Consider the following 72,089-nt stretch of genomic DNA (forward strand, 5'->3'; position numbering starts at 1 on the left):
TTTGTCCCAATTTTCATGCAACGTTCATCAATTTCATGCTATAAAATTCTGGTAGCATTTTAATAACATTTCACCTGTGCAATTGAGGTCATTGGTTTTTCTCATACGCATTTACTTGCGTTTTTGAATGTCTCACCAATCTGGCTGTCCAGTCATTGAAACTTTTTCCCATCCTTTATTACTATTTCTGGGGTACTTGATACTGCAAGTGCAGGTGACCATCTATTTGGCTCTTTGGAATTGTGTTAGCCGTGTGTTACCGCCAATTGTCTGTGCTGAATAATTATTTTTTTTCTCTTATCGTTCAAGGCATTAGGCTAGCCTGATCTCTTTATTGACTGAGGTACCACTTAGTTGCTGGGTATAGTGAAAAAGAGCCCAAAAAGGGCTCTAATAAGCTTTGTGTATGTCCAGAAAAAATAACTGAACATGAGCTCACTAAATTGAGGAAATACCACCAAAAAGCTCTTCTGTACCTCAATTTAACATAAATGGTGTACTGTTCTTACAAACCTGGCTCGTCAGAAACATGATTCAGGTGTTCACCATGCCCGAAAGCTTTCTAAATGATGTCTCATCAAATGATAGCTAAGTTGAGTGATCTTATTTTGTAAAATAACTGGGCAACATGAAAATATATACATCTGGAAGACAAAAAGTTCAGAGAAGTCTACTTTGGTACTTCATTCAATTTTAATCGCGGTGAAAGACGGCTGCTAAAGCTTGTATATATTTACGTGAAGCCATTTGTTTCAAGTCTGTTATTTTGCATTCTCACAGTCAGCCGTAACTGTTCCTGTGATGGGTTAGTGTGCGAAACATTTTGATGCAAAGTATTCAGATGTCTTGTGTGTATTCACCACACGCAAGCAGCTTCAAGTGTTGATGTGTTCAAAGTTGGTTGCTAAAAGGGTATGCTGAAGCCCTGCCTTTTGAGTCGCTTCGTCTTCTAGTCATAAACTTAAGTCGCAGGTGAAGACCACAATGATCGTTTTGATTGAATGCATATGTATAGGGTTTTTCAGATGTATTTACACTGTTAAGAGTGCTGTAGGTACTAGCCTATGTTTCCAGGTTCGATGTAGTGGTGCCTTCTGTACTGTAATAATGTTTCATGGGCACGCATCTTTAGTGTAAATAAAGGTATTTCAAATTGATCAGTCTCTCCTTTGCTTTTGTTTGTGAAAGTTATGAGCAGGCGCCGGGGCATGCAAATGTGAATAGCAAAGCAATTTCAATATATGCATAAAAATCCATTAGCCCAACGAAATGTCAATCATATTTCAATGGCGACTTCTGAAATCTCAATGCCATCTCAACTGGGCCACAATGTACTTTTCAGTAAAGCCAGCCTACCAATGAGAAGAGGGAGGCTTTGGGAAAAGACATAAGGAAAGCCCATGTAAATCTGCAAAACAATGTGATATACGTGTATGCATTCTCACTGCCACTAACCATGCGCTGCTTGCGCACTGGGTATCATGCTTGCGTCTAGCATTTGATGCAGTTTGTGATCTGAAACTTTTGTTCAATCGATCTTTCACTTGAAGTGATTGCAGCAATTTCTTTCCTTCACTTATTGCTAGAAATCATTACAAAAGCAATTTACTTGTATATTTATTGCACTCTTAATTTAGACCGCTTGGAGAAATACATAAGCGACCACTAAATGTGGGCGCCAACACAACCTCCGGAGAACCACCTTGCTTCTTTGCGGAAGCACCTTCAGTGTTGTTTTACAGAAGCCGGTAGCCGGGGCAAGCAAGTGCAAAATTAAATGCTCTATAAGTCTAATTATGCTTTCTTTTTCAATAAAGTGTGATGATATGGAACATAGTATGGTGCTTTACGTATTGATTCTTTATGGCATGAAAATAGCTGCATACTTGGCAACATGTAGATATATACTATAAACATCACAAGACTCATCACCTGAAGATTGCCTGTCATGAGCTTCGGAAGAGCACTGGCTGCTCCTTCAATTCATCACACAACTTGCCTTTGACATGCTGTGCCCACGATAATATCCAACATGCCGCCCAGGGCCCACCATGCCATGCAGCGCCCACCGTGCCACCCAGAACCCACCGTGCCACCCAGCACCGACCGTGCCGCCCAGCACCAATCGTGCCATCCAACACCCACCATTACGTCCGCCACCCACCATGCAACCCTTCATCCAGCATGCCACCCATTACCATATTCCACCATCATGATGGATGATGAATTCCACTATGCCCAGCAACGGGCAAATTTTAAATAGGCCGCAGTCTGTACGACAGCTCACCTAAGTTTACTGGCTACGCCCAATGCAGGGCAAAGGCCTCTCCCATACTTCTCCAACTACCACGGTCATGTGCTAATTGTGGCCCCCTGCTATGCTTCCCTTCGCTTGGAATGCAGTCCGTAACCGTTAATGACCATCGGTGCTCTTCGCTCCTCATTACATGTCGTGCCCATGCCCATTTCTTTTTCTTGATTTAAACTAAGATGTCATTAACGCGGGTTTGTTCCCTCACCCAATCTGCTCTTTTCTTATCTTATGATGATGATGATGATGATGATGATTTGTGGTGTCTTATGGCGCAAGGGCCAGGTTTGGCCAAAGAGCGCCAAGCCCATTGGAATTAGAGCAAAGTGAGGCGATACATTACGAGCAATGAATGTTACAGGGCTGTAAATAGGCCTAAAAGACGATCGCTGTAAAGTGTGTAAGAGCTACATGTAATAAACCTATGACAATGACTATGAAACGTGCCAAGGACCCGAAAGGTGCATTGTAAAGGAGTTACAATGTGGTTATATTGGTCATTTGGATAAAAATTCGAAAAAGCACTACTGTCCTAACAGAGTTCTTGAAGCGCAAGGACCTGAAGACGTGTGCTGTACAAGGACTAGTATCACAGTAGAATCCTCTAGAGAGAGGATGCGCTGCGATACTATTGGGCTATGAACATGTAAAACCACAACATTCGGGAAACCTCGGAGAGCTTTCGGGGTAAAAAGGAGTTCCTTAACAAGAAACATACCGGGATGGAGAAGGAAAGAATACCGGTATGCTAGAGGAAAATGTTTCCTTCTTTCTCTTTCGGTTTCCCGACACTCTACGAGGACGTGGAGGACGGTGAGCCGTTCACCACATCTACCGCAGTTAGGAGGTTTGTTGCCAGTAAGCAGAAAATTGTGAGTACCATATGTGTGTCCTATTCTGAGTCTACAGAATAGGACATCAATCCGTCTTGTTTTTGTAACGGGGGGCCAGAAACCTATCCTTGGCTTAATCAAAGGCAGCTCGTTATTTGTTTCATTGTCCCACATGCGTTGCCAGAAGCTTCGCAATTTCGTTCGCGAAACAGGCTTCAAGTCTGTGGCCGGAATAGCAGTGGTGGAATTACCAGCTGGAGGTGTAACCAATGTGGCCATTTGGTCGGCCAGCACATTACCTTCGATGTATCTATGACCAGGGACCCAGCATATTGTCACATGTCTAGGAGACGAATAAATATTGCACACGAGAGAGTAAAGGTCAATGAACATATTATTTTTGTGTTGTCTTAAGGACATTAGTGCTTTTTCAACACTTAACGAGCCCGTGAATATTGTCGTTTTCTCTAGTTTTATTTTCTTTGTGTGTTTTACCGCAGACAGTACTGCGTAGGCTTCTACAGCAAAGACGCTTGTATGTGGGTTCAGCACACCTGCATCAGAGAAAAAGGGTTCAACAGCCGCGTAAGACACACCAACATAAGATTTTGACGCATCGGTGCAGAATTCCGAACAGTACTTCAGTTGGAGTTCATGGGAATTCATTCGTATTTCGAGCTCTGGTGCGTATTTTGTAACGCTTACAAAAGATATATCACATTATATCACCTGTCCCTCCCTCTCAAGGCGGTAGCTGCTTCGCTGGTGGCATTAAGCGGTACTCGAAGAGTGGCACTCCATTTCCACTCTAACCTCCCTCACACGGAGTGAGAAAGGCTGTCTCACAGAGGGTCGATTACGGAAAAGTGAAGTACAGGTCGAATCGTTAATAGTTTTACAACACGGATGTTCAGGATTAGAGTGCACTTTAAGGAAATATGTAAAGCTGGCGTAAGATCTCCGCAAATTGAGTGACCACTCATTCGTTTCTACATATGAGCTTTCAATGGGGCTAGATCTGAATGTGCCTTTGGCCAGACGGATACCCCAGGTGCTGGACAGGATCCAGCATCTTTAGTGCGCTCGGGGCGGCAGAGTTGTATGCTATAGCGCATAGTCTAACAGTGATTGAATGAGCTCGGCTCTTATAAATATTCATTATACACTTCCTGTCGGTACCCCATGTTGTGTGTGATAGTATTTTGAGTAAGTTCTTTGTTTTTAGACATTTAGCTATGAGATGTGTTATGTGTGGGATAAAAGTAAGCTTAGAGTCGTGTATAAAACCTAGAAATTTGTGTTCTTTGTTTACAGGTATTTCTTGTCCACACAGTTCCATACATGTGTCTCGAACCAGGCCTCTCTTTCTTGTAAATAGAACACACGAACTTTTGTGGGGGTTGATTTTAAACCCATTTCAGTCTGCCCACTTAGATATCTTGTTCAATCCCTACTGTACATGTCTTTCGCACACTGTAAGGTTACAAGATTTCAAACCTATTTGTATGTCATCTACGTAGACGGAATAAAATATAGCTTGTAGTAATGAAGCGCGGAGTGTGTTCATCTTAACTATAAAGAATGGCAGCTGAGCACACCTCCCTGGGTTACACCGGCTTCCTTTATAAATAGACGTGATAGCACATTCCCCACTTTGACGCGGAAGGTATGATTGGACAGATACCTTTCTATCAGGTTTAGCATATTGCCACGGATGCCCATTCCCGACAAGTCTCGCAAGATCCCGTATCGCCACGTTTTGTCGTACGCGTTCTCCATATCGAGCAATATCGATAAGAAAAACTGTTTGTGTACAAACGCGTCACGAATATCCCCCTCAATGCTCGCGAGATGGTCGGTTGTGGACCGACCGTCTCTGAAGTCACACTGGTAGGGATCAATTATTTTGTTCATTTCAAGGATAGGTATGAGTCGCCGGTTAATCATTTTCTCAAACAGCTTACAAAGGCAACTCTTGAGAGCCATCGGGCGGTAGCTTCCCGCTGACTAAGGATTTTTACCTTGCTTCAAAACGGGGACCATGATCGCTTCTTTTCATGCAGGTGGAAGATATCCAGCAGCCGAAATAGTGTTAAAAAGTGCAAGTGGCGACAGTTGTGTGTCAGTGTGTACGTTCTGCATCATCTGGTACGTTATTCTATCAGGCCCCAGTGCAGAGGTATTGCATACGACCAAGGCATCTCTCAGATCGGCAGGGCAGAAAGGACGGTTGTATGGTGCGTTTGGCGGGGATATCCGCTCAAATGCCTTACGTTCTTCTATTTGGCTGTGCTTGAAGGATTTTGAGTAGTGGATTGAGCTTGACACATGCTCAAAGTGCTCCCCTAGGGTGTCTGGTGTTCTTCTAGGGTATTCCCTTGGTCGTTCATCAGAGGCAACTAATTTATTTGCTGCCCTTTTACCTTCCTTTTACCATTCGAAACTTTCGCCTCCTGTGTGTACGAAGTTATACCTGAAATTAAGGAACCTCGCCGAGCTTTCTCTCCTCGCGTGACGTCGTATCCGCCTTCCCTGCCATTTATGTGTTTAAATTCAATTAGATTTTCTGTATTCGGCGATCTGCGCAATATTTCGCATGCCTTATTCTGCCGCTTTCGCGCATTTCAACAGTAATCATTCCACCAGGGAACACGTCTTTTAGGTGAACCACCATTCGTTTGCGAGAGAAGCTTTTCAGCAACATCACAATTAAAAGCGGTAAAATATGCGACAGCATTATCTATACTAAAATTGTTTATCAATTCGGGTGATAAATGAGTAGTCGCTTTAAAATGCTCCCAGTCAGCCGATGCTTATTTCCAAATGGGAATACGAAGAGGGCTTTCATGCCGCGTTATTGAGTTTAAAGTTATAGGGAAGTGGTCACTTCCAAATGGATTATTCATCACATTCCATTCCACATGAGCGAGAAGGGAAGCGGAGCCTATTGCTAGGTCTATGGATGAATATTAATTATGGTGAATGATCTAATATGCTGATTCCTTTTTAATCAACAGGCAGGCACTAGAGGTCAGCCTAAAGTTTTCAATGAGTCGGCTTCTTGCGTCGCAGCACGCGTCTCCCCCAACGTGTTGTGGGCGTTAAAATAACCCACAAGTATGTAGACTTTCGGGAGCTGTTTTATGAGGTTATAGAAATCGGCTTTTCGGAGGTGATATCTTGGGGAATATATGGTACACACAATTACCAACTTATTGCAAGGAACCTCTTTATTTGACACTGCCTCGAGGCGTGTCTGTAAGGCTACGTGGCGACAAGCTACAGACTTGTCTACGAGGATTGCTACAACGCCGCCCGAGGTGTTAGCCTCATCAGGGTCCTTGTGGAGGATGGTGTAGATGCGCCTCCTGAACACACAGCAACTTTGGGTTAGGTTTGTGTAGGAGTTCTCTAATATTGTCAAGGATATGAAGAACTCTTCTAACATTCCATTGCAGTATTTGTGTATCCATTATGTTACTTGTGTTTAGTGCTGCGTGTTTAACAGACGAGGATTAGCTCATGGGCCCACACCTCTGGCGATGCGCTGGACACGCGCTCTTCCGAGCGCTTTGTTTGACGTGAAGGCCACGGCACGTTAGACGAGGCCTTTGAGGCCACTTCACCGGAGGTGGATGGCCCCTTCTTCTGAGTTGGCAGAGCAGAGCTAGCTGCAACTACCGTGGGGGCATATGGCGTAACTGCCGACTAACTGCTTGTGGATCGGACAGCCGCCGAAAGCCGTTGAGTCGCTGCCCCCTGACGCGTCACATCGGCAAAGGTGTACTTTGGCTGGCACGAAACCCTCCTGCGTGCCTCCATGAAACTTGTTCTCTTTTACTTTAACTGTCACAATTTCCTTATCTTTTTTCCAGGATGGGCGCGACCGCGAGTACGCGGCGTGCTCCCCATCACAGTTTGCACAGCGGAGAGTGTTCTCGCAAGATTCGGAGGTGTGTTCATGGGCACTGCATTTCGCACAAGTTTAGTTTGGCGGCCTCGACAGCTCTGCGAACTGTGGCCGAAACGTTGGCATTTGAAACATATGACGGGATTGGGCACGTATTGCCTAACATGGAGCTTGATGTACCCTGCCTCGATTGACTCGAGCAGGACACTTGAGCCGAAGGTTATTATCAAGTGCTTGGTTTGGATTCCTTTGCCAGCTCGCCTCATCCTTATTCTTTGGACATTGATAACATCCTGTTCACTGAAGCTCGCCAAGAGTTCAGCCTCAGTGAGCTCCAGCAAGTCGATGGATGGATGGATGTTATAAGCGTGCCCTTTGGAACGGGGTGGTGGGTTGCGCCACCAAGATCTTCCTATTATGCTGCCTAATGTCCTACGTAGGTTAAACAATAAAAAAAAACACTATGAACTACCACACCCAAATTTTCCGGTCCCCTATGGCGCGCTGTGCTTTTGAACGTCTCTTTTGTCATTTCCCTTCGTTTCTTCCACCAATCCTCTAATCGCCTCTTATTAATGTCTATTGCGGACATCTTAACTTTACCACTACTGCCGCTGAACCCAAGGGCTTCAAGGAGGCCAATGGTGCCTAAATCGATCGCTGGGTAGACGTCTTCACATACTACTAAAACATGCTCCATAGTTTCCCTGGCTTTACCGCAGCAAGAACATGCTTCTTCCTTGTTATACCTCGCTTTATAGGGGCGTGTTCAAAGAAATGCCGATCACGCTTCGAAAAGTAATAAGCTTTCCTTTGAGTTATCATAAGTTGTTTCTTTCCTGATATCGTTTTTTCCTATTAAGTAGCTGCTCATGGCAGGTTTCTTTTCCATTGCCGCCACCCATGAGATTATTTCAGCCTCTGACTTTCCGCTTGACCTTCTTTGTTGCTGTGTTGCCCACCGTACAGGCCGCATGCTTGCTGGTAAGCTTCCTTGTTATTTTCCCCCACTGTGAATGAATGTTTTTTCCTGTACAGATACCTGAACACACTCCCAGCCCATTTACTTTCTTCCATATTCCTCAGCCCTTCTTTGCAGCGAGCTTCCCTCACTTCAAAACTAGTCCAGCTCATAATACCCTGCACAGCTTCATTTGTAGTCTTCCCGTGAGTGCCCAATGCGAGGTGACCCACTGAGCTTTGGTTTCTGTCGAGTCCTGATTGTACCCCTGATTTAATGCAAACAACCGCATTTCGAAAAGTAAGTCCTGGAACCATTACACCTTTCCACATACCTCGGAGGACGTCGTACCTATTGTATCCCCATAGCGCTCTGTGCTTCATTATGGCCTAATTTCTCTTCACCTTCACTGTTATTGTTCTTTTCTGTGTTTTCAGATATCTATTGTCTTCGTTTATCCATATACCAAGGTATTTATATTCTCGTATCCGAGGTATTTCCTGGCCTTGTATCTCCAGTGTCTGTTCACTGTTTTCATTGAATACCATAACACCTGATTTTCTAACACTAAATTTCAAACCTAAATTGTTGCCTTCCTATCCAGAGATATTAGCCAGACGTTGCCAATCCCTTTGCTTGTTACCTAGCAACACAATCACGTCCGCATAAAATAAACCTGGGAGCTGCGGCTCTACTACTGTACCCGCCTGTTTGTATGAGAGATTAAACCCGATATTACTTCCTTATAGCGCCCTCTCCATACTGCCCATGTACATCATAAAGAGCAGTACATCATAAAAACAAATCGTCATCCGACACAACGCCGCGGGTGGCGTTCACAGTACAGTGCGGAATTACTGTTAGTTGGGTTTCCCCAAATGACACTAGTTTCGGCAGTTTCCCGTATTGATTCTTATCACTGAGCTCCAGGAGGATATAACCACTTGCCATCCTCGTCGCCTTATAACAGGGACCAAAAACATCAGTCAAAATTTTTGATACAAGGAACGGTGAAATGGTGCGCACTGGTTTGTCGAGTTTTTCTGAAATAACTGCATGGAAACGTGGGAGGTTGTGGACTTGGCGTCCGAAAAACTGAAGACTTGATCGGAGCGCCCTCTTTTCTCAGCGCGATCACGTAGTGGAGGAAAGGAGCTATCCATAGAAGAATTGTAGCTTTCGGCAATGACGCCAGCCACCCATCAAGGAGCCCTACAAGAGACGCTACAGGTGCTGTAAAAACAGGTCTTTTCCCTTGATATGAGTGATGATCTCCCGATTTTCATGTTTATACGAGTAGCTCCCAAAAAGCACAAAAATAACAACCCAAGTTATCACGACATTAACTCCGCTTCGCTCAAGAATTTTTACTCTGATACTAAACTGTAGCATGGGACAATGTCTACACCGAGACTGATCCCGATCAGGCCTACCGTATCTTTCTCAAGAAAATCATAGCCTGCTATGAAAAACATTTCCCTTTGATACATAACAAAAAACGAAGCAAAAGAATACGCAAGCCTTCGATTGCAAACAGCTTGCATAAAAGAATAGAAGCCAAAAACAAAATGTACCATAGATTCGGTCAATCACGTGATGCTGCCTTGCTCACAGAATTCAAGTCATATCGTAAAAAATTAAACCTCATTTAAAAAAAGGCAAAGATCTCCTTCTATCAGTCCTGGTTTGCTAATATATACAACAGTCCAAGAAAATCATGGCAGTAAATCAATAATTGCTTCAATAACTCTAAGGTTCAGCGCTCAATTAATATTGCAGCTTTTTCTGAAGGCAAGACGGATGGAGACGCCCTAAGAGAAATGAACGATTTGTTTTTTGCAACGTTGGTGACTACTTGTCTCCGAATAGCCATAGTGATTGTACTAAAACGCCACAGTTTGCACGTACAAAACTGGCTAATTCAATTATTCACTCTCCGGTTACTGCACAAGAAGTCACAAATTTCATTACCATAACTAGAAACAACGTCGCCGCCGGGTTGGATGGTATGAGCGCTGTCGCCATTAAGCATGTGGCGTCTATTATAGCCTTACCGCTGACATTCATAATTATTCAAATGTTAGACACTGGTATATTCCCTTCTGACCTCAAACTGGCACGTATAACCCCTGTTCACAAAGGTGGATCCATCAGTGATTTAGCAAACTACCGACCAATATCGGTCCTGCCCATCTTGTCCAAAGTTTTCGAGAATGTCATTCATACTCGGCTCAAAAAATTTCTCACTAAAAGCGCGCTGTGAATGATTCACAAGACGGCTTCCAGAAAGGGAAATCTACTGAAATGGCGTTATTACTAATCAAGAATGAGATTCTTAGCAACATAGAAAATAGGCTTTTTACTGTGAGATTGTTCATTGATTTAAGAAAAGCATTTGATTGTGTAAAGCATAATATTCTGCTGTCAAAACTGCATGACTACGGCATACGTGGCGTCGCCCATGATCTCATAAAGAACTATCTTTACAATAGAAAACACCGTGTGAAAGTCGATGGCTTGTCATCTCCGACTACTGTGGTAAAACATGGAGTGCCTCAGGGGTTGATTCTAGGGCCCTTATTATTGTTTATACTTTATATCAATGACTTATGTGATGTGCCTAATTCTCCCAAACTGGTCGTGCATGCTGATGATACTAATATTTTCTTTTCCGCACCAACTTTATCCCACCTAAACACAACGATAAACAATTACCTCATTAAGCTTGAACAGTGGATGAATTCTAACAGATTAGCCCTAAATATTAAAAAAAACTAAATATATTATGTTTAAACCTCTCAACAAACAAAGCGATATCGAACCCAGCCTAAACTTTCAAGGAATGGCCCTGCAATGCGTTGCATCTGAAAAATTTTGGGGGGTTTGGTTCAAAGAAACAATGTCTTGGAACATGCACGTTACTTAGCTCACGATTGAATTAGGCAAACCAGTTGGTTGCCTCTACAGACTGAAGGAATTAATTCCAATGAGACAAAAAATGCTATATATTATGCTAATTTTTACTCGCGTCTTTCTTATTGCACTTTCGTTTGGGGCACTACAACAACCACGAACTATAACAAACTGGAGCGGCTCCAAAAGAAGGTATTAAGAATCTTTGTGAACTCTAATGAACACCCCAGCCTATTCCCCACTGGTCCCCTATTCATTAAACATAATATGCTTAAAGCGTCTAAGTTATATGAGTATAAACTATCTCTTTATATGTAAAAAAAAAACTCCCACACAATACAGGACATTCCCCGTATGACTACGGCATACGTAACAGGCTAATACCAGTGCCGCGCACACGTACAAATTACGGTAGATCTAGGCAGGATTACTGCATACCAACACTATACAACCTCTTAAAAGCTCACACTAATTTCAGTGCCCCACTCGGCACGTTTAAATCGGAGGTGCGTGGTTACCTGATGAAGCAATGAATTTTTTCTCTTTTCCCCTGGCTGCTACATTTCCTGCACTGTTTATGCATTCTGTGATAGTGTCCACCTGTATGCTGCATCTGTATGAAACAAGTTTATTTCTTCTTTATAATGTCTGTATGTATTTACAATAGTTCGAATTTGTGAAATCCACTGCTTGCTGCTCTCTGTAGGCCCCCAGGTCCCGACAAGCTGTCTGCGAGAGCTTTTTGCCTGGGGGCCCCCAACTACTGTGTTGGAAATAAAGTGGATTCTGAATTCCGAACCCCTAGGATCCCCCTTTTCCCAGACACGGCTAAGCCGCGCACGGCTACACGCGGGAAGGTCCGGCCGTCGTGTGCTCGGTTACGTGGTGTCGCCACGCACCAAACGTCTGCTGACGCAGACACCCATCCGGGGACTCACTTCTTATCTCCCCTTAACATTGCACCCATCATTCTTATTTCCTTAGCTCATTGTGTCGCCATAAATTTAAGTAGAACACTTTTCGCAAGCCTCCTGGTTTCTTCCCCTTAGGTGAATACTGGTAAGGCACAGCTGTTACACACTTTTCTCTTGAGGGATAGTGGCAACCTACTGTTCATGATCTGCGAATGCCTGTCGAACGCACCCCAGCCCATACTTATTCTTCTGATTACTGCAGTCTGATGATACGGAGCTGCGGTCACTATCTGCCCTAAGTTGATGTATTCGCTTACCACTTCCAGTGCCTTGCTACTTATTGTAAACTGATGTTCTATTCCGAGACACTAAACATTAATTAGTTTTATGCAGCTTAATTTTTAGACCCACCCTTCCACCTTGCCTGTCCAGGTCGTTGAGCATGCATTGCAATTGTTCCTCTGAGTTACCTAGCAAGGCAATATCAGCGAATTACAGGTTAATAAGGTGTTTCCATCAACTCTTTCACCCAATTCTTCCAAATCCAGGTCTCTGACTACCTCCTGTAAACAAGCTGCGAATAGCATTGGAGAGATCGTATCTCCCTGCCTGACGTCATTCGTTATTGGGATTTTGTTGCTTTCTTTATGGAGGACTACGGTGGCTGTGGAGCCGCTATAAATATCTTTCAGTATTTTTACATACGGCTTGCTTACACCCTGAGTCTGTAATGCCAGCGTGACTGCTGTGGTTTCTACTAAATGAAACGCTTTCTCGCAATCAATGAAAGCTATATATAAAGGTTGGCTATATTTCGCACATTGATAGTGTGCTAGTGATAGGATTGATAGTGTGAATATGGTCTGTTGTTGAGTAGCCTTTACGAAATCCTGCATGGTCCTTTGGTTAACAGAAACGTAAGGTGTTCCTGGTTCTGTTGGCGATTACCTTAGTAAACACTTTGCAGGCAATGGACAGTAAGCTGATCGGTCTATGATTTTTCAATTCTTCGGAATCCCCTTTCTTATGGATTAAGATTATGCTGGCGTTCTTCCAAGATTCCGGTACACTTGAGGTCATGAGGCATTGCGTATAAGGGTGGCCAGTTTTTTTAGAACAATCTGCCCACCATACTTCAAGAAATCTGCTGTCACCTGATCCTCCCCAGCTGCCTTCCCCCTATGCATAGCTCCCAAATCTTTCTTTACTTATTCAGGCGTTACTTGCGGTATATCATATTCCTGTAGACTATTGCCTCTTCCATTATCGTCGTGGGTGCGACTGGTACACCATAAATTTCTAAAGCACTCCTCAGCCACTTGAACTATCTTATCCATATTAGTAATGATATTGCCGGCTTTGTCTCCTAACGCATACATGTGATTCTTGCCTATTCCTAGTTTCTTTTTCACTGCTTTTAGGCTTCCATTCCTCAGAGCATGCTCAATTCTATCCAAATTATACTTCCTTGTGTGAGTTATCTTACGCGTGTTGAGTAGCATGGAAAGTTTTGCCAGTTCTATTCAAGCTTACGGTTAGAAGCATTCATACATTGGCCTTTCTTAATCACATCTTTCGTCTGCTGTGATAGCTTACCGGTATCCTGTCTAACAAAGGTACCACAGACCTATATTGCACACTTCTTAATGATGCCCACAATATTGTCGTTCATTGCTTCAACACGAAGGTCCGCTTCCTGAGTTAAAGCCGAATACCTGTTCTCTAGCTAGATCCGGAATTCTTCTATTTTATTTCTTACCGCTAATTCATTGGTCAGCTTCTTATGTACCCGTTTCTTGCGTTTCCTACTTACGTCTAGGCTAGTTCGAGATCGTACCATCCTATGATGCAGCGCACCTTGCCGAGCACGGCCAAATATTGTATTATGCCAAGGTTAGGGCAGAACATGAAGTCTATTTCATTTCTAGTCTCGCCATTCGAGGTCCTCCACGTCCAATTTCAGTTATCCCGCTTGCGTAAGAAATTAATTATCCGCAAATTATTCCGTTCTGCAAACTTTACTAATAGCTCTCCCCTGCTATTTCTAAAAAAAGCTATATTCTTATTAATCAGCAATCTGACTCCTAGTTCTCGTGTCTCCGCTTACCCGTGGTAGCACAGGACGTGCCCGCGTTTTAGCGCTGTACATGCTTCATTTGTCCTCCTACGCTCACTGAGCCCTATTATATCCCATTTATTGACCACTAATACCTGCAATAGCACTGATATACTCGCCATACTAGATAACGTTCTAGCGTTAAACGTTGCCATATTCAGATTACAATGGCGGCCTGTCCGGATCCAGAGATTCTTAGCACTCTCTGCTGCGTCACGTTTCTGACCGCCGCCGTGGTCAGTTGCTTCGCAGCTGCTGAGGACTGAGGGCCGGGGTTTGATTGTTGTATTCGTGTAGGAGGTTGCGGCCAAGTACTGCACCAGTGTGACCTGTCCTGCTCTACTGAAAGAGTGCGGTACCAGTTCTGGTCACCGAGGTGAGGCCGCACTTCAGGCCGGCTTATACAATGTTATGAACAGGTGGATGTTTTTGAATCACGGTACTTTCGCACGCGTGGCGGATGCTCTACCTCCACGCCATCGCCGCCTATGCCTGTAGCTTGTTCAAAAGTGTTCAAATTCCAATAGTCGACGCAAGGTTACCAAGCTCCGTGTATCGGAACTTGCTCGAACGTTGTCGCAAATTCTATAATGAATTAGTCTTAGTCTAATCACAATGTGTGCTGCAATGTGTCAGGAGTGATGCGTAATTAGCCGCGACCTTTGGCCAAAAGATCACATTTTGATGCTTCACAACCCTGCTCGCCGTTATTGCTCTAACTTGTATGTTACTTGTCTTCTGACCCCAAGTTGACCGATTAAAGATTTTCCTAACCTAACTCACTTAGCAGTGCTTTATTTCCTACGGCCATCACAACCATTTAATATGTACCTTACAATAAAAGGGGAAATATAATGAAGGCGTTGGTACTGTGTAAGACTTTAGAGGCCACATCTTCAGCATCTCTATGTCATTGAATTTAGATTGATATGACTGTATTGTCACGAAAAGAAATATATTTGTTGGAAACGCCGAAAAAGTTTCTAAGAACGAATAAATTGCTTTGGGTTTTCTATGTTCTTCTAAGAATTTATAAACTGTAGTCACATGGAGAACAGGAAGTCTCCCTCCGGACTCCCTTAGCACTTGTTACGCGCGTGGTTCCCGTAAAAATGTAGAAATGTGTTCCATGCCTAAGACGAACCTAACCGGTATATTTTGATTTTAACAATGCTTCGCACCATCTGCGGATAATTTTTCTTTTCCCGTTGCGCTAAGTTTAACTTCCATTTCCTTCTGCGAATAAAGTATCATACCAAAAGTTTCTAAGTAATACCTGGGAAAATGGCTTTGCAGCGACAAAAGCAACATGCGCAACAGTGTCGCTTATTAGTTTTATATATCGCCTTTTATGTGCGGCCTGGACAGATGTGCCCCTGGCTGGTTCAGCCTTCTACGTAATTAGGCTGAGAAACAACACACCCTAACCCGATATCTTCACCGCAACGAGCAGATGCCGTGATACAGATGTTGCCCTTGGTAGAACAATCTTTTATCCTTTCAAGGTGTTTGACGCTTCTGATCGATCACTTTTTCATAGGGTTAAGTTGTCGATTCTAAAATATTCCAATTGCAATGCTAAAGTGGGCACACATGGGGACACGTAACTTCGTAGTCGTGGTACTTCGTGTTCACTGTGCTGAATGCGGTCAATGGCTGCCCTAATGTTATTGAAAACAACATTGGCGAGTGTGCAGAAGGTTACTTAAAGCGACCTCACACGCTACAATTCATTTATTTGATTTTATTGTCTATTTTCTATTGTCATTTTTGTCGATGTCTTCTGACTATTCAGAAGAGATAGGAAAATATCGCGAGGTGGCAGTTGGTAATTGCAGTTAAAGAACATAACTCCTGGGGATACTTATTGATGGCACGAAGTTTTGTAAGCAGCCCTTTATTTTTCGCGACGAGCCACATGGGTAATTGGGGTTCGTTATCGCCAGCCTAATTCATCTAACGAAATTCCAGAGTACCTGAATAACTATAACTTCTGTGGAAAACAAGCACCCATCTTCAATATCTTTAGCTGACGATTTCAATTATCCGGCCATTGAAGGGTAATTATGCAGGCCCCTATGTAGCTCAAAGAAGCGTGAATGTCAAGAAATATTTAACGTACTGTCGTCATTTGATTTGCCCTATGTGGTGTGTGCTTCCACAGGTGAAAATACCATTTTTTACTTTTTATTATCCACAGAGCAAAACAGCGTATCTTTAACTCTCCTGCTTGGCATGAAGGTCACAATATCTGTCCTTGTCAATATCGGTATCGCTTTTCTGTCTTAGCGCAAAAGACAGAGAAGTGATATTTGTCATTCATATGCGAGCAGAATAAAACAGCAAAATAGAAAGAAAGAATTTTTGGTTACGTCTGAGTGAATTCTCCAACACTGATTGGGGATGATTCAACCTTTTCTGTCGAGGTTATGTAATTCTTCCATCTTTATGATGCAAACACAAAATGTACTCTCATTCGTGACAAGCTGATATCCCTTAAAGACAACATCCATAATGTTACTATAACACTCTCAATGCAAGTTTTATGGTTTACGACACGCCTTAACCTTTTCATTAATAAAAAGAAACATTTACACTTAAAAGCGAAGTTATCATACTATGTGGAGGATTGCCCGCGCTTTTGTGAACATGCGCACTTGTGCAAACTGAATAACAGCAACCAAGGACACATTTTTATTCCACATTTAAAGCATGCTGCAAAACGACAAAAATTTTGGAACGTTCTTAAAGCCAACTACTTGTCAAGTTCAACGATATTGTTGTGGTGCCTTTGGACAGGACCGTGTAGCGAGAGAGAGACGAAGAGGAAGTGGCAGACTGTCTAGTTGACCGGAACCTTTGTACCAGCCTGCGCAATTATCACTAACTTTTCAACATGTAAATAGTTGTACCTACTTTTGTGCTTCGGATTTCCTCTTTATAACTTTTGGTGGGAATTCTGGGTAACGACAAAGAAGGGAGCTTAGCAGTGGTGCCTAAAAGACGGCGCCTGGTTCGGCAACCTCTGTGTCGACTGCATCGACTGGCGTACTCACGCATCTGCGTGATCCAGGAACCTCCTGCGACGTTGATGGTGCCGACGTTGCGAGTGGCCAGAGATGTATGAGTGCGTGAGCAGACACAACAAATAATAGCCCACAGTGAAGCTGACGAACATAATTTTTTACTTGGCGGAAACAGCCCGAGTGCGACATGCTTAGTGAGGAGGTCAATGGATGGGTAATGGGGGAAAGCTATTGACAAGCTACTTTAACAATCGCGCAGAGGCCACGGAATCTATGCACAGTTTCCTTCCGTGCGCGTTACTGGGAATTGACAATAAAATTTGTCTCCTGCGTGTTGAGGTGGTATACAAACTTGCTGATGGCGTGCCTTGCGAAGAGCTGCTATTCCTGTGCAAGGTTGAAGTTGCCGACTTTAGGTCAAGTCCGGATGACTCGATGACCTCTAGTACTGTTCCAAGGGCTCTTATCCGCTCGTCGGCACTTGTGTCAAAACGAGGACGCCATCCAAGTGTGCAAGGCAGATCTACCACTTCAAGTTAGGCCAAATTGTGTGCATGACGCGCTGGAAAGTTTCGTAATGTGAACGAGATGACTTTAAACTCGAGAGGTTGTTCGGCGTGATAATTGCAGTCTACTTTCGACTGATCTCGCCGGCTTCCATTTGCCAGCACTCCGTTTCAAGAATCTTCGAGGAAAAGTACTGAACATTACAGAGCCGCTTCTATGTGTCTTCTCAGGGTGCGATGGGGTATAGGTCCTGCTTTGTGAACTCTTTCAGTCATTTATATTAAACCAAAACTTGCAGGGCTCCATCCTTTTCTTTACTGGCAATACACGGAAAGTTCAAAGGCATCTGGATGGCTTCATTTCCTGTCTTTCAACTACTTGCCTTTTTGTGGCCCCTCATTCTCGTGTCAAAACACAGTACCGGCTTTGGTGGGCTGGTCGAACGGATTCCTTAGCTAATGTGCAATGCTTACAGACGCCCAGAAGCAGTCTCTATACTGTTGTGGGAGACCTCGGGGCTGTTGACGTTCACGCATATGAAGGTTTGGGTTGATGTTGTAGGCTGGCTAAAATAGCTGCCGCACAATCCGAGATGATAAACATATTCGTAACTTCTAAACTTCTTCTATGAGTGCATTCGTGGTGCTTTTCTGGGTGTTGTTGCTTAGCTGGATGAAGTTCGCCTTCTGTTGTCCTTAATTTAGTCGAGCAATGTTGTCTGCATGAAGGACATGGAGAACATTGACTTGTAGGACATGTAGAGAATTCCCTACATGTACTACAAGTCAATTTTCTACACGCTCTTGCGAAAGGTTGGTCTAGCAGCAGGTTGGGTTTCGCTGGCACAATTTATGTCCCTGTAAAAGTCATTCATTCCTTCGCTCTCCTCCTCAAGGTTATTCTTTATGGCACCCTTGTCGCCCCAGTGTGACGCAGGGGCTTATCGATAAATTTGCTAGCTACCAATGCAAGGCGGCAACTACCTACTGCAAAGTGCTGCCGGACGAAGTCCTGAGTTTTAGAGTGGAGTTGCAGATTTAGGCCACGCATGTTTTCGGCATCGCGCCGACGTAGAGCTACAAAAAGTGGATTTCGAGCGCAGTCCATGGGAGGAGTGTTCGCTCCAGTGCGCGCCCGTGCAATTTTTTTTCCACTGGACTTTCCTCCGATATCAAGCCGCGTCGCCGCGCGCAAGTCCGTTCAAAATCGTTTTGTGACTAATCCGCTAGGGCAAAGCGCATACGATGTCGCGCCATGAATAAAGGCGGTTTATCCAACCTCTGTGGTTACCTCTGCTACCGCAGGAATAATTTTTTATAATAGATGTAATGTCGAGAAGCAACGGTGGTAATTTTCTTGAATGCCTTAAATATTCCGGCTCATAAAGAATGCGAGCAAGGGCTCACGCAATGGCGGTTTGCGAAGTTCCACGACAAAGTAGCGCTGCATAAAGAAATTAGGGCCGCAATAGTAAGCGTGTCGAGACTTTTGTGATTGAAGGTGCAGTAATCAAATGCCAAAATAGAAAGAATCAGTGCCATAAATACGGCATGATAATCTGGAGTCAGCTTACTGTGCAAGAATGTCTCGTCAATGTGGTATTTCACATCGCTCGACGGATATAGGCCCAATTCAGCAGCACGTTGATACCGGAAAGTTCTTTGCTCCTCTGTCTCTGGGCTCTCCAATTCTGCCTGGTGATGAAAGAGATAGATGCGATAAGTGCAGGTGCCTAAGCGTCATTTCACAGCAGAAAGCAATGATAAAAACTATATCGTATTTCTTGATAAGAATGCGTCATACCCTATTGAAATATCGCGGGAAACCAAACAAAAACCATCCACTCACAGAATATTTTTCATAGTAAGTGTGGATCTCACACTTTAGAATTCCGTAACAAATTTTGTGCACATACGCAGTGGGCTGTAAATAATGCTTTACTTTATTGAAAGTTGTGTTGGAAGGCAGAACTTAGAAATGTCTAAAACTCAAGTTAAAAAGTGCACTTCATGAATTAACAGCAATAGCCTTTTCTAGCAGGCATTACCACTTTCGACAGCAGCCTTTTTGGTAAACTCTGACGTAGACGCCTTGTGCGGCGAGCTACCACTCTCACATTTTGACTGTTTTATACTTGGAGAACGTGAGAATATCAAAACAGTGTGTGGCTTCTCGACAGCAATGTAAAAGACGGGCAAAGTTTTGTTTTTGGGAGCGTTAAGGTTGTCTCATCACTCCACCAGGATTTCGCTTAGACGGCATTTGTCGGGAAACAGGAATATTTGTGGTCAACCTTTTCCTGTCCTTATCCAAACCTTATTCAAAGATCCCCGAAGGAGCCCGAGTAGGAGTATACCATGAAAACTATTTACATTGGGCCATCATATTCCCTGTCAAAAAGAAAGAAACATACTTTGAATGTTCCTGATGCTCTTTTTGGACGTGACGCTTTCCGGGTTTATGTCTGTTCATATCGTTCTGGACTGCAACTTTCTTGCAGAAGATGTTATTTTTATTGCATGTGCTCTACAGAAAAACTACTGTAATTACTAATTACGTCGGTGTATTATCCCTGCTTTAATGGCTTTTAGAAGACAAGTAGACACCTAATAAATTACTAAATAAACAAACACGTCATTCCTCCTTAGCTCTATGTGGACTATGCTGTGCAACGCAGTAGGTAAATTTGCCCGCGCTTACAGCTTGATTTAGCTTTGCTGGTTATTCGCTTTTCCACATAGGTTGTTTATCCAGTTATAAACAAACCTATTGCACACATACTGCACATTTCTTGGAAGCTGTGATATCCTGTGTCGGCTTCCAGTTTCGGTTTTGGATCGTAACATCAGGGCGCCACTCAGTGCCAAACGCGGTAAGTGTACCTGCTGCGTTTCCCCTCGCTGGAATAAACTCATTCTTTGTTCGGTCCCCAACTCGAGCAGTTTGGCTTTTCTTTTGCGGCGCTTCGCGACAGGCCTTTAGCCCTCATGCCGTAGGTACCTCGTCCGGCCACCCCGTCGAAGCTACTACAAACTGGCGACGAGGCAAACCATTTCTCCTGCTTGCTCCCTGCGTCTTGCCTACGTCCTACGTCTGCGCCTGTACTGTTTCCGGCATGCATGACACTTCGTTCACCTCAACTTCTCCGCCTTTGCTCTTGGTGCCCGGCATGCCCTTGCAAAAATTTTAATGAGGATTTTTTAGAAAGTCTTCAATTTTTTCGATACAATTCTATTTTGTTTTTATTGCTTGCCTATAAAATTTTCCTATACAGTCCCAAAATTATTTGGCCACCGCATTGCTATAGGAACTCTAAAGACACATTTCTATAGAACATTTCTGTGTAGTTGCATTTAAGGTCCTAAAGAGAAATTTCTACAGAACATTTCTATCGAGCTGCTTTAGAGATACTCAACACAAATTTGTGTAGGATATTTCTGTCTAGTTGCTTTAGAGAAGCTAAAGACAAATTTCTATAGAACATTTCTATAGAGTTGCTTTAGAGATGCTAAAGACAAATTTCTATAGAATGTTTCTATGGAGTTGCTTTGAAGGTGCTAAAGACAGATCTCTATAGAACATGTCTATGGAATTTCTTTACAGATGCTAAAGACAAATTTCTATGAAATATTTCTATGCACTTGCTTTCGAGACCCACAGGCAAATGCCTATATAAGCTAGACTGATGTGCGTAAAATGCTTTCAATTTACCAAAGCTCTAGAAAGCTGTACTGTAGGCAATAAGGCTACAGTAAATGCAGTGGCAAAAAATTGGTGATATAACCACAAAGTAGGCAGTTTTAAATGTTTATTGCATTCAAACTAGATACATGCTTCATATATGTTACATACATGCTTCAGACTACAACTTGCAACATCGGAACTGCAGCTGCCAACATGCTTCTCCGGTCAAGCTGGTAGTGCAACCGCACGAAACATGAGGTAAACAAATCAGTGGCAGACTTGATTACGGTTGACACCTTGCAATAACAGGTTTAGCTAGGACAAGAAACCTTACTATTAAAACAGCAAAAGTACTACGTGTTCCAGCAGTGCACATTAAACGGTTGGATACTGAAGCCTGAAAACAGACTTATATGAATGTGCACTGCAATGCTGTGGCAGCCTGAAGAAACCGAACAGCATTTTAGTCTATGTTTATGTGTAAACTTAACGCTGGCAGACCTTGCAAAAATGTGGCAAACAGTGGTCTTCATAGAGAAGTACAACATATATCGAGCAAAGTTCAAAATCTTGAATTTGGTTTTAAGGGAAGGAATTTTGAGATCAGAGCCAGTACTCTAAAATTATGGTGAGGAATCCTAACCAGACCGACACACGCAACGCCTTAAATATATTTCTCTCGGGAGCTCCTACGTAATGAACATGAACAGTAAAATCGTTTTTCTCGGCAACTATGGGACCAAAGTTGATGGTGCTTGGTACAATAAAAATTTAAAAACCAGTTTTTACATCATTCGCACCAATTATTAGTAAAAATTGTTGAAGACAGCAAAACTTGAAGGAAAACAACGCACTCAGTTTGCAACTGTAGATTACTTAAAAAAAGAACTTGCACAATTCCGTTAATTCTGAGAATTTTCTTACTCAAACACTTCCAAAATACAAAAATACTTTGGAGACAACCACACGTCTAATTTGAATTAAGTTTGTGACATCTGAGAAAGTTAAATTCTACTCGTTTCAGGAAGAACTAGTTGGCAGGTTTATGAAAAATACCACTACGAAGCTGAATAATCCATGTCTCTGTGCCAGAAAATGATACCACAGTTGTGCAACTCCGTCTGCTCTGTCTAAAGTCAACAAGTTTGTTATATGAATTTACAGACTACATGAAATTGTTGCAATGTTCGAGAGTTTTGCACATCTACTCACAAATCAGGGATTGGATATTAGACCAGCATATGGTATGTCAAGTTTGCGAGAATAAATTATTGTATTAGGTCCAACAGAAATGTGATCTAATTTTTTTACTGATGAGTAAGATTTGTTATTCTTACAGCTGTTTCTCCAAATTTTGCAGGTTTCGTTAATTCGTATCAAAAGCAGACTAGTTGCCTAAAACGTTTCATCACCGTCCTGTGCTACGTGAATTAACATTTTTACATTGATGCAACAATATTTTTTTTACCTGATTCCTTGCTGGAAGCTTGTAAAGCATTCTTGAGATCTGAATAAATAAATATAAATGAATAAGTAAACAAATGAATGTTGCGGTTTGTCTTAAAATTCCACAACCAGCATGACCTGTATGGAGCTTTGGCTACTGCTCACATGTTGCAAGTCACTTCTTTTATGATTGCCTGCTATTTCACTTCCCAGGAAAATAGCTAGGTAAGGCTAGTTTTTAGCCTCATTCGGTCCGTCTAGTAATCGGCGATGATGGATCCCTGGAAAGTACAATTGAAATTAATTTTCAAAAGGTGTAATGAACATTCACACACAATGTATTAACAGGCACAAATATGCAACAATCATCTATATAGTTGTTGCACTATGCTAAGTTTAATTCCAGTATAGCAAAAAATATTATTACAAAAAAGTGGCAGAGCACCCCACCTCCCTCACCACTCTGCCAAACAAGGGCAGTGCTTTTGAGCATCACTTTTGAGAATATTTTCACTTTCCGAAGATTCTGTGACATTAGCACTGGGCCAATGTGCCTGGCACTAGAATATCATTGCTAATAACAAAAGGTATCGCCAAACGACAACAGCCGAGTCACACATCAATCTCATCTTGCAATGACAACACATTCCCATTTATAACATAGGCTAGTAAGAATACCCATGAGCTAAGAGTTCTATACAGACGTCACACTATGCACAGCAATATTTTTTTGTTGAAAAGAAGGGAATGACCTACTGGCTTCTGTTGTTGAGCGGTAGACAAAATTATTATTCCAACCACTGTTAGCCATAGTTCGTATGTGCTATGCTTAATATGCCAATAATAAATTTCTCACAGAGAGCTTGAGATTGAACAATAATCATGATGCATGTAAGTACCCGCTGCATGGGAACCAATAATGTTACTAGTTGTTTTCGTAAATTGTATTGGATAACTGCCAAATCGCGGTATTTGGAGCATAGTCACAATGTCACGGCCAGATACAATGGTCACAGCATATTTGTGCGTTGTAAGTTATCGAAACATTTAGCTTTTTATCTAGTGGGGGTACGTACTGTGTGTATCCTAAACGCAATGATAACAATTCCCTATTGTAATTAAAAAGGTAATTAAGTTTTAATTAAAAATGTGTCCTTCCTCCAACATAGCATCTCAAAAACAGAAAACAAAAACTATGGTCAGGAATTACAGAACTTTGCAAATTGATTGCATACCTGCTCTGTAAGTCAAGCAGAACATTTGAGAAGAAATAAGGTGCCTGGAACTGGTTCGAAGAAACAAATTTGTTACCACGGAGGTTGCGGACAATTCAGTAAACAGATTGTGATGCAGTCTTTTTATGTGGCATTCCTCAGCAATATTGTTGGTCAATTGGTTGCCGTAGGTGAACAAAACAGATGAACAGTCTAAATCTGGCACGCAGCCCCAGTCCCATCGGTGCATGGTCAAGTGAGACGAACATACTGGTCTAGTGAGTGAATTATGGTGCTTTCTTAGGCACGTGTTTAGGCACCGGCCAGTCTGCTGCATGCACATTTGGCCAAATACACACATGATCACAGGAATAGACTACACTACCCCTGAATGACACATGGCAAATTAAAGTGGTATCTTTAAGCAAGCCTTTCTTCTCAGGGTGCCCATATAATCAGTGTAAAAGAAAGTATGCAGCATATGTACAGCAGTGTACAAGTGAATTGAGAAAGGCAAGCAGGCAAGGGAGGCTTGGCCGGTGAAACATACCACCAAATTTGTCCAGTATGTGTCACAGGCAGTGTACTGTATCCCTTTCAACTTGTGGTCAAGCGTACATAGGGCAAATTGGCCGGTACCTTATCATGTCTATAAGAGATCACGATATTTCATACAAATGACCAGTATGGTCGTCCAACTTCGCCGTACATTTCCAGGACAAGGCTTCATGTTAGATTACAATTGTTCATCTGTTTTCATCCAGCGTAAAAGTTTACAAGTGAAATCAATGAGGCATACCACATTATAGCAAGGCATCTGGACGAGCCCTCATTTTTAATGCAACAAAAAGGGCATCCTGTGTAGGTCACGAGATATCCAAATCAGTCTGCGCCTAGTTACTACTGAACTAAATGCAGCATAGGCTATACTGACCTTCATTATAATTTTTAAGATTTCAAGCCCATGAAATGTGTATTTGCCAGTGGCTGTTACTATGGGAATACACAGGTACCTGTAGATATATTAATGATTAACAATTGTGTGCACACTACGTGCTTAGACCTGTGACATATATAGTCCACTAAACTTAAGTTCCAATATGCACAGAAAACTGCACGAGATTGTAGCACAAACAGAAAAAAATATTTCAATAAGGGGTACAGCATAGGAAATAGTTTTCAAAGAATGAAACCAAAATGAAAAAAATTGATAAATGTACTGTGTACAAAGCAAAAATAAAATTAAACTTGCAGGTAAGCAACTTATGCAAAAGAAATAGTAAACATCAGGAACGATTAGGTGTAGTTTTACACACAACACGATAATGTGGGCTATGCACACAAATAAGCAGCAAGTTCAATAAAGTTGCACAAACATTTAGTCTCTTTAGTAAGCTGCATTAAGTGATGTGTTCATAAGCTTCAGCATGAATGATACCAAGCCCACTTTTTGGACAGTTGACACTTGATCACACTTGATATGACCATTCAGATGACACGCCATGCTGCTGCAGCCATATATCCACGGAGTTTGCATTTCTGGGGGCTCCTCGATCTTGTCGTTTATGTTGTGGGTCATGGCCTCGCCCCTATCCAGCATTTGTGGACACGAGGGTTTAGTTCGCGTCAGTACCGCCACGTGGTGTACTGACCTTGAACTTTTCAATCTTCCCGCGGTGACGCGTGGTGACGTCAACAAAACAAAAATGAAATAATTAGAAGCTATCCCTGCGCATTGAATTTCTCTATGATGTTTGTCCTGCCGGCGTAATCAGTGTTCTTGATAAAGGTAGCCGCTCGCCGCCTGGAAATGACTCATCATCCTAAAAGCGTTTAGTCGCAACGAGCGACAATTGATTCGGGGATTTTGACATGGTTTTCTTTTCCTGTTTTTTGATACTAAGCAGTAAACAAGCTAGGGTAATCGGAAGCACCCCGAAACAGCCTTTCTTCAGTCGGCACATACTCTAAACGTCCGAACATCGCACAGCGTCTACAAGAAACGCCGTCGTGGACGGCTTTTGATTTTGACTTATCGATTTCGTTAAGGCGCCCCTAATTGTTTCTTTAGTGACTTTGCTATTTGCACTCATGGGCTACAGCAGCAGCTGCAGATCGAGATGTGCATATCTATTTAAATGAATACATGGATAAGATGGTTTTGCACCTTGAGCCAAAAAGCACGACACTTGAATGGCCGAAGCTGCTCACAATATTACATCCCGATTGCTGGCCACCGGACCACCTACAATTTTGGGCATGACTTATACACTACTTCCAGTTAGTTGTGAAAGTGCTGTCCTGTCAAGGTTATCCACATGCGTGAAACAAGACCAATACTTCAGATTACTGTGCAGTAATTCTGCGGGGTTTGTCTGTTATCCATATTGTTTACCATGTTTCCTTTCCGCACACATACTATAGCCGCAATATTGATTAGCTGATATCGAACGCCAAAATGGCTACCCACATACTGAAGGACCTCGAACACAACTCCTGACACTTCTTTCTATTCAAGGGTTGTGCGACTCCCAAGGACATCCTTATTCATCATCATCAGCCTAGTTACGCCCACTGCAGGGCAAAGGCCTCTCCCATACTTCTCCAACTACCCCGGTCATGTGATAATTGTGGCCATGTTGTCCCTGCAAACGTCTTAATGTCATCCGCCCACCTAACTTTCTGCCGCCCCCTGCTACGCTTCCCTTCCCTTGGAATCCAGTCAATAACCCTTAGTGACCATCGGTTATCTTCCCTCCACATTACATGTCCGGCCCATGCCCATTTCTTTTTCTTGATTTCAACTAAGATGTCGTTTACCCGCATTTGTTGCCTCACCCAATCTGCTCTTTTCTTATCCCTTAACGTTACACCCATCATTCTTCTTTCCATAGCTCGTTGCGTCGTCCTCAATTTCACCACAACCCTTTTCGTAAGCCTCCAGCTTTCTGCCGCATATGTGAGTACTGGTAACACACAGCTGTTATACACTTTCCTTTTGAGGGATAGTGGCAACCTGCTGTTCATGATTTGAGAATGCCTGCCAAACGCACCCCAACCCATTCTTATTCTTCTGGCTATTTCAGTCTCATGATCCGGATCCGTGGTCACTACCTGCCCTAAGTAGATGTATTCCCTTACCACTTCCAGTGCTTCGCTACCTATCGTAAACTGCTGTTCTCTTCCGAGACTGTTAAACAATACTTTAGTTTTCTGCACATTAATTTTCAGACCCACCCTTCTGCTTTGCCTCTCCAGGTCAGTGAGCATGCATTGCAATTGGTCTCCTGAGTTACTAAGCAAGGCAATATCATCAGCGAATCGCAAGTTGCTAAGGTATTCTCCATCAACTTTTATGCCCAATTCTTCCCACTCCAGGCCTCTGAATACCCCCCTGTAAACATGCTGTGAATAGCATTGGAGATATCGTATCTCCCTGTCTGACGCCTTTCTTTATAGGGATTTTGTTGCTTTCTTTGTGGAGGACTACGGTGGCTGTGGAGCCGCTATAGATATCTTCCAGTATTTTTACATATAGCTCATCTACACCCTGATTCCGTAATGCCTCCATGACTGCTGAGGTTTCGACTGAATCAAACGCTTTCTCGTAATCAATGACAGCTATATATAAGGGTTGGTTATATTCTGCACATTTCTCTATCACTTGATTGATAGTGTGAATATGGTTTATTGTTGAGTAGCCTTTACGGAATCCTGCCTGGTCCTTTGGTTGACAGAAGTCTAAGGTGTTCCTGATTCTATTTGCGATAACCTTAGTAAATACTTTGTAGGCAACGGACAGTAAGCTGATCGGTCTATAATTTTTCAAGTCTTTGGCGTCCCCTTTCTTATGGATTAGGATTATGTTAGCGTTCTTCCAAGATTCCGGTACGCTCGAGGTTATGAGGCATTGCGTATACAGGGTGGCCAGTTTTTCTAGAACAATCTGACCACCATCCTTCAACAAATCTGCTGTTACGTGATCCTCCCCAGCTGCCTTCCCCCTTTGCATAGCTCCTAAGGCTTTTTGTTACTTCTTCTGGCGTTACCTGTGGGATTTCGAATTCCTCTAGGCTATTCTCTCTTCCACTATCGTCGTGGGTGCCGCTGGTACTGTATAAGTCTCTATAGAACTCCTCAGCCACTTGAACTATCTCATCCATATTAGTAACGATATTGCCGGCTTTGTCTCTTAACGCACACATCTGATTCTTGCCTATTCCTAGTTTCTTCTTCACTGTTTTTAGGCTTCCTCCGTTCCTGAGAGCCTGTTCAATTCTATCCATATTATACTTCTTGATGTCCGCTGTCTTACGCTTGTTGATTAACTTAGAAAGTTCCGCCAGTTCTATTCTAGCTGTAGGGTTAGAGGCTTTCATACATTGGCGTTTCTTGATCAGATCTTTCGTTTCCTGCGATAGCTTACTGGTTTCCTGTCTAACGGCGTTACCACCGACTTCTATTGCGCGCTCCTTAATGATGCCCATGAGATTGTAGGTCATTGCTTCAACACTACGGTCCTCTTCCTGAGGTAAAGCCGAATACCTGTCCTGTAGCTTGATCCGGAATTCCTCTAATTTCCCTCTAACCGCTAACTCATTGATTGGCTTCTTGTGTACCAGTTTCTTCCGTTCCCTCCTCAAGTCTAGGCTAATTCGAGTTCTTACCATCCTATGGTCACTGCAGCGTACCTTGCCGAGCACGTCTACATCTTGCATGATGCCAGGGTTCGCGCAGAGTATGAAGTCGATTTCATTTCTAGTCTCACCATTCGGGCGCCTCCACGTCCACTTTCGACTAACCCGCTTGCGGAAAAAGGTATTCATTATCCGCATAATATTCTGTTCTGCAAACTCTACTAATAATTCTCCTCTGCTATAGGACATCCTTAAGGAATGGTAAATAATAAATTATGGGGTTTTACGTGCCAAAACCGCGATCTGATTATGCGGCACTCGGCAGTGCGGGATTCCGTTATAGTTTGAACCAGCTGGGGCCCTTAACGTCCACCTAAATCGAAGTACACGGGTGTTTTCGCAATTCGCCCCATCAAAATACGGCTGCCGTGGCTAAGCTAGGATTTCGCAGCCTCGTGCTCAGCAGTCCAACGCTACATCCACTAAGCAACAACGCGGGTAAGGAATGTTGGCACTTGGAAGAAGGTGACAGTCGGTGGGTGAGACAATTTTGTTTGCATAGTCATGGCGTGAGAATCTGCACGAGCCGTCGAAGAATGAGGGTGGAGTGCATTGTATCTAATGTGACGTAGGCCGCGCCCAAAATTTATACATGAATCACCCTGTAACGACTGACGACCAGGCATCTCGCGTATATGTGCAGTCGCCTGACATTTGCCTGGCGCTGTCGTCAGCCACAGGACCTACTTGACCTCTCTACGACACTTGCTAACATTCTCGCCTTATTTCGAACCATCAGGTTTCGGCTAAACTCCTTCAACAGCCAATTCGTCCGGAATTTCGGCTACCCATATTATGGCTTTTAATCTTGAAGTAATATTTTACAATTAGGCGAGTACTGTCCTGAGATTTCCACTGGCTTCACTTTTCCCAAAATACCTGCGGTTTTGTCGGCCTCTGTTCACATTTGGGCGATTTTTATTAGACGTTTAAACCATAGCACGGGCCCCTGACCATGCTGCTCAAAAAGTTATTTTATTTTCCTGAGGTCTTTTGCAAGCTACTGTCATCTTGCCATTCATCAACTTGCTGATTTCCCTGTCACTTATATGCCATTTTGACGACTACAAATCCTACGGAAGTTGGTAAGGATGTTATGGCCATGGGATTTAAGCCCTCCTACCATGGACACTACAGCTGCTTTTGTTCACTGCGAGTGAGAATATTCTATTAATGAGCGGCAATCTTAGGCACACAAATTCACAGCCTAAAAAATTATGCGGATCCCACGCACTGTGGCAATCGATGTAAGCGAAGCTTTTGTGTTGCTTGCTTTGATTGATGATAGTTAGCGGTATTGCTGACTGCGAATGTATAATTTCATCATCAATTAGTGCAATACGAGAGTAGCGGGTTGATGGCCAATGTTACCATGCATGCACCACTGCTTTTTGTTTGCATAGTACACAACATACAGCGAGACATGCGCCATTGTTTATAAATATTGGGAGGGTTGAGCATTGTCATTGCTTCACACTGCATATCGCATCGCGGAAGACGCGTTCGCAGAACTATGAGGCCCTACGTGCTAAAACCATAATAAGATTATGAGGAACGACGTAGTGGCGGACTCCCGAATAATTTTCACACCCTGGTGTTCTTTTACGTGCACCTAAATCTATGTGGACGACTGTTTTTCTATTTCGCTCCCGTCGAAATCCAGCTCCGGTGGCAGGGATCCAAACCACGACGTCGAGCGATGCCATAGCCGCTCAGCTACCGCGGCGGGCACAGAAACGTTGATTTGACGTGCGAGCGCTTCCTTAGTTTTGCGTAGACCCTACGGTGATTTATTGTGGCTTTGCATCTACACGCATTGCGTCAATCGTCCACTTGACGAATTTGCATGGTGTTTGTTTTTGAGAAATAGCGGAAACGTACAGTACCTTACCTTCCATTTGACCCGCAACTGTTGCCGTGTCTATAGTAGTAGCGTTCCCTTATCTTCGTTTCCTTAACATAGCCTTTTCCCTGTCATGACCATCCCCCCTGTAAGGGATCTGTGATCGAAAAGTTGCAAGCCTGTTATTCACTTGTTTCGCAATTGCGCCGGTTTTACCCATTCGCTGCCTAATCTCTGCCTCATTTGCTTGCTCCCTCTCTACCATTCTACTTACCTCTCTTCAGGACTTGCTCGTTAGTAGACCGGTAAGCGCTGCAGTTTCTGTAATGCATTTGCGGGGGGTCACAGACAATTACAGCTGTAAAGAGGCCAGTGTAACGACGCCCAGGGAGCTCCAGAGAACACTGTCCACATGTGATGTGATGAAAAGCTCCAAGCGAGTTTCTCGCGCAGCTATGCCTCTCTGTCCCGTTCCGTCCTTGTATTTGCACTCGCCGCCCCCCAACAAGGCGTGCAAGGCAGCAACAGCAGCAGTGGAAAAGCTGAAGGAAGAAGCAAAAAAAGCCTTGCTTTAAAAATGGCTTTATTTGTTGGCGTAATGTCGCGTGTCGCCGTGGCGTTATCGCGTCCATTGCGGGGTTTCATCTCTGCAAGAGCCAACTCTCCGATTTGCCCACTAGACTTTCCACCTTCAGGAGTTACTTGTATCCCGTTGCCAAGACGCGAGTGGACTATCCAGTTTACTACAGACCTACAACACGTTTTTTTTGTGTTCATCATTTGCGTCATCCACAGGTCTGGAGCCACTTGCTTTCTACTGCACTGTAATAATAAGTGAACTTGTTTTCGAATTATATTCTCCGAAAACGTTGTATTCTTTTTATCAATGTCGTACGCAATCTACACTGAGTACTCAGGCACCATCTAATGCTTTCACTTTTTGCCTGGTTACGCCCGCCATTGTAATGCAAATAAACACACCTTGAACTCATTTTACCAGAGATAAATGCTGAATAAAACGCTGAATTCATGCTGAACCAAATCAACAAGGGCCGTACTACTCGATTTTCTGATGTCCCTGTTCGCAAGCTTTTTTTCAGGATGTGATCTTGTACCGTAGAGACGTCCCTCGGACGTCTCTGATGCGCTCGTTTTCATTCTCAAGCAGCCAGTGCAAACTGTCATCGCCGTAACTGCATGATGTCCTATTGACAGGCAACCAAGGTGTGTCACACAAGTATGACCACACTGATTCATTTGAGTTGGCTTATTCTATTTAGCTTGAAAAGGCCGTCCATCTAACCTGATTGTCTTCTTCACTCTCTTATACACCATACGAGTTCTCTCAATAATATAACTTTCAACTCACTCCGCCGTATTCCTCTTTTCGTTTTCGCAAAGTGTGTGTCTATCGCTGTTGTTACCAATACGCCCAACGGTATGCTACCACTCAAGCCTTTCTGGCAACCTGAGCAAGTGAAGTCCCAGGTTTTCTTCAACATGGCGCTGACGTTCAATGTGGCTATCCTCCACTACATTTCGCGGATTTCGCCTCACCGCTTTCTCTTCAGTGTCATCTCTTACACTACTCCCTCGTGCTACACGCAACACAAACACGCAACGCCCTTAATGAAGTATCACTTGCCCGCTAGTTGACATGCTGTTGATGTACACCCGTGAGCATAAGTATACGGACCAGAGATTGCACACTAAAGCCATTTTTTTCATCTGCCTGTGAAAGCAACTTGAATATTGAGTTCTGCAGTCCAAACGTGGTATTGCAAACATACCAGTGTAGTCACAAATTTTACTTTATGCATGGTAATTACAATGAAATTTAGCTTTCGCGGCGACAGTGTGGTCCGCATACGTTTGTTCACGGGTGTACATTCCCTCTAATTACCTCTAATTACCGAGATAGGAGCGCTACCCTGTCTTTAGTGACATTATCGGTCTGCAACCTCGCTCAACAACCGCGCTCGTTATTCATCACTTTTTTGTCAATATGAGTTTTCTGTATTTTCTGTGAATATACTTTCGGCTTTAGAAGCGACTTTGCATGCTCGCTTATTCTCTTACTCCGACAGCGACCATTGTCGTCAAGCCGCCGCCTCATTCTTAGCTTCGTCATCATTACAGAGCACAGAAAAGTGTTTTCGCAAACAAGCCACGTGATTCGAGCCCCTGTATCCGCAGCGTTCTACGTTTGAGAGCTGGACACGCTAACCACTTCGCTACAGCCTTCTCCCGCCCCCTTCAATTTGTCGGCCTTCGCACTTCTCGTTTTCCTCACTGACGTAGGCACAATGGACGCGGAAACGAAAGTTAAGATTACTTGAGCTGCTAGGTAACACATGACTAACTTTGGCAGGCCACTCTGATCAGGGCGCATGTGGACTTACGGCTGTGTGTAGATCATCGCCTTAGCTTTATTGTAAGTTTTCTTTCACTGAGTCTTCCGTTAAAACTGAAACGCAGGACAAAATGAGACATACCTTTGTATTAAGGCGTAAGCTTTTAGTGGCTCATGAGTGTCCTGGCGCAGTCTGTGGTAGACGCAGGAAAGGTGTGATCACCGGCGAAGGGAGCAAGGAGAGGCGGTGCCATCCCAGTAGCGCTGTGAGAGTGGGCACGTGGGGGTGCGCGCACATTGGCGACCAATCTTGCAGCCATATGGCTGTGATTAAATCCCATGCTCGTAGCCACGGTGGCGTCCGTTGGCTGAACAATTCAGACAACAGCAAGAGAGGCAGTGATAGATAGGATTTCGGCTATCGCTGGTTAGCTCAGCAAAGTGCCCATAGATTTTTTCGCTTCTTAACTACGTTTAAATCAAAAACGCTCATTACAACCTAACATCCCTTAGAAACATGGTTCTTGCATTTCCATTGTTGATTTGTTGTACTATCATAGATTAGAGAAACTCCACAAATTTACGACATTCATTGAGGCAGCGCAATGATAGTTTACCAAAATGTTTATTGATAACTGCACAAAAATTTTTTATTGATGAAATAATGTTGATTCTCTATTGTGAAGTGCCAACAACTGGACCGAGTTAATCAGGCGACATACGATTTACACGAAAAAAACACTGAAATTCCTCAGTTTAGGCTACATCCTGAAACAGCGTAATTAAGCTAGCCAGAGCTTGAACGAATTATTAAAGAAAATTGTTTCACAGGCAGTTGTACGTTCAAGTGCAGAATAATGTCCAGTGCAAAATAATTCACTCTTTCAGTATCGACCCGCTGCAGCCACAAATGCGCAATCTCCGGAGTGGTTCACCTTATGTTAATTATTGCGGTTATTGCAATGCATGCTATAACTGCAATGGAAGACCTGAAAAGAACTGAGTGCAAGTGTTGCATTGTAAACCTTGAACATTGTACTACCAAGGAGGGAAGAGGTTCATCCCACTGTGCGAAGTACAAGATGTTTTTTTAGCTGTACCAAATTTTCAAAATTGCAAAATATAAATCACGGCATACGATTGTACAGAATGGCGGCCTCTAGGTACAGAGCGATTGCCGCACTTACGTGCGTAATTAGTGAAGTTACGGTAATTAACTTTCTTATTATCAGCAATAGGTGGCTACAGGAAATGAGTACTTTGGTACCCGTGCTCGATACTACCTAACCAACGATCAAATATTGAATAGCGGATTTCATGTGGGAGCTTCGCAAAAAATTTGTTCGCCTTGACAGGCTCCTTGAAACCGAAACTGGCTGGAATAGGAGCGACTGTGTTGTCGACGTACCTTCATGCCTTTCTCAATGCATGCAGAAGCATCCAGAATACTGACAGGTAACTGGTTTTTGAACTTTTGTTTTGAGCCTATCGGTACGTCGGGGTACGGATTCTACTGGTGCTTACCAAATCGTCTACTACGTGCAACGCAGACTACCACATCGATACACAGCCAGCGGAAAGGCAACCTCGCGTAAATTTACACTATTACATTGCAGAGGTTATGCGACATACTACAATGATGATGATGATGATAATTATCACCACCAAAAATCTTTGAAACAGGGCGAAGACAAATAGTCACCTTGTTTGCGTGATTTATTCATCTATAAATCGCGACCGAGACGCGACTCACGCAGACTCATGTTCGCATCAGCAAGCGTGACCTTCCCGTCGCCACAACACAAGATTTGTCGATTGATGCCGCTCACCTCTTCTCGCGCCATCGTTGCCGCGTATAATAACCTTCAGCGCATTGCTTAGGCAGCTTAGCTTTGCTACTGCCTTCGCGTGACTGAAAAATCAAGCACTTAGTGAATGAGCCAAACCAGTGGTGAATCGCGGCCAGTTGCTCCATTGGCTCCGTGACCAACTTGATGAAACTGTGGCCTTCGGGATCGCAACGATGTGACGTAACTGAGGAGATCTCGAAGGCTATGCCTCAACATTGCCGTTGATACTAAAGCCTTGTTTCAACGCTAACAATTGCCAATTGCGCAACGACGTACTTTATTCTATTACTCTGTGTGTATAGCTGACAGCTTTGCAAAACAAAAAAATACAGGAGCTTTTCCCGAATGACATATTTTTCAGTTTTTCACCAAACCTAGCGGAACATTAAGAAGTTAACAAGCAACACTGGTACTTTTTTTTTTTGCTTGTTTGCTCGTTTGGCGTATTTGTTGCCATTTTACTTTGTTTAGGAGTCTCGGTGTGGGGGTTGTGTGTGTCGTGAGCTGTAAGCATGTGTCTGCGTTGTCATCTGCTGTTAAATGCGCGACAAGAGGCATTTTTCGAAGAGCGTAGGAGACGAAAAGTTGAATGTACCCGTCCGTACGTTGGCTGAAGCGGAAGTATAGGGAACCCAAGCTCAAGTTAGGGCACGCGACGAGAGTGCGCGCAGCTGCTCCAGCGGGCGAGCCGTGCGAATCTAGGGATAGATGGCGCCCGCGCATCTGCAGGCACAACCATTTTGCAGGCGGCCACTGCACGTGCGCGCCCGCGCTATTCAGTCGAGACGAGGCACCGGGGTGTCGCTCCATTAGCTGGGTACGTTGTCAAAAGGCTTGTTGCGCGAAGTTGCGTTTACGCAATGGCAAAAGTAGCCCCGCCGAAGCGAAAGCGCGGTCCGAAGTACTGCTGTGTTGTGGACTGCCACAACAGTGCAGACAACACCAAGGAACGCGCTGATCCTGTGAAACTGTATTGATTCCCGGGCAGGTCGTATGAGAAAGAAAGGCGACAAGCATTGATCACCGCCGTAAGGAGAATAAAGTAAGTCCTAGCTGAAAGATGTTTCGACCGTTTCACTTCTTCGCTTTGGTTTGGAACGCAGCGCATGCACGCAACGACAGTAATGGCATGCTCGTTGTCTTCTCGCATCGCTAGTGTTGTGAAAGCGCACCTACGGCGGTGTGGTGCAACAACTTTGCATTTTCATTCCTAGTGTTTGTTAGGCTTCGTTGTTTCAAAGTTCCCAAGCAAAGTGGTCGCGCGGTAAGCGTTGCCGGGTTCCTTTAATCAAACTAAGCTACGCACGTTTTGAAATGCTCGGCGCTCGAAATTTAGGCGTCGGGAAAGTAGCTTTATCGAGTCGGAATGAACGTCTCTTCCTTTCAGCAAAATTTATCGTTTGCTTTATTATTGTGGCTTTATTAAGGCGATATTTAGGACTGCGAATCTCACTGGCATTTAATACGTGCTATGCTTGAGGAACACGTGGGTTCTTTCAGTTGCCATTTTCCGAGTTTGTGTGATTCTCTTCGGTGTACGAGCGTGTGCGCGGGTATGTGTGTATGCGCTTGCGTGTGCCATGGCGGCTAACAAGCAATTGCTGTTCTTTCTTACACAGTCCCGATGGAACTCCGTGGTTGCCCAAATAGCATACACGAATTTGCAGCACTCATTTCGTGGGCAACTGCAAGAGCGACATTAAACAGCACCCATCCTACATCCCGTCCATTTTTCCGCACGTCTGCAGAAAAAAGGCACCTGACAGGAACAGGGCGCAAAGGTAGGAAAGCGAAAATGTGAAGCTCTTAATCGAAACTATAGCAATTTGTTTTCTAATAGATATGTCGTCACACTTGCCTGATTCATGAAAAGTTTGCATGCGTGGTGCAAAGGCTGCATGGACAAGTACTCGGTGCTTTTATTTCATTACAGGTTTGGTTGGAGCCTGTACAAGATTGGCATTGATCTTGGCGTTTGTTAAATGCAGGTGGCAAACACGTTTCAACAGGGCAGTCTCATCTCGGAAGCTTCATGCAGGAGATGAGGATCTATCCCAAAGCACAGCTGATGGAGCAACAATGCAGGATTCAGAAACCTCCATTCTGGATGATGTGCCTCCTATAACGGATTTCAGTGATGCATCTGTGAAAACATGCTCAGCTAGTCCTTCGCATAACGGCCTCGCTGATTCAGATCCGTTGGTGCATGATGCAGCAGAAGAAAGTAATTGTGCTCGAAGGAAAGACGCTGTAAGGACACATTTGATTTTAATACTGGTCTTCGAGTTACTTAATGAAGCACCAAAAAGCTGTCTGAATACCCCAACAATGTCTATGTCCCTTTCTTTCAGACATGCCAAACAGAGGGATTCAGGACTCCGGCAAGGCTGTCCATACTTCTCTCAGCGACAAACGGAACGGAGGCGTCTACTCAAGTTGTGCGCACAGAAATGAGTCACAAGGTTGGAAAATAATGACGTTGGTCCTTATCTGCTGTGCTGAATTGTGACGATGTCTTGCTAGTAGCATTCAAATTCTTATTTAACAGTAATTACGTGCATTATTGGGCAGACTTCATTTTGTTAGTCCTGCCTAACACTCATTTTATAGTGGTGTTACTTATTTCCAGAATGAATGAATTTATTTGAACTTGAGTGCAAATAAATTTTTTCACTTCTTATTTCTCGTACCTATTTCTCATTTTTATTTCATCATGCTGTTTTTTTCATCCTGAAGGTTGCAAGCACGGATGGGAATTGGAAGCGAGACTGTGGATTTCGGGGCTTTGAGTCTCTAAAGGGAAAGCAAGAGGCACTGCAAGATTTGTGTGGTGTGACCCTGCAAGTCGTCTCCCTTTTGAACATGTTGCCATCACCAAGGTACAGGTGCAATGCGATGTCAAGTGAAGACAAGCTGTGCTTGTTCCTGGCCAAGCTGCGTCTTGGTATAACGTACAGTGCCCTAGGAGCAGTATTTAGTGTTACAGCCACAACAGCATCAACGGTGTTTAGGCAAACGCTTGGTATTCTGAGCATTGCCCTGAAGAACTGGGTCTTCATGCCTTCTCGGGAAATAATCAAGCTTTCTTTGCCTGACCCATTGAAAGAGAACTATCCAAATTGCACCTTAATAATAGACTGCACAGAGATCCGCACAAACACACCCTCAAATCCTGATTGTCAGCACATGCTGTATTCACATTACAAAGGAGGATACACACTGAAGGTCTTAGTAGGTATAATTCCTAATGGCGCGATAAGTTTAATATCCAAGGTATACGGAGGACGACACACTGATTCGTTCATAAGACAAGACGCTGGCTTCCTGCAGCTTCTCAAACCAGGGGACTTCATTTTAAGTGACAAAGGATTTTCAAGCATCCGAACAACTGTAGAGGGGAGTGGTGCGGTGCTGCTCATGCCGCCTTTTATTTCAGGAGGCGGTAAACTGTCTGCACACGACATGGAGATTACATACAAGATTGCTTCTGTGCGCATCCAAGTAGAAAGAGTAATCCAAAGGTTGAAGATTTATCATATTCTAAGGAACAGAGTACCGCTAAGCCTGGTCCCACACATGAACAAAGTCGTTTCACTATGTGCCTCCCTTGTGAACATGCAGGCACCCATTTTCAAGAAATAAGTGCTTTGCTTTCCGTGATGTCGGTAAATTGGTTTATTTGCTTGCATTCATTTTCTGCAGTGTCATGTTAGCGTCAAAGTGACTTGACAACTGCAATTATGTATTGGTTAATGAATAAATGTCTACAATAATTGCAGAAGTGTTCTTTGCTGAAATTAATTTAGTGGCAAGAGGTTATACAATTGTCACCTTGTGTTTTGTCACTGCAGATGCATGCATTTGCCTTCTTGTCTTGCTTACAAAGCAGCAAAATGCTGAAATGGAAGCACTGAATACAAGCCAACGCATTGTATCCGAATTATAACACAGCATTTAGCTCTTGTTTATTGAATGCAAATTATGATGTGCAAAGTTTGCACCAGCAGCCCAACATACAAAATGAAAGTACATGATAATAAATATTAATCATTAGCAATGCAGGCTTGTGACAGTTACCCTTCGTGGCAGATGGCAGACAAAGCTGTCTCCAATAGGCAAGCAAATACTCGACAGGATCTTTGACAGACTGTACGGGTGATTGATTTGCATTTGAACTTATAAAATAACCATACCACAGCTAAATGAGATCAGTATTACAACACAGACGACAAAAAACGAATCAGTGCTTGAAGCCGTAAGGCAGCTAAAGCCACAAATAAATAAAAAAAATGATAGGCACCTAAAGCTGCTTACGTGTATGAACGCGAAAGCATTAGCATAGTTGTAAGGCAACGCATACGTCTCCATCCATTCTCTGCTTTAGTCTCGCAGATCGTGTGAAAACATCATGCCCCTTATAGCGGAGTGGTGCAGTGGTTAAGCGATACATCCCTGCCTTGGAAGGTGGCTGTTTCCTATACAAACACCCACGGGGCTTGTGGGGCGTCCCATGTTACTGCCAACCATCTTTTTTGCCATTTCAGAGTACACAGACACACAGACGTGATTTCGCGAGGTATTGTTTAATGGGGCTAGTACACCGCTCAAATGCTCATATAACCTTATGCTTAAATACTAGATGCAAAAGTTGGTTTCACTACAGGATAATTGTGAAATCAAATATACAAAAGAATTTAATTTATACAAATGCGCAAGTCCAATTTCAAAAAGATATCATGCACAAGTTCAGGAAAGAAAGCACAGAAACTTATAACAATGATGCAATAAAAAATTTGAAATAAGAACGTTCCAGCTTGGGTATAAGGTCCCAAAGAAAAGCATCGTCCCGATTTACATGCACTATTACAGAGTGCTTGGGACTGTACACATAAAGAAGAGCCCTGTGCAAATTCAGGACGTACATTTGTACTTGAATTTGTGTATAATAGCTGTGCGTCGTTTTGAGAATAATCAGGCCCCCGCTGAACTCTGAATAGGGAAGCAAGCTTAGTCTTTCTTCGTATTTGATGAAAGGTTCCTGTTTGTACTTGTATGTGTACTTAATTTCGATAAGCACAGTTTCACCGCCCATTTTCGCAAGGCCATCTGGGCTGCAGCACGACCACGGCTGCTCTGGAAGCACGATGAGTCCTGCCTAGAAAATGAATAATTAGAATTAGTGTTTGAATTGAAATGGGCAACAGATAGAAAACTAGGCATGCAAGAAGCACCTCATGCAATGTAAAATAGTAAGCAAAGTCACCTGCACTATGCGGATACCAAGCTTTTGTTGGAGCTCTTCTCGTGCTGGGGCTTCTGTCTTGATGCCTGGTAAAACATTTTGGCTTATTAATTTTTAGTTCAAAGGAGTTATGAACAAAGGGTTTGCATTCAAGCTTGCTATGGCGCAAGTGAGACCAGTGTCGTAACTATGTGACTAAGCACTGCATGTTTCATTTAAATAAAGTTATACGTCGCTGCAAAACATCCCATAACGCATTGCAGCACTCGTGTATGACGACCTCCTGCAAAGCTGTTCGGCAGCTCTCTCTAGTCCTTCATCCTTTTTTGTGCGGATGGCATGTGCTCTGGTGCTGCTGATTCGAACTTGTCGTTCCTCATGCCACCTGCAAATTGTCAAAATTGCAAACATGACGCCATGAAATGTATATGAGATCTGTTGGCTATCATTTTTAGTTTGGTTCCATACCGTGAGCAGTTCGCCTGGATATGGGTCGAAAGCACAATTCAGTTGGTGTTTCTTTAAGAACTACTTTTGTAGAGTACATTGTGGCCTTTTCGTCGTCCATTTCGGTGACAAAGTTTTTGAATTGTGTGCTATTATTTTCCAGATCATCCAGGTACCTGTACACAGGTCGATGGCTCATTGGTTGGAACATTTCGTCTAAAATTTCCATTTCCAATTTTTTCGATATTTGCTCAATAATGTTATTCAGCACATCCGCACAAATGGGATCTTCATGTGCTCTGTTCTGGAGCTCCAAAATCTCCTTCAGAGGGCACATTATCTCCGGATAGTTGAAAACAGCATTTGGGTCAGCGGATATTGTTTTGGGAGTGCTGGCGTCCTGGCCTGGTATGGAGGATCAGACAAGAGGCAAACAGATTTTTCGCTCAAAAATACCAAATTGCAACTTCAAGGTGTGACACGTTGTGTGTTAAGAAATGAAAAAAAGTTAACTAAACTGTTACAGGCCAGAAAACATCTAAAATGTTTAGTAATGGTGCATGTTCAGAAAGCCGACAGTCATCGAAGTCTAGGCAAGCACAAGAGATGTTTTATTTCTGGGGACGATTATTGATCTATTATTGATCTAATCACTTAGTATCTGAAAACTAATTAATAGAAAGTAGAAGAAAAAACAACCACGTCGCTATTGGGGACCGAACCCATGCCCTCCGCATTTGCGTGCGGTGCAGGACTTTCTTCTTTAATTTCTGGGGATGATTAATGATGAATTATTGGTCTAATCACCCAGTAGCTGAAAATATATATTAAAAAAAACGACCACGTCGCCACTGTAAGGATGCCATATCAAAACAACTAAATTATATGCTTCATATTCGACAACGAAGAACATCGACAGGGCGCGGCTCCATTTCGTAGTGTGCATAGACAATCAGTATTTTTAACAAGTGACAGAATGACACTCACGTCGAGGTACACGTCGTACACGATGTTGTCGCTGACTTGAAAAATGCATTTCGCATTGAGCTGTGCATCGTTGCCGTTGATTGTCTGCTCCACAGAGTATACGTGACTGACGAGCTTTTCTCCTTTTAACAAGTTGGCTTTCCTGAAATAGCTGTCCAGCTGGCCGATCTTTTTGAAGGCGCATTGAAGGCGATACATTGTGACGCGCCGCACGTGCAACGCGAGGAGAGAGCCCCGCAAGTGCACAAAAAGCGATCAGCTGCAGCGCGGCGCAGCAGAAATGTGCAGTGGATATTCCCAGTTTTGATTTTTCTGCCAGAAATGGCGCTACTCGTCAGGAGCAGTGGCGCCGCTCGCGGTGCTTGGGTAGCCTATGGCAGCCACCGACTGCGTTGCGTGGAAGCGTGCAGGAAGAATGAAGCGCCGGCTGACCCTACGGTAAGCCCGTTTCTCGTATTGTTTCTATAACTGATAAGAAATGTTCTGACTGCTGTTGTGGAAGTCGCGGGGCACTTTTTTCGTTGCTGGGTGTACGTCGGGCAGACTTGCGCCTGCGGCGCTCGTACGACCTGATTCAGTCACGACCCCTTCGAGCTGAATGTCTGATTCACGCGCGGTGCACAGCGCCGGTGTCAAAACATTTTGTGCCGAGCCGGTCCGGGGTGAATGTGTAGGGTGTTCGATCATGGATGTGCATTCGGTCGATCCAGCGCCATGGTGGGTTCATGTCGTCTGTGTATTTAGCATCCTGGCCTATTCATCTGTACGGCAGGGTAGGAAAGTTTATCGCGATCGAACGACTTAAGAACTGAAATACACGGAACCTCTTAAAACAAGGGCACCTGTTCCTGTGTGCTCATGCTTTTCCCCACCCGCTGCGCTAGGTTTGTGTTGCGCTAGTGTCTTTGAGGTCACGGGTGGAATGCCGACCGCGGCAGCCGGATTTCGATGGGGCCAAATGAAAAAAAAAACGATCGTGCTTGGACGTGGGTGCTTAATAAAGATCGTGGTCATGGTCAACTTTAATTCAGTCATGCACTTCGGCGTGCATTGTAATGAAATCGTGGCTTTGGCTAGTAAAATCACAGATATTGAATGTTTGACTTGGTGCTTGACCCTGTTTTAAGTGTTACCGTTGAGGCAGGGCCCATGCCACAGCCGTTTATATGAATACAAAGTTTTCGGACAGTCTTTTTCTTGTATCGTCATAAAATAATCATGCAGAAATGCTGTGGCCGATATGGTGTCATGTCTAATAAAGGCAGATGGCCCTATAAAACAGGCTGGTTGATCGTTCGCGAATCGAATGCCACCGTATTGTAAAAAAAAGTAGAAAGAAATTGCCCAAAGCGCATGTGATCCCGCCACCAGGTTCTATCCCAGCCCTGCATATCTTTTTCATGTGGCAAAATTATTTCTAAAAAATAATTTCCGTACTCTGGATATCTTAGAAAACAAGATTTTGCTCGGAAAGCTGTGGCGTATCACACACAGAAAAGACATCCGGTGTTAATATAAATATATGCCGTCGCGCCGAAAAAAAAAAGAAAATATGCAACCTTTCCACCAAACCTGGGTTATTTTTCCGTTCGGAGGACTCACCCAAATTTCTTTTATGTTCTACATACAGAAAAGTGCCTTGTCATAAAGATGTCATAATATCAGGCACTTTCTTTTGAAGTTCTTTCTTAAATGTTATGTGAAAAACTGTTGATAAAATAGTATGATTCTTGCTGTTTCAATATATCTAAAACATATGCAGTGAACAATAAAAATATTAAACGAATTCATTCAGTCACACAGAAACATTGTTAACATGGCTTATGGAAGGAACTCCATAACTCTGGGAAGAAAACACACTGCAGCAGTGTTTGCGCCTGTTGGTCTTGAATCCGTACAAGAATTAATTAGGAATATTGAATACTGTAGCATCTGTAAAAAAAGCTAAAATGTATTGATCGTACCGATTTTTCCATTCCTTCTGCTGCTTTTCACCTGTGAATTTTTTGTTTTAATTTTTTGACTATACATGCCTATTCTTAAATTTAAAAGTTATCTGTGCAGCATGTGGGAAGACCTCCAACACTTTATAAGAAAGCTTCTCGGCTTCACTCAGCTATCCCAAAGTGTCATGCACCCGACTCATGTTAAATGCCAGGCTCACCAAATCACGCATCAGTGACTGATGCACAAAAAGAACCGAAGTGTTGCAAAATTTATTATTACGTGGGAGATATTTCGCTGCATAAAGAATAAGCATTTGGGGCTTTTCGCTGAAATGGTTGAAGTACTTATACACTTTTATTCAGAGGTTGTATTGCTTTCTCATTATGCAGGAGCTGGCAAGAGGGCGAAGAGGCTACGAAAAATCCTCAACAACGTTGAGAGCAAGCCAGAAGAACCAGTAATTGCTTGCACAGAGGTACGCTTATTGTGTGCTGCCAGTTATTACCCGTTCTCTTTTTTTCTTTTTTGGCAATATAGTGCATTTGAAGGAATTTCGTGGGCAAAGCAAGATTATATCAGTGTTTTCCTAATTCCTGGCCCTTGGAATCACTTGAGATGGTGTAAGGGATCTGTGTGGATCACTTAATGATTTGCAGTTGATCTTGCGATGTGTGATTATGACTAAAATTGATATCTGGCCCGCATGGTGGCAGGTACCAAGCCGTCACAGGAAAGTTGCAGTTATTTTTGCTATTTAGCAGTCATTAATAATGATCGTGTACGAGATCACCCTCACTCACAACAGCGTCTGTATCGATGAACAACCAGCCAACAACTAACAAGGCCACCTCTGAACAATATGTTTCAACAATTTAGTTCACACTGCACATATGCTGCAGTGTCAGTAACTGCAAGTAACTGTCAAAGAAATGCCTCTGCAATACAAAGCATGCAACGATGCTGCGAGATACTTAGGTTTGCTCTCCTGTCATTTATGGCTTGTCCATTTGATGATAAATTATTCACTTTTAGGCTCTGCGTGATCAAAAATTAGCTTCTAAAATGTCACCTAATTTTCGGTGTACAAGTTGACATTGGCGGCGGGACGCTGATTGATAAGAGCATTCTTGATCAGCTGAGCCAGGCCTGTGACAGTAGCAGTGGGCATGGAAAATTTGCCAGGGCAATTTTGCACCCCGTCTTTACTGATGCTGAGTTCCACGGCAAGTCGCTCTTTGTGGCAAGAGCTGTCCCTTGTTTTTTTGTGTTCTCTGCACACAACTTCCGTATCTTTCAGGACGGGTTTGCAGACGCAATCCTTGCAATGAAGGGCTAAATGACTTGTATCTTCAGCCGTGCAGTGATAATTGTGGTCAATTAGCCTCGTATATTCAAGCACCTGCCTGTCTGCCCAGCGTATACCTTGTTACAGGACAGAAGGATCTTATAAACCACTCTCACTTCACATGTGACGTAGGGCTTTCGATGGTTGATGTGAAAGGGACTCCTTCCTTTTTTTCGCCATTTTTGCACAGGATCGACAACAGCACAGGTGCGTAAAACACTACATCAACGCCGGCCCTTTGACCCATCTTTCGCAGATTGTGGAAAATTGTGTGTACGACTGCGTTGTCTTGACCGTCCTTGTGACAGCGAGTGGATCGGCTCACTCTTCTGTCTTTAGTAGCTTGTGCGGTTAGCGCGAAATTGACAAGGGGAAGGCAGGTGCGGTTGCCAGTAATTTTCAGCACAGTGTGCGGCACGGTAACACCATGTGTAAGCATAGCGGCCGGAATTGGTACGGCCACGTAATGGCCGTCATGTACAGCTGGTGAGGACAAGTCGACGTGTGTCACAAAGTGGGGCGGTAGGCGAATGAAATCCGTTCAGCTCAAATGGCTTGGAGGTGGGTCCACAGGGTCGGCAAGAAGAGGCAAGTCAAGGTGAAGTGAGCCGGCCGAACAGTCAATGAGGGCAGAATGATTGGCAAGAAAGTCCAGACCAAGAATGAGTTCCTGAGGGCAATGCTCGATGACGGTGAAGAGAACGATGGTGTGTCTCTCAGCAATGGTGAGTCGGGCAGAACACATTCCAACAATAGCGACAGTCCCTCCGTCGGCGACTTGTACAACTCGGTTCGGGGCAGGCGTCAGACCCTTCTTGAGCCGACGGCGAAGAGCAGCATTCTTAATTGACACATGCGCCCAGGTGTCAATCAACGCGCACACAGGAACATTGTCAATGAGAACGTCGAAACGATTCTTGTTCGTGCGCAAGGTGAAGCCAGGATTTCGTGTCAATGTCGTGATTGCAGCTTCACCTCCAGAAGCTGCACTGTTTAGTTTTCTCGTCGGGGGTGCGGCGAGTAGGTCGCAGAAGGAGCATGGCGTGACGGGGGCTAGCGAAATTGGCGGCTGGAGGGAGAAGGCGAGCGGGTGTAGCGGGCTCGTGTTAAAGGTGTCGCAGGGTCAGATGATGGGGTGGGCATAGAAGGAGCGAAGGAAAAGGACGCGCTAGAGGGGCGAGGGTGGCAATCAGGAGAATAGCCCGTCGGAGAAGTCCCGCGGCTGCGGCAGTGGCGAGCGACATGTCCAAAGTGTCGGCAGTTAAAACAGATCGGCTTTTTCACGGTTCGCCATTCGGAGGGGTTGCGCTGTCCATAAAACGAGTAAGAGCAGGGTGGTGACGTGCGGGGAGAAAAAGGTTCCAAGCGCAAGGAACGAATGGATTGCAGGCCGACGTTGGACAACTCTTGACGGACGACGGACTGGACAAGAAGATTGTCACCGGAGAATGATCAGGTAACGGGAATGAAGGGGCCGCCGGTTGTGCCGCTTCGACTTCACGACGAATGATGCGGGTCAAGTTGTCACATCGCGGCGGCTGGTAGAAGAGGTCGTCACAGGATGACGTAGCAGCTGTGTTGGGAAGGCGCGTGATGTGGTGCGACACCCGGCGGCTTTTAGCATGCTCGAGAGGGCGGCACTCCTTGAGGATGGTATCGATGCTGGTGACGTTCGTAAACACCAGTAAATTGAACGCGTCGTCAGCAATGCCTTTGAGGACGTGATTAACCTTATCGTCCTCAGACATGTTCGGGTCAGCCTTGGCACAAAGGGCCAAGACGTCGAGAATGTACGACACGTAGGACTCGGTCGACGACTGTACCCGTGTGGCAAGGGCTCTTTTGGCATTGACTTGTAGACCAAACGGATTGCCAAAAGGGTCGCGGAGCTTTCTTTGAAGAGATCCCAGCTTGAGATCTCCTCTTCGTGAGTCTGGAACCACGCCAGTGGAGATCCGCCGAGGTAGAAATGAACGTTGGCAAGCATAATAGTCCGATCCCAACTGTCACTGGTGCTGACACGTTCGTATAAGCGGATCCAGTCGTCAACATCAGGACTGCCGACTTCATTGAAAACACCAGGATCCCGAGGTGGGGAAACGGCGACGTAGGTCGGGGCTACAGGCGGAGACGCTTGCGTAGATGAAGTGCCGCCAGCAGGAGCCGAAGTTGCATTGTCGCTGTTGCGACCGCTGCGAAGCTCCATGACGGGTACGGGGAACGTCCACCTCCACCAAATAATGTTACGTGTAGCTGAAGCCGAATACTATTTACAATTTATTTACTGGGGAAGCTAACGGAGGCCAAAATGGCGACGCTATATCAAGCCGGCACGCACGTCGTATTCGTCGTCCTCAGTGCAGCCACACTGTGGCGGCTGTTCCGTAGCAATATGTTGGTCTTATGAGTGAAGGAGCAACAAAGCTGTCCTTTCCTACCACTCGGCCCCTTCAGACCTTGTGAAGAGGGCAATTGTCCGCTCTTGCTTTCTTAACGCTCTGCAATAAACATACCACCAGAAATGTGAAACAAGCTTAGGGAACCAGGTAACCTGCCTCAGGAGGTCCGGGTATCCATCAAAGCTAATGATATGAGTTGCAGAATGCTTGCTATTGAAGACAAAAAGGCGAGTGAATCCACACGCACTCACAGGGACTGTCAAGACAAGGTGGTTCCCACAATCTGCGAAAGATAGGTCAAATGCCCGGCGTTGATGTGGTGTTTTCTGCACCTTTGGATTGTCGAGCCTGTGCAAAAAGGTGAATGGCGCAACGAAAAGGACAAGTCCATGTGCAATAAACCACCGAAAGCCCTACGCTAGTTGTCCAGAGATAGTGCGTTAAAGATCCCTCTGTCCTGTAACAGCGTATACATTCGGCAGACGGGCCGGTCGTTGAATACGAGTCTTACTAAGCACAATTATAACTACACGGCTAAAAATTCAGATCATTTAGCGTTTCATTGCAAGCATTGTGGCTGCAAACCCATCCTGAAAGATACGGAAGTTGTGTGCAGAGAGTGCCAAAAAAAACAAGGAAATTCTTGAAGCAATAGGAATTGACAAATGGAAAGATAGGTGTATCAGTTCCCCTCGGTAACATTCTCTCAAAAAGCACACCGGTATCTTGGACTTCGATTATTCATAGAGTGGAAATGTAAACATGTAATCTTTATATGTGCTTTTTTTCTGTGTTTTACACTGACATTTGACACGCTTCACTGCCATCAGAGCATGCGCACTTCTGAAGAGATATTACAAAAGAGGGGTCTTTGAGCAATAAAACAGTAGTGGCAGTGTCAGATCTAAGTGTGCTGCTTCAAGGTAACAGCTGGCCACATAACACACATATATTCTTAGGTCCACTTCCGCACCAGCTGTTTCTGATTGCACATTTTAAAACATGCTCGGCCAATTGCTATGTGCTACCTATGTTATAGTCCTTTTTTTTTCCTAAGAAAAGCCTGCAATACTTTTCACGACTTGGATTAACTTAGCGCTTATTGCAATTACGAAGTATCAAATACGTATATGTTTCATGAAAGGCCCACTCTAGCAGGACAATGCACAAAGAGTAAAAGCCCCATCACATTGAGGTGACAGTCACGTTGAAATATGGAGCCGATTTAGTCCATTTGCCGCATGTCTGACCAGCAATGCTGTGATGTGTATGCAGCAGGCTGCACCTACTGTAGAAATGCTGAATGTTTTCTCTTAAACCAATGAAACAGTGACAGAAAGTATTGCATTGCAGATGCAATGTTTTCATACTCTATTTTCAAGCCTTGCATTGTGCCCATCAGATAATTTAAAAAGTAATGCTATTTGTAATAATCATTTATTGAAGGATAACACAAGAATATTACAGGATATTTCGAGCATGAAGCGAGTTTAATCTGCACAGAAGCTCATTTAGATGTGTACTTTCTGTCTAGCAGCTGGTGCAAAGCTCTTGCCACATTTGCCATGACTCATTATACTGTTGGTATAGCTCCTTATACAGAACATCAGTAGTACCTGATTAAACATGAAAGCCTCTAGTAAATATTTATTGTCGGTTAAATAAGCATTATTGCCTACTAATTTAATTTGCTAAAGCTGCACATTGTTTCATTTACTCATGTTCTTCAGGACACACAGACTCAGTGTTTGGGAGCCAGTGTTCCGTACATATAACAGTCCATCCTTGCTTCTTTCGCGATAAATAAAATGAAGACCATGCCTTCTCATATGCCTTCTTGTTTCTTACTGTTGGCTGCATCTCATATTCAGCCTCAGTAAGCATTATCTTACATGAAGCGATTGCATTGAGGACTAAATGCAATGCCAACTTTATGAAGATACAGTGCAATACAACGACAACCCAGTGAAAGAATAGTACAGTGAAAATCCCATGAAAAAACAACGCAATAAAAATGCAATGAAGGCCCCATGGTAAAACAACACAGTAATACTCCAATGGATATACGATGGATTCACGGTGGCCACTTTGACATGACTCCAACAAATCCTCCATGAAATACCAATGGAATTTCCACAATTTTTCTGTTGATGGTACAATGAAATATCGATGGAAAACCAATGGCTTTCCAAGAACATTTTTTGCAAGGGCAGCTTCATCATCAGCAACTTGAACGCTCATTTAACCTTTTACTGCGCAATTTTTTGTTTCCTCAAAATAATATTCATGGAGTTGTAAGGAAGCATAACAGTAGCTGTGCTCCCATGGAAGCGAACTTTAGGGAATCATTGTGGTTTGAATCTACAGAAAAAGGTATGTTGCGTACTTGCAGCAACGTGCAGGGTAAAGAAGAATGTAAAGGAGAAATACTGACTTAGTGCAATTCATACTCAGATGTTTATTTGCACGTGACAATCATTGGCGCACCTATCATTTAGTGTGGAACAAGAAGAAGCGATTTCACTTGCTTGTGCAGCACAGTTGGTTCACACACATCGTGCAGTACTTCATGCAGATTCCCGTTCAGCCAGGAAATAATTGCAGTGTTTTCGCGTCATACTGAAAATTTAAAACATAAAAGCGCATACATAAGCCTGTGCCCGTGACGATGCGACAGGACAGCGTCCGGATGAACCAAATCCTCTTGAAAAAAAAAGGAAATTCGATCTGAAGACTTCTTGCACACGTACAGAATAGAAACGGACTTACACTCGTGGTTGTCGTCACTCCTGGAAAGGTCGCTGCCTATACTAACAGGATTAATTGCTCCACCATATAATGTGGGAGCCATTTCACATTTTCGAAGAAAATAAACCATGTGCACGTTGTATTTGCGCAACATAGCAACGTCCCGTCGCCAGAAGGAAGCTATTGCGAGATAACAATGTTTTTTTTTAATCTGCAGAGTCGGGAGGATGTGGAACTTAGCGTAAGAATTTTTTTGCGCTTTGTTTTATGGAGAAATACATTTACAATTGGCAAACCTTACCTGTACCACTGCTCGCGGGCGCGCGCAAACTCCGCCACATTTCTTTTGGTCGAGCACAGATTGCAGCACAAGGTAGCGCGTTTTTTAGACGAATGTTGCGGAAATCCAACAACGTGCACAGGCATCCCCAAACGGACTTTGCTTCTGTTTTAACGGCTTTCATCAAAATGTTGCGTAAACGCCACACGGTGCAGTAAAAGGTTAAACAAACGGCGATTTTTAAGAAATGGCCTAAGGATAGTATATTTCGAGGTGTTGTCGCTACCAATACGGGCCAGTACCACGTATCGACGAAAGGACTTCACACTGCCGATGCAAGCGGCAGGTTACTGACTGATCAGAACAAAAGTTATGACTGTTTTTCAGTTCTCGCAACTTATTAAACACAATGCACCTACAAGCACGACACATTTGTTATACAACAGTGACGCACAACGGCAGGCCTGATATTTATAATACACTTCGTGACTCCTTCTTAAATACTCCTTAAACGGCTTTAATTTCAGTTTTCATCGCGGAACCACAAGTGCAGGGAGCGACTCGCGTACACCGCGGCCATATATACACACTGTAAAAAATTTCCCTCAATATACGCAGGATTTCCGTCATTATACGGAGAACTGCAGGTAAAAATACGGAAACTATGTCATATTTTAAAAGTGCAGCAAAATGTGCTGTTAATATACGGAAAGTGCTCTCCGCTTTAAGCTTTTCGGACATTTTCACTGTAATCATATAACGGCTATAAACTGTTTTGGACGGAACAGACAGAATTCCGTATTTTTGTTATGCCAACATCCGTATTATTGTGAGAAAATTTAAGCTGTCTGAATGAGCGCTCGTACTCATAAAATTTCAGCTAACAATATTTTATTCAACATGCAAACTGTACGCATTATGAAGATCCGTACAAAATGTGAGAGCTAGCCTTCTACCAAAAGCTGCAATAACAGATCGTATAAATATATATACGCATCTTCTATACCGGTCGCAGTTTGCCGCGCATATGGGCCTTGTAACGCTGATCATATGCGCAAATATATGCGTGTTCTCGCAATGTTCTCAAATTACGCGCTTTGTAGTCAATAACACAGCATATATGTTTAAGTGAATGAAGAGCCATGGACATACGTGCATATGTAAACGAGTTTGCGGCACTCAGGTGCTGGTGCACTGGGAATGACATTGGTGCTCTTTACGCCAAAAATAGTGCGCACTATAAATCAGTACCGAAACGCAGGGAGTGGTATAATGACCGTAACTGCGTTTACATTTGGCAACAAATGGTCTTGAAGGGGACTGGTGGCCCATAGATCCAAGTACAACGGTCAGATGAAATTTTCGAATGCGGCAAGCAATTAACCCAAGTGTCAAATGGCAATGCTGAACTGCAGTATATAGTTGGTTTAACTCATTCCCATAATATTTACAAAATATCTCGTCTCTGCCCATTCATTGAGACAAATCGATTACGCATAATCTTCACTGTTCATGTGTTAATTCTTGCGGTAAGATGTAATGGCAAACATTTGGCACTTCATCTTGAAACAAGACCGGTAAGCGTGCTCGTTCTTGTACGGCATAATAACGAACGCGAACATGCACCGACATGTGTGCAAACTACTGGAAGGTGACTGAAGATGAAGGATCTATTACCGTGCTAGTACTGTGTGTACTGTCAAAAAGAAGAAAAAAAAAGACGGAAAGAAAGAATGCCCAGTGCCGAGTTGTACCGATTAAAGCTTTATTTCTTTTTGACCTAGAATGCAACACCATTAGTTCCATGTGCTTTATACATGTGTAAATGTTATGACACAACTCATTATTTACCCGTTCATTACATGCACCAACCAACCCAAATTATCACTATACTAGAGCTTATGGACGCATCGCAGTGCACTGCTTTGCACTTCATTGCAGCACAGGGGTTTGCTATCCCCAGTAGCGAATGGTTTGCTTGACCTCCCTACCTTTCTGCTTCTTGCATTCTCTCTCCCATTGTATAAAACGCACTAACTTGTAGGAGAGAAAGCGTTCTCCTCTTTTAGAATTCAATTAATTGCCAAGCGATTATTTTGCAGTTCCACCAACTACAGCACAAATGCGAAAACGAAACCAATTCTGTTTTGTTCTCCGCGCTCACAGAGTGCGGCACCAGGGGGCAGCGTGCGCTGCGCTTCCGTTAGAAGTGGCCGACGGAGCAGCACATGTGTGGTCAGCCGTCATTTATCGTGTCGTGTTGTAAAAGTAGTTAATTTGCCGTAAATATCTCTTGATTTGTACTCAAGAGTGAAGCAAGACCCCAAGGAAGAGAGATTGACGCATCGGGAGCGAAGAACAGAAACAATGGATGGTTACGCTGCTTGGGTCTCGGCACGTTCGAATTGGCAAAGTTCCGAATTTGTCGCTGTGTGGTGTACCCTTGTGCGCTCGTCATTTGCCGTCATCGCGCGGGCATATTTGCGCTGGATCGTTCACAAAACTATGCACGCTGCGGCATCGAAGAAGTTGTCCTGTGTTGGTGTGCACGTATGCGCTTGGACACGGATAGCCTGCTTGCTCTCAACGTGTGTTCAACAGTCTACGCGCGCTCGTAACTTGCTCATGAGGTAAGCCCATTTTAATCTTATTTGGTTTGCATAACGTAGGTGTTAAAATTATGTGTGGTAAGCCGGTGTCGCGAACAGAAATCTTGTTGCAAAAGACCACTATGCAATGCCTTAGGGATCGATTCCAGTGGTAGCGCGATCGGCTCGATCGCAATTTCCGTGTGGTACTTATAACCTTTTTCCCACTCGCGTCAAAAGCATAGAATAAAACTGCGTTCAGTTGCGCACTTGTATTGACGCTTGTATTGGTTTGAGAGCATACTGTATCCGATACCAGGACTTCTCTTAGAATATGGAAATAAACGTTCGAGGCAATAGCAGTGGCTCACTGCCTGTGATCGTTACTTTCTTGCTTGGGTGCACGTTTTAATTGTGACCAGATAAAAAAATTCTTCACTCTGGCTGCTCTGCCGTGTTTTCTTGGTGCAACGTTTTGCGGTGCAGCAAGACGTGTTTCTTCGAATGATGTCTGGGCAGTCAAGGCATTCGTGTCAGTAAGCAAGCAGTAAACGGTGTATCAGCGCAAAATTTTGGACATACAAGAGAAGCGAATGGTATCATCATAGACTCTATTTTACGAATAATTCAGTTGTATTACTAAAGGGGAGAGTGGATATGCAGGATAGTCAGATTGTATTGATACTCAGAAAAAACAAGGTAACTTATCATTACTATTTAATCCTTTTTTTACTGAAAGGCAAGTTTCTGTTGTTCCGCAGAAGCTGAGAAGGGGTCTGCTGCCTGCAATGGGTCCATTTCTCTCAAGTTATCGCAGTACTGTCACTCTCAAAGTGAGTGGATTTTTTTTCTCTTCGCTATTTGCTACCTAAATCGTGACCATCTACTCAGCTGTGTAGGTGATCACTGTTGGTGACATTGGAGTGCTGGTGGACAAGCAGTCCTTCATGATTGCAACGTTTATGACAGAGTGCAGCTGTGGCAGTATGCGAAGGTGTTAATCCATGAGCCAAATTAGGCTCTTTGAGGTAATATATTATATTGATGTCATTGGATTGTGGTCTAGCAGGAAAAATGCTAAACAAGGAGAAGTAATCTTAATTTGTGCTTGGTAAGATGTGCAAGCAATTCAGGCTGTTATACACGAAATGGGACATTTGTAGATGTCTTCTACAATGCTGCAGTCCTGAATAGTTTCAGAGGTAAGTCATACCACTATAATTTCTCTATAAAGCATGCAGCACAGTTTAGCATTGAGGGAGGCTGGCGTCAACAGGCGTGTACTTACTGTGAAGTGAAAATGAGTTGTTACTGTTAAGGTGACTATATATAATTTGTGCTTTATTTCTAATCTCGTAGGAGGCAGACATAGTTTAACCACTTGGTTAAACAATAGTGATGTAATATCTATGTATACAAGTATTACCCATTCATTTCTGCCATTTCGACAATGGCAATGGCAGAAATGCATGGGTAATACTTGTACACATAAGACATTACATCACTATTCTTTAACCAAGTGGTGCCCCCGCATGTGAAAACTTACAGGGCTATTATTATGTAAACTTTTGTTGTAACATTAAGGCGCCTTTTATATTATTAACGATTACCACCATTGTGTACCATCGTAGCGTGATATTTGCACTAAATGTACTTGACTTTGTATAAAACCTTGCACATTGGTGCATCATGAAATTTTTTTTATAGTTTCTGGCCTCAGAATGCACTTCACGTTATATTCTTGTTTGCAACAAGACTATAATGCGGTTTTCTCTCCTTATATTTTGTGGCACTTCAAGCTGCGACGAGGTAAACCACTGGGCAGCAATACTGGAATCGCTGCTGTGTGTGGAAATGTCTTCAAACACACACAAGGAATACATAATTACTTTTTTTAGCGCAAAACATCGGACACAAGAAAGAAGACAGCACAAGATGCTACTCTCAACTGACATCACTTTATTGCGTAACTCATTTATAGACTGCAGAATCTAGATGGACATGTGCTGTGAACACCATGTGCAGAAACCACCAACATCCGATCACTAGAGCACACTCGTGCGACAGAATCCATAAAAAACATATTGAGCACTGTACAAGGTTAAGGAAGGCACACTAATGCACTGTGACCCCAATGACTGTATGAAGAAAGCTTCCGATAACTCTCGGGCGGTGGTATCACGGCTGTTTTTCAATATCGTAGTATCACGAAACATTGCGAACATTAGCGATGCATACCAACATGCACAGGTTCCTATTTGGCTCACCATTCTGAAATATGGAAGTGCACAGCCATGATTTCTGATACTACGATTTTGAAAAAGTGCTGTGATACCACCGCCCGAGGGTTGTCCGAAGCATTCATCATTCAGTCACAGTGCATTAGTGTGCCTTCTTTAACCTTGTGCAGTGCTCAGTATGGTTTTTTGGAATTCCGTCGCATGAGTGCGCTCTTTTGATCAGATGTTGGTGATTCCTACACATGGTGCTCACTGCGCATGTTCTTCTCGATTCTGCTATCTATAAAGGAGTAACGCAATAAAGGGATGTCTGTTGAGAGTAGCGCCTTGTGCTGTCGTCTTTCTTGTGTCCTTTGTTTTGTGCTAAACAAAGTATGTATGGATTCACACCAACTAGCCTGCCAACGCATTGTGTTGAACGGAAGGAAATGCGGCTTTGCCTGATTTGACTGTGTTGCGGGCACTTCTCAAGTACTGTCTGTCCAATAACCTTGGTGGCATGGAAGTGCCGTCCACTTCTTTGCGTTGTTTTCTGTTTCATTGTGGCATCACATCACATTATAATCATAATGTGTATGAACTTTTTCTCAGAGACCCATATTCCTATCCTTGTGGTATATTTGCTGTCGCATTATTTATGTGCAAATGACCAGTGCTCCAAGTTCAATTTTATCGCAAATTAAACTACTGGTACCTAAACAGTTCTGTATATCAGAAAACCAAAGCCGAACTGCCGAACAGTACCAAGCAGCAGCCTTAGTGCAGTGTCAAGTAGTCAGATGTTATTGGTCATGCAGAGACGCACAGCGTACCTCTTTATTACTTGCTGAACAATTAGGCTGTGTGAAAACTGAGTATTTATGTAGCTTCAACCACATGCTATTGGCCATTGCTCCTGCCCTCAGCAAATGTGGAAGATTATCACGGCATTTCTTTTTCTAACTTCTTTTCCTTGTTACAGTGGGATTACTGCATGCGTAAGTAGAACATGGATCACATAGGCAATCAAAAGCCAACAAAGTGTAAACTTGGAACATTGATTGTACAGTTTGATGATCCAGAATAAGTAGGAATACACCACAAATGATTGACAATTACGTTTTACTTGACACAGGGCTAGTGCATACAGTAAACATACTGTATGCTGATACGGTGTCACATCAATTTAAATTTTAGTGTAGCTTTACAGTGTATGCTTCTATTGTTGCATTTTGTCAAAGGGGTGGTAATGTTTCGCGTGTCTAGCAACTAGACTGTCTATATACAGTAGTAAAAATGTGTGAACTGTTTTTTTATGATTTGATAGAATGTGTAGAACAATAAAGCCATACAATCGACGCACGGTGATGTGACTTTCTCTGCGCATGTTACAGGTTCAAAAAAGCATGGTGGAAGTTGTTGCCAAGGTTCCAACCAGAAAAGAAAGCCAGTATAAAAGGGTCCACACCACTGATCTCTACTACAGGGGATGGACAGCACATCGAGCGCCCTCGACTGAAGCCAACCTTGTCCCTGAAGTTGGTGCTTCACAACTTTGCAGCAGCACTTCGTTTGCGCAGGTGTGTGGCATTTCTTCCCCTAACATGCCTGCCTGATGTGCCATAAACTACCCAAGCAGTGTTTCGAGGTGTCCAGAATTTTTCCATTGCAGCGTCCACAGTGTCGCTACCATAAGTGGCGTGCAATGGAAACACTGGTAAATGAGAAAAAACTTGATGTAAGAGAACACTATTGTATACGAATTCATATTATCATAAATATGCTTACCAGACATGTAGAGACTTCCCAAAATGTGAAAAACGACAAAGAAAATTTTTCCGGCAGCAATATTATCTTATCGCACGCACTCGTTAGTCTACCGTATGCTCTGCTTCCAGGGCAAGCGACTGCATGACACCGCATTTCCACTGGCTTCACCTGCATCCGGTATGGTGTGCTGCATCCAGCAAAACATATTAGAAATCAGTGGTGCACAGTGTTTTCTTTCCCCTTTCTCGGCACCTACTGAACACATGATAAACTGTTTCCAAAGCAGAAAAACAGAGGGAAAGGGCTCTGAACACATTGCAATTTAAAGTGGCTGGTACTGGGTAACGCAAGTACTGTGGCATAGTAGATTTGCACTAGGCAACCTAGAAGCCCAAAAAGACTGCTGGTTACTTCCAAATGGCCAACGTATTGTAAGCATGTTGAAGTTCTTTTTTTTATTCTCATCGCTTATTTAGCTAGCGGAGACAGCTTTCATAACTGGAGAAGAAGCCTTGAAAGCATGAAACACTTCACAAAACCAGCTTCAATATATCATGTGTCTGCATCACATATTTTGATCGCTGCATGAGTGAACCCTCTGGTTAACATGTAAGAGTGTTCATGATGTTTGCCATGCATTTTCCATTTTATCTACAGGTCAACGCTATCTTGACACTTTAGCTGATGTTGCGTTTAGAGAAATTATGGCTGAGAGCCAGCTTTTGAGAATGCAGATTGAGCTCGACATAATAAACGCCAGAAGAAGTTGTTGAGGATTTCAGATCTAGAATCTTCAAAGGCCAATATTCTGCTGAACGTTGTTGATTGTTACGTTCATATGGTGACCAAGCATTGCGGCAGCGACTTCACTTGGCGTACATAGCAAGGGTGTACTCGGCGTAAGCTGGTGGCATTATCCTGCGTTTTCAAAAACTGATTTCTTGTTCAGTTGAGATTTTCAAATTTTGCATTGTTTATTACCTGTTGTGTCTTGTTTCCTTTTCCTGCAGCTTCTTAGTTAAGCATCTGTATAGTTAACACAACTTGACCTTTTGCCTGATTTTCTAGATTACACGCTCTTGATGCACAACAATTTTACTTCAAAGCTGCTTGTACCGCCACCAGTAATACGCAAGAGATGTATATGAAGATTGTAATATTGTTTTTTGATCGACAGGGTGTCCTATCTATCATGCACTAAGATTTAGAAATATGTAAATGCGTTGTAACTAGACAGAATGAAGGTAATGTTGTTTGCCATCGCTTGCAGATACTTGGATTATTTTTTGCATTCTGCCTGATTACATAATTCTTAATTAGTTTATAAACATCTAGAATAATTAAATTAAAAGTGTCAATGAAAAGTTGTAGAGCAATATGAAAGCCTCCCGATAAACATTTCTGTTACTGTTACTCATTGTGTGCTACATAAAAGTGTTTTTCCATAGAATAGGCCTGGAAATACACGTGAAGTGTCTCGAGTAGCCAGTCATGTGTCAGTTTTGTGGTGCAAAGCCACGAATACAACTTAAATGGGTTCTTTCAAGAAAAAGACTTAGCTCACAAAATTATCCTGCTTTGTGCAGCCTGTAGAGGCAAGGTTTCTTAGACATGGCCATGGCCCTCAAGGAAGATGCCGAGGCCACAGGCAGTTCCTCCAGTGACCGTGAAAAGGCCCCCGTGGCACAAGTCTAATTTGGCACCCCCACCTTACTCCTGCAGCTTTTCTGTCTACTTAGCTAACCAGGTGAGTCAAACATGGCAAAGGGGAAAAAGAATCAACAGCTTCAAACATAGAACTTGCTCAAGCTCAATGCGTTTTTGGTGTGAAGTTTTTCCGTTATCATTTATCACAAAATGGGTAATAAGTATAATATATGGTCTTCACACGGACACCTCTTTCCCGCAGAGAATTAGCAGTAAAAAAAAAGCAGCTTATGAAGGCTTGAATATTGGTTAGGATGATGTGGCATAGACATGATAATGATTATGAATGTCTCTGGTGAAGGTAGTGGTAGTAGAGGGAATAATCAAAGTTTATATTTAGATTAAAAGGCATTTCATTCGAATGCCAGAATTTTAAATCATCCCAAATAATTCTTGCGTTTTATAGTCTATGCACATTGGGCGACAGTGCTTCTTGTGGCTTGCTTCTTGCTGACACCATTCTTATGCTGCATAATTCACCTGTTTAAATTCCCTATTTCTCCCGTGCAAGCAACTTTACATTCATCATAAGAAACCTTGTACATGAGTTCCAGAAACTTGCTGATGAGATTAGAGGGCGGCTTAGATATACATTCACGAGCCTCATGTCTTGCAAATGTTAGAAATACTCCTGCTAAGCAAGTTCTTGGTGTCATACAAGCTTATTTGCGAATACGAATTTGCCTAAATCGGGAAAACAGTCAATCTAAATCATGTCAAGCGATATCGCTGACAATGCACACACATTCCAACTGAACTAAATACAAATAAATATAGCACCAAATGCAGAATCATTTGGCTCATATGATGTCATTCTTTCAGTGGGATAATATCTGTCCTGTATTGTAAATCTGGAATCTTTTATAATCCAGACTACTAAATGCCTCATGAGGGTTGTGACGTGAAATATACATCTTGTATTTATTCCTCTTTTTTTTTACTTTGACCCGACAATGCTTAAACAGCAGTGAAAGAACTGAGATCACAGTTCTTAATACTTTATATTGCTCCAGAAATCCGTTTCTCTGCCGATCGCAGCATTTGACACTAACAATTTTTGACAGAAAATGGGAGACAGAAGGCACATAACACTTAGGGTGGTGCTATTCACTTTGATTGTTTGGGAACGAAACCCATAACGTACATGTTATGGCCCTATGTGTCATCACCGTTGAACAACAAGATGGTAGGGGGTTTGCGTTTTGCAAAACTGCATGGATGTTTTTACTGTGCGCAATTAAAATTCGAAACCTTCACAGCTGATACTAAATGCATTCTCCACAGCTTTAGGTTATACAAGTGCACAACACAACACAGAACACATTCTTTTACCTCGTCACTGCCCCTACTGTTAGGCAAAGTTACACCCTTTGGAGTGCCCCTTCTGCCGCCCAATGATAATCGTCATCTGCCTTGAAGTGTTTCCTTTCTTTAACGCTGCGAGCCCGGTACTTTCCAGTAACGAACAGCATGATAGCATTCCTGACAGGAAAGTAGCGGGCGCGGCGTTTTCAAGAAAGGAAACGCTTCAAGGCAGATAACGATTATTATTGTGTGGCAGAAGGGGCACTCCAAAGAGTGTAACTTTGCCTAAGAGTGCAGGTGGTGACTTAGATTCTTCAAAGGTGTTTCATTTTATGGGATGGCACATCGCGCTTCACTTATTTGCAGAATATTGCATTCCAATTGTGTCATATGAGATGAATCTATCATAGAGCTTTAACTTGCCCTAAATTTATTACAGCTGTGTACTGGTAAACTGACAGCAGCTTGCAGTGCTTGTGGAAAAACAATTGTAACTGCCATATTATGTGTAACTGCTAGTGCACAGGCATCGGCAACAGCAATGGTTAGGGTACACTTGTTTCTTATATTCTGGGGTATGCATCCTCCACGAGAATATAGTTTTTTTCGTCTTCCTCTTCTACCACATAGGAATGTGAAATGGGGTGTAATTTGTAGGGTATACTCTTGCATAAACTTCCTGAGCATTTCTTCTTGTCTGTGCCACAGATTATTGTTGCTATGACTGTAAAAGCAGGGTGCCTGTTTACAGCACCCTTAGGGAACAGTCTGTGAATCTTTAACGAACAGTAAGCATAATGAATAATCGGATAATTTTTAGTAATTTTCAACAAATTTAGTACTTCGCTTTTCACTGTAGTGTTTTTAAAACTCTGATGTTGGTGCAAGGTTTGACTGCAGGATGTCATTTTGTGTGAAAGAGTGCATTTGTGCGCACAACACCTCATCGGCAACATGCTGCTGCACAGAATGGCATTAGCCTTCGTATGCATTGTTCACTCTCTCGCAAAGCTGCTGCTCCTTTGTTAGTTGGAATGTAGCAATAATGTAACGCACATTTCATGTTCCAACAAAAATAATTGTGCCCTCCTATCCCCTAATTCTCCTCACTTGATGCTTGGTGTTATAATAGCATGGTTGATACCATGAGAGTCAGTGTGGTGTATAATTGTGTCTAAGGTGGGGTGGGGGGTGTACAATAACTTAAGCAACTTTTCCAGACGACTTCAATAAGTATTGTGGAATGATGGTTTTTTTTTCACTCACTGTTACCGAGTTTCACTTTGGTTGTGGCAACAAGTATAATGTAGTTCGCTAGCGCTCCTGCCAACACATATAATGTGCAGGCATCTGTGTTGAAAAAAAGACCAGCTAATGGTTTGCCAAGAGCTAAGTTCCATTTAGCCCATTCAATTTTGAGCTTACACCGGTGGAAATGACTGGTGAATGAAAGCACACCCAAGAGAACTGCCCATAATATTTTCTTTCATTATAATAATGCTGAAGCTTTGAACTGCATTTGAACTGACTTGTTTAAGAAATGACCCATTTCCTTGTTCAAGTAAGACAAGGGTTCCACAGGAAGACAGAATTTGAAGCCGTCAACAGCAGCATGAATATAAACAGCGCTCGACGTTTTGCAGTCTTGCACTTGGTTATCATATTGTCCATCCCCGTTTTTACAAAGGATGTTCTTTACTCTTTTATGATCATACCCAGTTTTATTTTATTGTCCCTATGTTTTAATATTTGGTTAATATATCTTTCCTAATCGGCTTTCAACAAAATATGTGTTCATAATGTGCCTTCATTTACCATATACAGTGATCTTAACCAGCTGCATCTTGGTACAAAATTTATTTTCCTGAATTCTTCGTTTCCTTTTCCAAAAGTGCAAACTGTTTATCTTGATACCTATTTTGTCTTCTGGGAAGATAATGTCTACTGCATTAATGACTGCTTACATGTGTACATCGTTTTCTGTTTTGGTCACCCCTACTCTTAGCAAGTACTGACAGCTGTGCTCATACCCGCTCCATCACAATCACCACTGCTGAGCACACCCTTCCTTCCTTTATTTTAACACTTTGGCTTCTCCTGACCTATTATATGCAACAGTTTCTTCTCCCCCAGTGAGGCTAGGGGCCAGTGAGATATGCACAATCCAAAACAACACAGCCAAGGAAACCATTTGCTACCCTGATGACAACCACCTATGTCAAAATGTTGGCTACAGCAACATCCCTTGTTCCAACAATGTTGGTCTGCTTACATGTTTTTCTAACACAGAGATTACTGCTTTGTCGTGTTCTGTGATTATACTTTTTTGGCGCTTTCTTTAGGATGGATATTCACGAATACTATTTGTTTCTCCTAGCAGCAGCAAGTTTATCCTTGCAAGCGTTTGGGGTCAAGAACAACCTTCACAAGGAAAAGGTACAAGACGAGTGATTGAAGAAGATAAAGTTGCTTCTGTGATCAAAGACCTTGAGGACTGAAATGTTGCACCTTTTTGTATATGTGCTGTACAATGCATTCATATCACAAAGTGCAAAGTGTTTTATCTCTTCAGCCATGTCTGTGTATTGGCAAGACAATTTTCTCAATGGCTTCGGCTATCAGCTGCCTTCATGACATTTGCATTAAAGGAGATGTACTATCGTAGACAAAAGTACCCTGGAAGTGCGAGCATTGGCCAAATTGCATTTCTGTTCAAGACCTCTGAAAACAGTGGGTCACGTATGCACATTCCGAACGCAGATGTTAGCTCGGCTGATTCCAACAAATAGTGCACCATAAAATTCGGTCGACTCTCGCACGACCTGGGCAATTTTGTCCCCGATGGCACATTCAGCGAACAATGCATATGATCTGCAAGAGGAAATACGGGAAGCACCTGTACTTTAACGGATATAGTACAGATTCAGCATACGGAGTCTTTCGTTTTCGGAATACGGCAAGCACCTGTATTTTAACGGTTATAGTACAAATTCAGCATACAGTGTGTTCCGTTTGCTCAATACGAGAAGCACTGTACTTTAACGGTTATAGTACAGATTCTTATACTACAGAGTCTTCCGTTTTGTAGATAAAGAAGCACTCGTATTTTGTATTACGGTCTCTCTTTTACAGTTGTCCGTTCTACGGAAATGACCGTTCTTGATTTACAGAAGAGTTTTCGGTCACAAATTACCAGCAGATTTTCTGTAAAGTAAGGCAATCTTTTTTACATAGCACATTTCCGACGGTAACCTCAAACCAGCTACTCGGGAGCCGGTAATTGTCTCCTGGCAACGATAGTAATAGGCCTCTGGGCTGTTACATGAGCGAATTGCTTGGTTAGGTGTTGTTATCGTGTGCGATACGGGCGCTGTGTTGTGCTTACTAACGAATTTGGGAATTTCGTTTATGAACAGTTTTTCAACAGGGCATCACTGCGCTGTTTACGGTTGTAGAAACAATCAAAAGAAGAGGAATACTCCAAGAAAACAGCTGTGCGGCGCGCACAATGTGGTGCAAGAGTAGTGCGGCTGCAACATCTATTTGTCGCATGGGTTTCCCGCTGATGCGGATTTAAAGAGACAGTGGATCACAGCAGTGAATAGAAAAGATTTCGTCCCTTCGTTATCGTCACGTGTGTGTTCTTTGCATTTTGTTGACGGTAAGCGCAGCGACCAAAACCCCGTGCCTATGCTTCGCCTCAGATACTAGAGAAAGGTAAAGCCTGTATACATGGGTACCGAAACGTCTCCTACGGAATGATACAAAATTATTCGTTGCAGGTGCTTAAAGGACAACGACTTCTAGTAAACTACGATCGTCAACAGCCGGAGAAAAAGGTATAATAAGACTCCTTCTCGACCGAAACGTCAGTATTTGGCGGCGCTTTTTCTTGGGACTGCCGAGAACCTACCACCGACCTCGCTAGCATGCAGTCTCCATCTCGACACTGGGGATGCCGATTTTCTGGAAGACGCTTCCGGGGAAAATGTTGAACTCATTTTTCTGCTCCTCGAGAGCTGTGCAATTCCTGAAACAGCGTAATTTCGCGAGGTAACGTTTTCTTATCGCGCGTTTACAGGAGGACGCCTCCAGCGAAGGTTTGCGTCTGCTCTGTGCTGCCGCTTCTATGAAGGTATGCATCCTCGAGGTTCAAGAGAACACATTGCTCTTAAGAGGGAAGGCTACTTTCGTGCTAGTGACTAGCGCAGAGCTACTGCGAATAAACCAACGTTGGGGTTAGCGTCTAATAGAACGATCCCTTCACTACACTGCACTGCACTCCCGCGTTTTCAATTGTATTTCCTATCTCCAAAGAGCTAACTGCGACACGGAGGCGGTGATTAAAAAGCTGCCGCTCATGCAACCGTGCCGATGGCTGATAAGATAATTGTGCAGTTGCTACTTATCGCACAGGTACTGCGGCGTACACTGTACTTTGGTGCGTGCGACGCAGCAAGCTTCGCTGGCCACGAGGTTCCACTTACAAATAACTGCCCTCACCACTGCGGTTCAGCGCTTCGATATATTCTTTAGCATTATTAGAGACCTCCCTTGTCCTTTCGATCTTTGAATGTCTTACTTTTCTTGCACGCACACACATACACACACACACAAAGTGTGTATGCCACGTCTAAATATACTTGTTTCAGGAACAAGATGAAAATGCTGTAATCACTGCTGCCAAGGCCGTCGTACAGCTTCATCCCATAAAGGTGGGCACACGTCTACGTATTTAGCACTAAATGTGCTATATTTGTAACTGAAGCACCACGTTCAAGCGGGAGCACTGCAATTAAAATCGCTCTAGTGATTTTACTGCAGAATCATGAGGCAATTCACGCTGCTCCTTCCGGGGAGCAGGACACCGGCAGGGAGCAGCTAGACATGCAGTAATTCTGGGGAGCAGGACACTGGGAGTGAGTAGCAAGACTTGCAGCACACATGTGGTGAGCAGCAGGAATGGAATGCAAGTCGAAATGCTGCAGCACCGGTATGTCTATGTAATTATTTTTTCTGGTACTCTCAAGGGCGCAAAGAGTTATAGAGTAGTGGGAACGTGTTCAACAGTAGAGAAGTAAAGAAAAGCAGGTAAACAATAGAAAAGTAATGTAGCAGGTACACTTATTACAAAATGCCTGCAATTGTACATTTGAAGGATGCAGGAGCTCTAATGTAGGCAGGTTATTCCAGTCGATGCTGGTACCAAAGACCAGCGCCTACCGCATTCACCTGCCATATGCAATTTTTATAGCCTTCAGCAAAATGAACACCTCCGTCTTCGTAGAACGGGCAATACACTAGACATAACAGCGTCAGGAGGTCAGGTGTGTAAGCAACTGTGGTCAGAAAGCATTCTGAAAATGCACGATTGTGATTACTTGTGGCAAGATTTATGTTTACATTGTAGGAATGCCGAAACTAAATCGGAAGCTCAGGAATATATCCTTTCAAAACGTGAGCAAGGGCCACAATAGGCTGATCAGTTAGTTTATTTTTATATCATCGATGTTTTAAAGTAGTCATTGCTGTACTTTGTGTGCGTAAGTCGTTGCGAAGCAAAATAATTTGCACAGACTCTGAAGCTGTTGCTTCACACAATTCGCATTTCAGAGTGTTGTTTGGTTCGGTGATGCTAACAACAACGTACCCACTAGGAGAGAGCGCACAGGATGAGCTATCTGTATTTCTCAGTCTTTGTGCGAGTTTTGAATGCGGCGCCAGCGTGTGGCTGTCCACCGAGTTTACGCTTGCACTCTGTGTTTCCTTTAAGAATTGTTTACCTTGTACATTTTTCCGTTGTTATAAGGGAACACACAAGTGCGCGACCAGCAGTTTCAGAGGGCTCCAGCTCTGGTTGGATCAAGCAGCGCCTAAGCAATGTATAGACATAAAGTACGGAGGTAGAGAAGCCTGTGTCATAAGCTGCAGGCATACACTTGCAAGCTTGCTATGGCGGTAAGTTTGATACTGGCACAAAGATGTATTGCTTCCTCTAAACACGGGCCTAGCTGTACTTCTACGCATAAGCAAACAGCACATGCAGACTTTGCTGCGCCAGGAACAAGCTTTTGTACCTTGCCTTCTACTCCAGGTGCAAAACAACCATGCTTGCGCATAAGCGTGAAGTGTCTATTATCTGCAGACACATAATAGTGTGATATTGTCACGTGGTGGTGACGTTAAGAACACAGTAGCAATACTGTGATAGACAAAACTAACTTTTATTGGGCGAACCTGTGCCCACAAAACAGGCTACACTTATAGCACAACGATTGCGGCGAACACGGTCGGCGATCGTCGAAAATCTGATCAGCGGTTCAAGCGCGTCGGCTTTTATACACAATCGTCGAATGTTCCAGACTAATCGTTGGGACCCGCGTGCCTTCCATAAAGTTCTACATCATTCGCGTCAGGTGAATAAATCAGATAACACAAGGTTCGGCAACAACAAACTGCGGATAGAAGCATCAATAACTTTCCAGAAACTTCGGATACGTGCAAGCGCGTCCCGCGCTGTGCGATAAGATTTGTTAGGCGGTGAAACCTGGTCGCCCGATAAATATAAATACACGTGTCAATACCCTCCTCTTAAAGAGCATCGTCCCGATGCTACAAAGAGAGCGAAACACAAAGGGACACTTATTAAACATAAGTAACAAAACAGCGAAAAGAAATAAAGTCCAAAGGTTAGTTACGCGAAGTCCCAAAGTTCGTCAACGCTGGTGGTACGGCTTGAGCCGCACAACGTGGACAATTTCAGGTCGTGAGCGGCGCCGCTGTGACAGCGAAATGCCGTCTGGCACGACCTCGTAGTCCAGTGCACCAATACGTCGGATGATCTTGTACGGTCCAAAATAGCGACGCAAAAGCTTCTCGCTCAGTCCTCATCGCCCTATAGGGGTCCAAACCCAAACACGGTCACCGGGCTGGTACTCGACAAAGCGTCGTCGGAGGTAGTAGTGTCGGCTGTCGGTCCTCTGCTGGTTCTTGATCCACAGGCGGGCGAGCTGTCGGGCTTCTTCGGCGCGCTGGAGATAGCTAGTGACGTCGAGATTTTCCTCGTCAGTGACGTGGGGCAGCATGGCGTCGAGCGTCGTCGTCGGATTCCTGCCGTAAACCAGCTTAAACGGCGTGATCTGTGTTGTTTCTTGCACCGCCGTGTTGTAAGCGAATGTTACGTACGGCAGGACGGCATCCCACGTCTTGTGTTCGACGTCCACGTACATCGCTAGCATGTCGGCGAGGGTCTTATTCAGCCGCTCCGTAAGACCATTCGTCTGCGGGTGGTAGGCCGTTGTCCTCCTGTGCCTTGTCTGACTGTAGTTCAGAATGGCTTGGGTGAGCTCCGCTGTAAAGGCCGTTCCTCTGTCGGTGATGAGGACTTCTGGGGCACCATGTCGCAGCAGGATGTTTTCGACAAAGAATTTCGCCACTTCGGCTGCGCTACCTATCGGCAGTGCTTTAGTTTCAGCGAAGCGGGTGAGGTAGTCCGTCGCCACAACGATCCACTTATTTCCGGTTGTTGACGTCGGAAATGGTCCCAACAAGTCCATCCCAATCTGCTGGAATGGTCGGCAAGGAGGCTCGTTTGGCTGTAGTAATTCGGCTGGCCTTGTCGGCGGTGTCTTGCGTCGCTGACAGTCTCGGCATGCTCTGACATAACGGGCGGCGTCGGCGGTCAGGTGCGGCCAATAATACTTTTCTTGTATCCTTGGTAGTGTCCGGGAAAATCCTAGGTGTCCAGCGGTCGGATCGTCATGCAGGGCGTGCAATACTTCTGGACGAAGTCCTGACGGGACAACAAGAAGGTAGTTGGCGCGGACTGGGGAGAAGTTCTTCTTCACGAGTAGATGGTTTTGAAGCGTGAAGGAAGATAATCCGCGCTTAAATGCCCTGGGGACAACGTCGGTGTGCCCTTCCAAATATTCGACGAGGCCTTTTAGCTCCGCGTCTGCCCGTTGCTGTGCAGCGAATTCTTCCGCGCTTATCATTCCGAGGAAGGCGTCGTCATTCTCGTCGTCTTGCGGCGGCGGGTCAATGGGGGCGCGTGATAGGCAATCGGCATCGGAGTGTTTTCGTCCGGACTTGTAGGTGACAGTGATGTCGTATTCTTGTAGTCTGAGGCTCCACCGCGCGAGTCGTCCTGAAGGATCCTTTATATTCGCTAGCCAACACAACGCGTGATGGTCCCTGACAACTTTGAATGGCCTGCCATAAAGATAAGGGCGAAATTTAGCTGTAGCCCAAACGATGGCGAGACATTCCTTTTCGGTCGTAGAATAGTTGCCTTCCGCTTTTGACAGCGACCGGCTAGCGTAACCTATCACCTGTTCGACTCCGTTTCTCCTCTGGACTAGAACGGCACCGAGGCCTAGGCTACTGGCGTCAGTATGGATTTCTGTATCGGCGTACTCGTCGAAGTGCGCAAGTACCGGCACGTGAAAAACGTGAAACACGTGCACGTGAAACGTGCAACGTGAAAAAGCACGTGAAATAAAAAAGCAACTTATTCCGGCTGTCGCTGCGTTGCATGCTCATTTTCACCGCGGCTCTCGGATTGACAATCAGCCCTATCCAATGCCTCCCTGGGAATTCACCAGCATCACAACTAATAAGCCAACGAAGTTACGACGCAGCGATACAACAGGTATTATTGACGAACACAACAACGTCGATGCATCATGCGTTAACACCTGCAAAGTCTATACGGATGCTGCCATTCTCCCGGACGGCGGAAGGACATCATTCCTGAGTACTACGCATAATTTCATCAGCGGCCACCACCGCTATTTATCTACGGAAGCCAGCGCTCTAGTAATGGAACTTCAAGCCATCCATGACGCTGTGCAAGATGCGACATCTAAGCTGCCTACCAGCAAGCAACTAGATATCTTCACTGACTCTTTAGCGGCTATTCAGGAACTCAAGAAGGTTGATAAGGCGATGGAAATCTGCGAGAGAATACACACTATGAATAGTAAGACAGCTACTTGCGTCAAGGTACACTGGATTCAAGGCCATTCAGCAAACCCTCACAACATTGCTGCTGACCAGCAGGCACACTGCCCTCCTAATCCTGATCCTCCACCTATTCCCCTCCCACCCCATCCCCGTAACTCGCTGCGAGCCCGTAAAAATTTTCTCCGGCAGGACACATGCGCTCTTATCCCACCGTGTGTCTGCTCCCTCCCCCTTCATGTTACTAGGGCGGAGGAAGTTGTGCTTAGGAGGCTTCGGGCCGGGGTGGCCCTTACACCGGCTGTTGTCTCAAGGTGGAACTGGTCGCATTTACCACTGGGTGCTACGTGTCCATACTGCTCCATTCCTGTGGTGGAATCAGATGCATGCCACCTAATATGGACATGTACGGGTTTACAAGCGGAACGCTCGCGTCTCCTACTGCAAGCCGGCCTCCGCTACAGTGTGACAACCAGCTATGACCGCTGGATACATGACAACAGATTCCACAAAACACTGCTTCAATTCATACACAACACAGGCCTCACAGCACACATATAATACACATATACGCTCCAAGAATTATGCCTTAAGGGCAAGCCTCTATCGCAATAAAAAAAAAAAAAGTACCGGCGGCGACTGCATGCGTCGTTTGAGTTCTTCAAATGCGTCGGCCTGCGGTGTTTCCCACTTGAACTCGACATCACATTTCGTTAGATGTGTTACCGGCTCTGCGATGCGTGAAAAGTCCTTGACAAAGCGTCTATAGTAGGCACACATGCCAAGGAACCTACGCACTGCCTTCTTGTCGGTGGGCTGCGGAAACATTGCGATGGCAGCTGTCTTCTGCGGGTCAGGGCGGACTCCAGACTTGCTGATGACGTGGCCTAGGAACAGAAGCTCATCGTAAGCGAAGCGGCACTTTTCTGGCTTCAGAGTGAGTCCTGATGACTTGATGGCCTCTAGTACTGTGGCAAGCCGCTGGAGGTGATCGTCGAAATTCCCGGCGAAGACGACGACGTCATCCAAGTAAACGAGACAGGTCTGCCACTTCAGTCCTGCTAATACTGTGTCCATGACGCGCTGCAACGTTGCAGGCGCCGAACACAGTCCGAATGGCATAACCTTGAACTCGTAGAGGCCGTCTGGCGTGATGCAGGCGGTCTTTTCGCGATCCCTTTCGTCGACCTCTATTTGCCAGTAGCCAGACTTGAGGTCCATCGATGAGAAGTATTTAGCATTGCAGAGCCGATCCAATGCGTCGTCTATCCGTGGGAGGGGGTATACGTCTTTCTTCGTGATTTTGTTCAATCGACGATAATCGACGCAGAAACGTAGGGTTCCGTCCTTTTTCTTCACTAAAACAACTGGAGACGCCCACGGGCTTTTCGACGGCTGGATGATGTCGTCGCGCAGCATTTTGTCGACTTGGTGTCTTATAGCTTCGCGTTCTCGCCTCGAAACTCGGTAAGGGCTCTGGCGGTGTGGTCAAGCGCACTCTTCGGTTATTATGCGATCCTTTGCGACTGGGGTTTGTCGAATCCTCGATGACGTCGAAAAGCAGTCTTTGTATCGTCGAAGCAGACTTCTGAGCTGTTGCTTCTTAATCACGTGGAGACTTGTATTTATGTCGAAGTTTGGCTCGGGAACTACGGTCGTCGGGGTAGATGCAACAGAATCCGAGAGGACAAACGCATCGCTGGTTTCCTGAAATTCCTCGATGTATGCGATCGTCGTGCCCTTGTTGATGTGCTTGAACTCCTGGCTGAAGTTTGTCAGCAACACCTTCGTGTTTCCTCCGTGCAGTCGAGCGATCCCTCTTGCGACGCAAATTTCACGGTCGAGCAGTAGACGTTGGTCGCCTTCGATGACGCCTTCGACGTCAACGGGTGTTTCGGGGCCGACCGAAATGACAATGCTGGAGCGAGGCCGGATGCTCACTTGATCTTCGAGCACCCTGAAGGCGTGGTGACTACGAGGGCTCTCCGGCGGTATCGCTTGATCTTCCGACAGCGTTATTGACTTCGACTTCAGGTCGATGATTGCGCCGTGTTGGTTCAGGAAGTCCATGCCGAGAATGACGTCTCGTGAACACTGTTGGAGGATAACGAAGGTGGCAGGGTAAGTCCGGTCATGAACGGTAATTCTTGCCGTGCAGATTCCACACGGCGTGATGAGGTGTCCTCCAGCGGTTCAAATTTGAGGGCCTTCCCACGTAGTCTTAACTTTCTTCAACTGGGCGGCGATGTGTCCACTCATGACGGAGTAATCAGCCCCTGTGTCGACTAAGGCAGTGACTGCGTGGCCGTCGAGAAGCACGTCGAGGTCGGTGGTTCTTTGTCTGGCGTTGCAGTTAGGTCGTGGCGTCGGATCACGGCTGCGTCGTGTTGTACTGAAGTTGGAACGTCGCGTCGTCAAGTCGTCGTTCGTCGGTGTAGTCTTGCCTTCCTGACTTCGTCGGGACGGCGGCGTGTCGTTGTTATGTCGTCGAGATCGTTTCGTCGTCGTCTTCGTCGGCGGCGGAGGACCTTCGTCAGTTCGACGAACAGCAACCGCACCTCCATCGGTTGCTGCTTTTAGTTTTCCGGATATGGGCACGCTGACCGGCCCCGGGCTGGGCCAGTGTATGGTCGGCGCTGCGGCGACAGGTAGCGGCCTGGTGATGGCGAACGGGAAGGCCGTCGAGGGCTCCACTGAGTAGCGGCGAGGTAATCGGCGATGTCACGTGGGCGCTCGCCAAGCTGTGGACGCGGCGCGTTGACGGCGAAACCTCGCAGTCCCATCTCCCGGTACGGACATCGTCGGTAGACGTGACCCGCTTCTCCGCAGTGGTAGCAGAGCGGGCGGTCGTCAGGAGCACGCCAGATGTCCGTCTTCCTCGCGTAGGTGCGCTGGGTGACGGGTGGTCGTGATGGCGGCGGCGGACGACGAAACTGTGGCGTGACAGGGCCCTGGCGCGGTCGCGGAGGGGGTCCTTGACGGCGTGCGACGGCGGCGTAGGTCGTCGCTAGCGGCTCACCCTGCGGCGATTCAGGGGCTACTCCAAGTCATTGTTGGAGCTCCTCACGCACGGCGTCGGCAATCGAAGCCACTTGAGGCTGTGATGATGGGAACAGCTTTTGTAGCTCCTCCCGCACGACAGCTCGGATAGTCTCGCGTAGGTCGTCGGCGGCCAGTGACTGAACTCCGGCGTAGTTTGTCGAGGTCGTGCGGCGGTCTAATTGCCGGTTTCGCATCTCGAGTGTCTTCTCGATGCTGGTGGCCTCGTGAAGAAACTCGTCGACGGTCTTCGGTGGGCTTCGTACCATTCCGGCAAAAAGTTCCTCCTTCACACCACGCATCAGCAGGCGGACTTTCTTCTCCTCGGGCATTTCAGGGTCGGCGTGGCGGAAGAGACGGCTCATTTCTTCCGTGTAGATCGCGGTCGTCTCATTAGGTAGCTGCACCCGGGTTTCCAATAGCGCTTGGGCTCGTTCTCGGCGTACGACGCTTGCAAATGTCTGCAGGAAGCCGCTTCGGAAAAGTTCCCAGGTCGTTAGCGTGGCTTCTCGGTTCTCGAACCACGT

At 44.3% G+C, this 72,089-nt stretch overlaps 1 protein-coding gene across 1 annotated transcript; it reads left to right on the forward strand.

Moving 5' to 3' along the window:
* The first annotated feature begins 2,032 nt into the window (after window positions 1–2,032).
* Window positions 2,033–38,220, forward strand: LOC126519933 (uncharacterized). Its single transcript, XM_072288300.1, has 3 exons — window positions 2,033–2,248; window positions 36,930–37,040; window positions 37,315–38,220. Exons 1-3 carry the CDS (start codon window positions 2,033–2,035, stop codon window positions 38,218–38,220), a joined length of 1,233 nt encoding a protein of 410 aa, XP_072144401.1.
* Window positions 38,221–72,089: the final 33,869 nt, after the last annotated feature.

The sequence above is a fragment of the Dermacentor andersoni genome, chromosome 5 (assembly GCF_023375885.2).
Source record: "Dermacentor andersoni chromosome 5, qqDerAnde1_hic_scaffold, whole genome shotgun sequence".
Classification (NCBI taxonomy): domain Eukaryota; kingdom Metazoa; phylum Arthropoda; class Arachnida; order Ixodida; family Ixodidae; genus Dermacentor; species Dermacentor andersoni.

Excerpts from the sequence above, each read along its gene's own strand:
- LOC126519933 (XM_072288300.1), top strand. The coding sequence starts at position 2,033 with ATGCCGCCCAGGGCCCACCATGCCATGCAGCGCCCACCGTGCCACCCA. Across the intron at positions 2,249-36,929 it reads TCCACTATGCCCAGCAACGG|ACATGCCAAACAGAGGGATT; the intron begins GCAAATTTTAAA and ends CCTTTCTTTCAG. Across the intron at positions 37,041-37,314 it reads GCACAGAAATGAGTCACAAG|GTTGCAAGCACGGATGGGAA; the intron begins GTTGGAAAATAA and ends TTCATCCTGAAG.